The sequence below is a fragment of the Melitaea cinxia genome, chromosome 6 (assembly GCF_905220565.1).
Source record: "Melitaea cinxia chromosome 6, ilMelCinx1.1, whole genome shotgun sequence".
NCBI classification, from domain to species: domain Eukaryota; kingdom Metazoa; phylum Arthropoda; class Insecta; order Lepidoptera; family Nymphalidae; genus Melitaea; species Melitaea cinxia.
In genome coordinates this window covers 16,863,644-16,926,851 of record NC_059399.1, presented here as the reverse complement: position 1 = coordinate 16,926,851, position 63,208 = coordinate 16,863,644, and the positions used below count along the sequence as shown (strand labels likewise).

Sequence of the window (63,208 nt, the reverse complement as noted above, 5' to 3'; positions counted from 1 at the left end):
GTTCTGCAACTGTAGCATACGAAGTAAAGGCGGGAAATTTAAAAACTTAATTTTAAATGTTTTCAGAACTAATTTGAATAACTAAAATTATGTCAAAGATATAAGTTAGCTACTGCTGTATAAATTCATACATTTTAATAAATTTATTATAGTACCAAATGTTTATTGAAATTGGAATTTTAAATTTCGCGCCATTACTACACATGCTACAATTGCTCGCAGCGCCTTTCGAAATGCAACTGAAATAATCGTTGTTCTGAATGTAGTCCAAATACTCGACAACAGATGGTACCACTACACTTAATTCCCAAGTTGAAGGGTTGGAAAAGCCCTTTAAAAACACGCCCTTTAGGTTAAAACGGGAACTTTCTTGTTCGAGGAGGCATAAGGGCTATCACACTATATATGTCTCTTTATCGTACCGGAACTCCTTTTTAAGTTTTATCGGCACGCACATTTTATCAACTTAGTTTTATTATATATGATGATAATGATAATGATATGAAAAATAAAATCGATTATTAAAAATACTTTGAAGAAAATTATCAAATAGAACATTTCCACACAAATAAAAATAACGCTGCAGCAACGGATATATATTTAAATACTTATGTCAATGATTAAAACTAAACAAGTAATTAATATGACAGCACAGTACTTTAGTAGCATGCAATTTAAAACTTTGAATTCATTGCTATTACTAAGTATGTATTTCATTATATGTACATAATATTATAATCAATTTTAAAGGGTTTGCATTTTATTTTTAATTAGAATATGTATGACCATGCACACGTTCTTCGGTATCAATTATTCGAATGCAATGAATACCCGTATAATGACTCGATAAATATGTTTATAGTATATATTTTCAGTTAGTATGTTAATAATTGTAATTTCTTATCACAGGTCCATTTCTTTTCTCTTCTAAAAACAAAATTAGAAACAAATTAACGAATTAATGATTGTAAAATTTAAAATGTTAAGGCCATTTGTATCAGCATCAGAATCCTCTTGGATTCCTTTTTTTGTGGCTTTCAAATGGGAATTGCTTAATTTTGGTTATAATTGAGTTAAATGCTTTTGCGATACATTTAAAAGTTATATCATAAACAATTGAGAAAAAAAAATATTATAAAATAAGAGTAACATTCCCTTGAGTGTTTTAAGTATTCTAAATCCCCTGCAAAGTTTATTCAGACTACTTGATTCTAAGGTCGGTTGTCATCTTAATTTCTTACATGGCTCTAGCGATTGTCTTAGAATTATATAGCCTTCAAACTCATACTACTGTTGATCTCATATTGGTGTGAAAAAATAATATTCGAATAAAAGAAAAGAAAAATTGGTAAACGTAACCGTGACCCGTTCAGGTGGATCAGGGATCTTTAAAATACTACGCTTGGTCACAGGGGTGGGGTAGGTCTTAGGCTTTCACCGAGTAGTCAGTATTTGCTAGAAAAATCAAACTTTTTTTCGAGCTATATTTAATACGGTGCTTTTGAAACTCACAAGTCAACACTATCACACATATGCCTGGACGTCACCTGATTAAACCATACTTCTGAATTACTACGTGAAAACTCTGGGGGGGAGGACTTCTAAAATTGTAAAAACGACGCACGTAGAATGGATACGTTCCCTTACATGTATCGAATCCCTTGAATCGAATTCCGGATGATACACTGTAGATCTATTATAGACAGCGATAAAACAATACAATCGAACAAATTAAATAGGTAATACTGGGTCACTTACACGCGGTAAACACCATCTATAGTTCAATAATCCAACTAAACCCTAATAAATTTATTGATACCTTAAAGTTTTGATTGTGATGATTTGCAAATAATAAGTACTGCTATGCTGTAGTAATTTCTTTTGTATGTAAATTAATTACAAAATTGACGTATAACATTAATCAGCTTAGAATAATAATTATATATAATATTATTACTTCATCTTATGACTTTTTTAATTTAATAATCACTCACAATGAGATCAATATGCTGTAATAGGATGTAACAATTTTTACCTCTGGAACGCTAAATCAAAACATTTACAATTACACTGTATAATATACGTGTTCTTTTGATTTTGATTTAAAAATATTTATACTGTCCAAACTTTCAACATGATTTGGCAAATTATTATGAAGTCTTTCGACTCTATTGCAAGCTCCTTTCATATTTGCAGGGCGCGGACGTAGGTTATACTCGCACTCTTTACAATATTATGTAGGTAGTACTTAAAAAGATTATAACAAAATTGTAATGTCCACCGAACACGTGGATGCGTGCGCGCTCTTCGGCGATCCGATCCAGTCTATCGTGTGGCAGAGGGAGTAACTCAGAGCAGTGCCTAGGACTTGCGACCTAGGTGTAGGTTTAAGGAGATCCCCTTTGAGATACGTATCAACGCTCACCTTCACTGCTCGAGTTATACGCCTCGCCTAGCCAAATTAATCGTAATAGATAACAATTAATTCGTTTGCACAAATTAATTATTGAATGAGTCTAGGTTAAGCTACAAGCAGGATACAATAAATGTATCGTGCCAAGCCAGAGCCAAGACTGCCTTAGCGGCGGTTGCACTGTTCGTTTTATACACGTCAGAATAACTCGAGTTAACTCGAGTTATAGTTAATAAGTGAGGGTAGTTGACTATCGAACGATGTGCATCTGCTGTTTATAAATTCCTTACTAATTGCGTACGACAGTGCTATTGCTGACAATTATATAGCTGCACTCCCTCAAACAATATTGTTTTCTTACCACACTTTGTACGCACACTAACTTAAATATATCTTTGTGTCTTAAATCGTGTTTAGTTATTAACTTACCGGTACCGATTTACCGTTTTAGTTTTAATTTATAGTTTAATGTATTTGTTATTTATTTCACAGTTAGTTTTCATTTGAATATATGAATAAAATTTGACGTAAAGGCATTAATTATTGTGACTGACATTGACACTACTTGCTACAAAATATTTTAAATCAATATTAAGGAATGCTAGCTTAGTTTTAGCCGAATTTAAAAATGGTGACGGTTATCAATTTGATTTTTGCTGGGTGTACCGATTGTGATTACTATTATTTGCGATAATAATATTTAATTAATTATTTTACGGACTACCTACGTTGTATTACTTGTCGATGTAAATAAAAGTTGTTTGTTTTTCGCTTACGAGCAAATACAATTATTATTTCCTAGAATATGATTATATATAAAATTCTCATGTCGAAATGTTAGTTACAATACTCCTCCGAAACGACTGAACCGTTTTGTGTGCATATCAGGTAGGTCTAAGAATTAGCCAACATCTATTTTTCATGTAGTACCCCCCCCTAAGTTATAGGGGAGGGGGGGGGGGTAAAAATATATGACAGAAATGGTATAATTCATTGACTTTCCTGTAAATTGCGTAATAATCTTTAATTCGCTTTAATTAGAAACTAAAATGATCAATTGGATCGTGTTAATGGTTTTCTTCGCGAGAATTTAAAGTAAAAAGTTTAAATTATAGTGAAAGTATAAGAATATAGAAAAAATAGTTCTAACTTCGTTTCATACTACGTTAAAAATATTTTGTGGACAGAAACCAACGAAATTCAAACAATTTTTCGCCCACAATTATTTTCAGTTGTGCTATTTCAAACTTTAAAAACTAAATACATTTTAAAATTCGATTCGATTCTTAATTATTTTACAATAATCATTTCAAATATTTAAAATTATCCTTATAAGTAAACCTCTTTTAAAAGAACAACCCTACAACGGATTTTTTCCGTTGTCTTTTTTACCTTTTATTGCTTTAGTCCAGTCAGCGTAAGTTCTGTAAGTACAGAACTTCTGACAAATATCTCGAGTGAACCATGATAACCCATCACGGTCTTCCCGTGAAGTGGTTGCTGTAAAGCATCCGACGTTTCGGGTACTTTAAAGCAACCATAAAAAAACTTTATAAACCTCGATAAAAACCGTAAAAAATGTTTCATGATAATTAACTGTAATAAGTTAACTCGTTTCATTTATAATATGGGCCTTTGCTGAACGATGGATTTTTAATTTTTAGATATGTTAACTTTGTCGTTTATGAACCGATTTTGATAATTCTTTTTTTGTTGGAAAGAAGATATCCCGGTATGGTACCATGATAAGGAAATCAGGATTTGATGAAGGGATCCCAGAGAAATCGAGAGAAACTCTCGAAAATCTGCATAACTTTTTACTGGGTGTACTGATTTAATGATTTTTAGTTTAATCAAAAGCTGGTGTTTATTATATGGTCACATTTAAATTTCATCGAGATCTGATTACAACTTTTGGAATAATCTTTGATAATGCGTCTCTACTTGATTATTTTTTCATCTTCCTACGTTGTATTACTTGTCGATAGAATTGAAGTTGTTTTTTTTCGTTTGCCTGCAAACACAATTATTAAAAATAATAATCGCTTTAAAATTTCTATTTGTAAAATTCCGGTTCGTAAGTGCTTTTGAAGCCTATTTGAATAAAATAATTATTGATTTGATTCGAATAAAGTAACACTATTTATTAAGTACTATTTATATGCTACTTTTGTTACTAAAATATTACTCACAGGCCAAATCTTCTGTTATGTAAGTATACACATCATACACGGTATGTGTCAAGCTCGTCATTTCGAACACGAGTGACTATGTGGACTTACGCGCTACAATTGTAATTTTTACTCGATAGGCTGAAACAAATTATAACTTAACCTTATATTGACCTTTTTTTTAATAGGTAACGTTTTAGAGTTCCGTTGATTTTATTTTATTTCCTTACTAGATGTAAAATGTGCTATGTTTATTTTCATACAACCAGCTAAAGTAAATATAATTATTTAAGGAATATACGTTGTAATTTATTAACATTAAAAATAGAATACTTAATGGAAATTTAAAACCACACACAAATCACGGTTGAGCTAAACTATAACATTAAATTAAAACCACACAATGTTAAAGAAAGTGAAATGATATCACAATGTTATTATTAATAAAAAAGTGTGTGTGTGTCAGCTCCGATGAATGACTGGAGCTTACTTCTTCATGTCGACTGTCTAAATAGGGACCAAACAGGCTTACTAGTCTAAGAAAAAGATTAAACCACGTCATATAAACAACGCTACGGCGTTATTAATATAATACGTCCGTTGCAATTAGCAACACTTGAGAGGCTCCCACGAACACAAAGGTCACTTCCCTTCTCGGGACCGTGCAATGCAGACGATCATCCCCCGATCTATCGCTCGCTGGTCTACGGCGGCAGATTGGTCAGGTAGGCCCTGTGTCGTCGACCGCGCCTTCCTCGACAAATAGGGAGCGAGTTTGGGTCTTGTTCTCACTACTGTTCCGCCGTTTTTTTCTGCGCTATTAGACGTTCGCACAAGTTGGAAACTGCTTTCCTTTTTAAATCACTGTCGACCAAAGCGACTAAAGCAGCCGTACCCGGTCAAAATCTGAAGCTTAGGGACTAGCCGCTATAAAACAAACTATAAGCTAGTGCCAACGACTATTGACGTCCCGGATTGTGGAGCTCACCTGGGTCCGTGGATGGCTAGGACCTCCGATATCTCCAGCCCTACGTCCAATCCGTGCGCCCAAATTCTAGCCACTACTTGGGCCATATCGGCCGTGGCAAGGCGGCAAGACATCGATCGCCTTGCCCACCCGCCGCCATAGGCATGTTTATGGTAATGCCATATAATTATATATCATATATTTCGTATTGTTATCGGGTGTTTAAGACGATGTTACGCCGTGATAAAGACGATTTTAACCGCGAGGTAATCGCGATCAATTGTCTCGAGTTTGAAAACATAAAATACTTAAAAAAATACTTAAAATAACATATTAATGTTATATTTAAGTAAATAAAATGGATAAATAAAAAATACGAAAAAGTAATCGCAAATAAAAAAATATTATATCGCTTCTTTTACAAAATAATTTAATTTTATATTAAATAGACGTTTGTTACATTGTACGTTTTGAACTTTCGGGGGCGACAACGTATTAAAGATGATAATATTATACAACTGTCTAGGCTTAAATTGTATTTTTAATACTACTACACGATTGAACGTAGTTGGATCATACCCGCGACTTCAATTTAAAAAAAAAAAGATTAAATACACAATAATAATTTTTTCTTTAGTGACAGTTTGAAAATTATTTTTTATATAAACCAGTAAATAAATATTTACCAAGCAACGTTATGTCACTATCATAAAATTATGTAAAAAATAAACAAATTATATTCTTTATATCACTTTAAAAAAAATTACAGTTGATTGATTTTCCACGGGCTATTCTCCGCAACTCGACGTCTTAGTGCGCCTATTTTGCGAGTTATTTGTATATAAATTTAGTTAGCAACGGTGGACTTATCTCTAGAAGAGATCTCTTCAAACCAACCTGTGATAGTGAGAACTAATGTTAAAATAGCAGGCTAAGAGAGTGCAGTAATGTAGACAACATACAGATTCTTGAAAATGAAACCTAATTAAATAATATTCATAACATCATACAATATACAGGATGTCCCAAAAAGTAGTGATAAGCGGAATTCCAGAGATAGGGCACCCCTTGGGGTATCCGAATCACCCTTATGTATGTTCAGCGATTTTGCATAGTTTTCGAGTTATGAATTTTTTTATATGTTTTTGAGAATTTCTAAAAAAAAATTGAAGACTTTAGAATTTTTGTTTTTGTATCTAAATAGTCATGAGCTGTAGCTTCCCGCTTAAAAGATTCAGCTTTTTAACTTTGATGGAAATTGTGAAAATCTAAGTGTAAAGTGAAAATTTTACGTTTTGTATATATATATATATATATATATATATATATATATATATATATATATATATATATAATATACCTGTTATTATTATATTATTATTATATTACACATAATATACCATTATACACACCACTACCTATATAAGAATATATACATAAATATTACATATATACTAGCTGACCCCGCAAACTAACCTTCTCAATTCACCCCCCCCCCCCCCCTTATAACTTAGGGGAATGAAAAATAAATGTTGGCCGATTCTCAGACCTACCCGTTATGCACACAAAATTTCATAATATTTTATTAACCCTCTTAACCTCCCCTCCCCCCCCTATAACTTAGGGGTATGAAAAATAGATGTTGTTCGATTCTCAGACCTACCCGATATGCACACAATGAGAATCGGTCAAGCCGTTTCGGAGGAGTTTAACTACAAAAACCGCGACACGAGAATTTTATATATTAGATTTATATAAAATACATACATATTATGCAATACACAATAGAAGTAAACATTAATGATAAGATATTTACGAATTAATTTGAGCGAGGAGGTGTCAGCTTTTTTTAAAGGTAAGACAAAAGGACTAAGTTGGATATATTAAGAAGTTTGTTCCAGAGCGATGCACCATATACCGAAAAAGAGTGCAAGCGGAATTTGGTATTGCTCTTTGGTACGTCGAGCATCTTAGTTATGCGAGACCGCCTAGAACGCGAGGGAAAAGGAAGAATTTGTAAACGAGAACGTAAGTATGCAGGGGAATTGGGATCATGGAGTACTCTGTAAAGGAATGATAGGATGTGCATATCACGGCGAAGGCGGATTGGAAGCCATTTAAGTTGAGCACGAAAGTTTGATATGTGGTCATACTTACGTAAACCAAAAATAAAGCGAATAAAGAAACTTTGAAGACACTCTAGTTTGTTCAGTTGCTCCGAAGTCGCATCCAAGTAGCACACATCAGCGTAGTCAAGTTTAGGGAAAAGAAGCGATTGCGCAAGCATAATTTTGGTTGAAAAAGGAAGAAAGAATTAAAGACGCTTGAGATAGTGGAAAGTGTGATAAATACGTTTACTGACCTCGTTGATATGCCACCGCCACCCAGGCTATGTTACAATCTATTATTAGACCCAAATTTTTCACTTTATATAATACATAAGGGATTGCAACGCTAGATAGCTGAACCTGTGGTATTGAATTAAAGTTATTTTGCATCTCAATCTACTGCTGCCAAAAATTATACACTGAGATTTGAGAGGATTAAGGATAAGGCCGAAAGTATCTGCCCAAGACTGAACTTCAACCAGGTCCAAATTTAAAGCACCAATAGCTTCATACAACTCAGTCAGCTCAAAGTGTCGATATAACTGTAAATCATCATAATTTTAAAAATCATTCATAATTTCTATAAATCATTCATAATTTCTTCTCTCTTCCATTTGCATACACTTGGAAGGGAGAAGAAATTACTTAAGATATATTATTAATGAAGATTGAGAAAAGTAAAGAGTAAAGTACGCCGCCTTGAGGTACGCCAGTATTGAGATCTACCCGATTCGATGATGTATCGTTGATTTTCACGCACTGCTGGCATCCGAAAAGGTAAGAATGAAACCAGTCTAAAACAGTAGAAGAAATGTTAACCGCTCCTCCGAGCGAGTTCCGATTAGTATATCTAAGTCAACAGAGTTGAAAGAACTGCTAAAGTCAAGAAGGACCATAGCAGTGAGCTTGGTGTTATCCACTGCACTGCGAATCCTCCGTGACATTCAGCAGCTCTCCAACTGTGCTGTGTGAGGAGCGAAAGCCAGACTGATATAGGAGACTATAGGAGATTATTGCTAGTTAAATAGGAGTACAGTTGTTGGTGTACCAATGATTCTATGATAAATTACATATAAAAGTAAAATTTAAAAATTCCAAAAATCCCCCGCGCCTCAAAAAATAAAATTTAAAAAGTAACAAATAATATTCTAGGCTTATTTTTTATAATTATTATCGTCACATATATTATGTAAGTTCAAATATTTTTATTTTCAAGCGTCGTCACGTCGGGGGACAACAATTCATTATTACGAAATTACATTTAGGTAAGAACCATCTTAAGTTTCATACATCGACTACGCTTTACGTAGTACGCGGCGCGAGGATCGTTGCAATTTGCGACTACACCAGCCTGTTTTTAACTCTCGATGCAAAAAGAGGAGTGTTATAAGTTTGACGTGTCTGCCTGTCTGTCTGACTGTCTATGGCTCCGTAGCTCGCGAATGGATGAAGCGATCTCATTTAGTTTTTTTTTATGAATGTATGAAAGGTGAGTTACGGGCGAGTGTTTTTAGATATGTTTGATAAAAATCGGTTGAGTCCGTGGAGGGGTGAGAGTGGGAAAGAATAGCCGAATGTCTGCAAATATAATCTAGTGGGGTCTCAAATGAAAGCGCATCACGCGCACATTACAAAATAATGTGTTCAATGAAAATCGGTTGAGCCCTGAAAAAACTCTGGGAGTAAAAGTGGGAAAAATACCTAATATATGCAAATATATGTGGTGGGGAGAAACAAAATCTACATTATAATAAGTGTACCTATAAAAAGTATAAAATAAAAATTAAATTAAATATTAAAAAAAAAACCGACACAATAACCTGAGTTGCCTTTAAAAAATAAAAAATAATTTTTAAAAGTTAATTTTTTTTCTCACTTAGCAGTCCCCCGATGAGACGATACTTTTAAACGAAATTATTTAAATTTTACTTTTATTTTGTCTTTTTAAAGTAGTTATATTAGGAAGGTGTTTATAGTAATTAATTAGTTGAGTTAGTAACTTAGTAGTTATGTACTAGGTATCATATTAGTTTTAATTTGCTAGATTAACCTTTAACTATCTTTTTTTACGTGGGGAAAATCCATCATGGATACCCTCCAGCGCGGGGGCGTCAGAGGGTTATGTCAGACTCCTACTGACTAAAAACCACCACGTGTGAGCAGACATCCACCTGGGTGGGGCGAGATGGGGTCGCGCTAGCATTCGTCACCTCGCCTCAAACTTTTAACTACCTACTCTAAGGTTAGATTAAATATGAGGTAGGTATTTGCGATTAGTTTATACAATTTAGGTAGGTATTAGTTTCAGGTTAGGTAGCTTTTATTTTTAATTTACTAGATTACGTTTCAACTACCTACTATTAGGTTATTTTTTATAATATTACAGCTGCATAAATAAATAATCCATAGGAATAAAATGGATCTTGGGCTTTCCAGCCGAAAATGCTCGAAACAAAGCCAAAAGGCGCAGATTTACTTAACGGTAATTGAGTTGAATATACTAAAGCCAAAGCCTACCTTTGAAATCTAAACCTAAAATACAGTACGTAACAAGCTTACCTCGCACTCAGGGCACAATACCTTTTTAGTGACCTTCCCCCCATTCAAAAACTATATGATGTGTCCAGCAATATTTGTTTTTTGGACCATTTGGCACCCGTTAGTGCCCGGGACATGATGACCCCTTGCTAATTGCCTACGGCAGCGCATGTGCTGACATATATGTGATATATTTTATTTGTAATTTATATTCTTTGTTTTATGTATTTGAATAAATTAATTTAATTAAGGAAATAAAACGAACTATTATTCGTTTATTTGTTTTTAGAAAACCAACAGCTTTACAAAAAATGTACCTTATGCATATATGATGTAGCCAATAGCTAATAACAGGTTTCCCTTAGATGACTAAATAACACTGTAACAATCAAACTTACAACGCTAAAATGAAATAACAAAATAATAAACTAAGAAATTCAGGATGCTATCAACTTAAACCTATCTATACAAATAAATAAATTATAAAAAATAAATAAATTGGAGTGTTCGCTTGTAATATCAAAACAACCGCTTATCTTCAAATGGTAGACGAAAATTGTAAAAAATTTTATTTTGGTACATATACCAAAATAACATTTTTTACAATTTTTGTCTGTCTTTCTGTTGTTCCGGCCAATCTCTGAAAGGGCTGGACCGATCCTGACGAGACTTTCACTGGCAAAATATCCGATGCCATAAGAAGTAACTTATGCTACTTATATTTTTGATTTTTCTCCCTTTTTTATGAATTTTATTAATTCAAATATTTATACGGTTGACGTTGTTAAAGTATAATTATAAGTAAGCTGCATAAATTTATCAGTAAATAATGCTGTGGATCATCTATTTGTATGAAAGAACACGAGTAACATAATTATGGAAGACGTAAGAAATAATTCATTAATTACTCGTATGTCGTAAAATATTCATTTTGTCCAATTTTTTTTTTTATTATTATTATTTCCGCACGGACAAGAATTATACCATAATTATTTATGACTATTTAGTAATTAAGTTGTGAATTGTAAATATATTTTATATATATTTTAATTAGATCTTTTTTAAAAAAAATTTTTAACGCAAAAAAATAATATTTTTTACGCATATCATAACGCACAAGGACAGTGATCAAATAATGTTTTCTTTTGTCTTCATTACATTAACAATTGATATATGTAAGCGTCTCTTCTTCTTCTTCTTCTTCTTCTTTAAGCGTTTACAAATATAAAATGTGAATTAGTTGCATAAAGTATTTAATAAAATATTGATATAAGGCTATTTCAGTTTTAGCCCAAGAGTCAGAGACGGCGAGTCCTTCGTTATTTTACAGATGCTGAAATTTTTTCAGCACATACTCCCAACACAGGTACAAGCAATGGTTAAATATGAAGCAAAGTCGTATAAAATACCACCTTTTTACGTGGAGAAAATCCTCATGGACACCTGGCGCAAGACACTAGAGGGGTGTCAGAATTTTAATAACTAAAAACCGCCACGTGTTTCCGCCGGCAACTTAGTGGGGACGCCATGAGGATTGATTTTGCGCTCTACCATGACGCCCGGTGATGGCCTTTCGGTCACGTCGGAAGGGACGCTCAAGCTTTCCAAGTCAAGACCTCCAGCGTCTGCAGCAGGGACGAGGTCCAGGAGCATCTTATCATCGGAAGTCAGGCGACCGTGAGGTCAAGCCCGTTCTCGACCGCCGTTCTGCACCGTTACAACTGTACCAGAGAAGTGCCCGGAGCGCACCCTCACCTGCGGGTTTAGGTCCACGGGGGTCCAAAACTAGGACCTCTACCACTCGAAAGCAGGGCAAGCAGTGGCACGCCCCTATCCGCCATCCAGGGGACGCGCCCAGTAGGAGGCCCGCAAATCCCCTGAGTATAAAATGCCACCTAACTTTCGTCATTTCATAATGCGTCATTTCTTTATATTTTGTTAGAAGTACTTAGACTTCCCTAAACTTTTATACTTTAACTTACTGAGACCAGAAATTATCCAAAAAAAATTATATAAAAAAGAAAAATTAAAATTCCTAAAAGTAAAAAGTTGGCGCGAGAAGTCGTTGATAAAAGCTAGCTTTAGAATAAAATTACCACATTATCACACGAAATTTTACTTATGACAATAGAATCGTAAAAACTGCTTTGAATACATTTATAATTTTATCTCGATTATTATCTCAATAATGTTATAAACTAAAAAAATTAAATGGAAAAACGACGCAACTGTTATTTTATTCTTACAAAAAAAACCCGTACTTTTAACGGTATGAAATAATAAAAATACAAAATAATATAATTATTTATTTATTTAATCATATTAAGAGATATTCGACACAATCTGTGAACGGTCAAACTTAGCTTTAGTTTAACCGTTTACATTCTTCTTCGTATTTTCTTTCGGTGGTTTATTACTTTTGGTATTTGTAGCCTTAATATAACTATTATAATAAAATTGACCAAACATGTTTATAAATATAACAGCGTATATGCTCGTAAGAATTTTAAAAAAGATAGGATACGAACAAGGGTAAAATAAACTGCGAACAGAGTGCGCACCGACTATTACGAACTGGATCTGAAACAGGAAACAATTATAAGATAAAAAAGTTTGTGTGTCAGCTCCGAGGCATGACTGGAGGTTACTCTTCCAGATCAACTGTATACTAGGCACAAAAAAGGTCTAAGAAATAGGTTGATCGAATCAAATAACACCATCCATCTGAATTCCGATAGATGGCGTTAACAAAAACGTAACGAGGTCATTCGTTTAGTAGATTTTACTAATATTATACCGAGGGCCTTATATGAAAATCGATTCTTAAGGAGTAAACTCCAGTAAAAAAATGAAATATGTTTACTAATTACCACATTTACTCTAATATATTTTACTTTCAAATTTCACAAATCATAGTTTTACCCTTTTCATTTCTAATTTTAGATTTATGATCGCCTTCTAGTCAGAACACGTTTTACTTACTTTTAAGTTAAATAAAAAATTTTATGAATAAAGTATTAGAATTTTAATAACAAGTGTAAAAATAATTTTTGTCTATATTAATTAATTAATTTATTAAATGCGTTCGGTACTTTGTCTGTTGGTAAAATCAGAAATAAAAAATCCAAAAAAATTTTCCAAATTCTACATTCCCGTCAGAGTAAAAAATACAGAGATATATGTATATAGTGTCATCATCATCACTTCAGCCTATGGCAGTCCATTGCTGGACATAGGCCTCCCCAAGTTCGCGCCAGTCATCCCTGTTTTCCGCAATCCTCATCCAGCCTACACCCGCAATCTTACGTAGATTATCGGTCTAATGGGCCGGAAAACGTCCCACACTGCGTTTGCCAAGACGCGGTCTCCACTCCAGGACCCGTCTACTGCAACGGCCATCGGTCCTGCGACACAGATGACCAGCCCACTGCCACTTGAACTTGCTAATTCAGTGGGCTATGTCGGTTACTTTCGTTCTCTCGCGGATAGTCTCATTTCTATTCCTATCTTTGAGAGAAACTCCAAGCATAGCCCGTTCCATTGCACGTTGAGCAACTTTAAATTTGTGGACCAGTCCCTTCGTCAATGTCCACGTCTCGGCTCCGTATGTTAACACAGGCAGTACGCATTGCTCGAAGACTTTTGTCTTCAAGCAACCAAGTGGTGTACTGTTATAAAATAAGCTACAATATATATTATGAGCATAACGCAGCATTCTTGTTGACAAGGTTAAATAGAGTAAGACTCAAGGCCTTCCAGACGTTACTTATTTTCTGATTATATTTCTTTATAATTTTTTTCCTCGCAAACAAAAAAAAAATGACTTCAATCAAATCAATAAGTAATACAACGTAGGTAGATGGCAAAATTGTCAAATAAATGTGCGTTATCAAAGAATACTCAAAAAGTAGTCGTCAGATCTCAATCTCTTATCTCATGATCTTTATCTCATGATCTTAAATAGAATCGAAAAAAAAACATCAGCTTTCGTTTAAAACAAGAATTATCAAAATCGGTATACCCAGTATAAAGTTGTGAGTTATAATACAACATAGATCGACGAAAAAATATTCATGTAAATACGCGTAACTAGATATAACTATATGTCAGTATATGTCAGATCTCGATTAAATTTACACAGGGTCACATGCACACCTTTCGAAAAAAAAAATCAACGAAATTGATTCACAAAAAGTCCACATAGTCAAAAGTTCTGAGGTAATATAAATTAAAAAAAAAAAAATACAGTCGAATTGAGAACTTACTACTTTTTTGAAAATCAGATAAAAAAAAATAAGTAAGGTGTGTCCAAACCCAGACCCCAGTCTGGGTTTTGGACTATAATTATGTATTATACATACCAATTGTAACATAGTTAAATATTTCTTCCACCACAGATACTTCTTGTACCTATCTCCTAGACCGGCTAAAAGATAGTATGTGTACATAACTGCATGAACAAAGGAGTTGAAGTGTCCAACTATTGCAGCATGACCACCTGTTGAAATTAAAAGAAATTGAAGACCAAAAAACCTTTACTGACTTGACTTTTAAGACAAAGAAAACGAAAATATTAAGATTAAAGTAACTATCATTTTTTGTAATATGAATAAAACTATAAATATAATACTAATCAGCGTATGCTTGAAACAGTTAAAAGCACTAGAATTCATATGAAATTTGACTCGAAGTGGCTTTGGCAGATACCAGGTATGTAAGGCGTACCAAATGAAAACTAACTTTCTGCAGAGAAGCTTTCAGCCTTTATAAAATAACGAAGCTCTGGCCGTCTCTGACTCTTGGGCTAATACTGAAATATCTTACCCTATCTAAACTGTCACAAAATAATTTAAGTATTAAAAACAGTTCGTAAGCGTCCCGCTGCTGGGAGAATGCTTTATATCCAAACATAAGAGAAGGATTGCAGCTTAATCCACCATGATATTAGTCTATAAGTTTGTAGATATCAGTAATAGTGATTATGTTATCAGCTAATAATGATAACAAATGAATAGATTGCTGTATAAGTTCTTCGATGCTTGGTAAGGAGAACCACTATACAAATACCCACCAAAAACTAATAATTGTATAATAGAAAATATCTGTTGTGCGTGGGATGTGAACCCATAATCATCGATTTTGTTACACATTTTGCAAAAGTATAAGGCCAAAAACTTAATAATTAACAATTGCCAAATATTTAGTTTTACTAAATCAAAAACATCTTAAACTTTTCGAAAATTTATAATTTAAATTATCCCTAAACGATCCTCTGAAAAGTCTGTGTCATGATGTTTCATTTGGTACATTTAAACTAAAGTTTCGGGATGCTCGATCAAATAATTTACAGACTGTACAGTGGCACACACAGTAGGAAATATTTTTCTTAAAATATGGAACACGCCGACTAGGGAAGTACCAACTTTACAGAAAATCATAGCTAAATATTACTGCTTTCAGGTAGTTTTGTGTTCCTGTGGTGATTAATGTGGCTAGAGTTTTTGGGACCCAGTGTAATGCTGTTTCATTAAGTAGATTTAAATTAAAATTATGGAAGGCTTGATCAAATAATTTATGGACTGTACAGTACACACAGCAAGAATTATCTTTCAACATCAGCCTGAATGGGGAAGTACCACACTTCACAGAAGATAACAACTAAATATGATTTCTTTCAGGTATTGTTATGCTACTGTGATATATCTGATGTGAAATGTGGTCCGTACGCTTGTTTGCCTACTTAGTTGTATATAAAAAGTAAAATTGGTCAAAACTACCTGGTGCGTAGGTTGCTACGAGCCACGTAACGAGCGGCATCAATGTGTGGTGGTGAAGATGTAGCTGAGTGATCTGTCTATTCGACTTTCGAAGCACGAAGAATACTGTGTCCAGGAGATCTACAACTTTCACCATTAAATACAGCCAAACCAGGGAAGCCGTCTGTAACATGAAATGAACGTATGTTCCTCAACCTAATTTGGAGTACCAATTTTGGTGTTACAGTTATCTTAGTTGTTGATCTACCAGAGATCAATAATTATTCTCCTAATTATCAGCTTTGGTAGTTTAAGAATTTGCCATCATGTTATGTTTTAATTTTATAGTTATATATTGTTTTTTTTTTCTTTAATTATAATTTCATTAGGAATTATCTGACACAAACTTTTTTCTTTTTTTGTAATGGTATTGGATATAACCTCACTTCCGAATTGATAAATATAGAGAGGATAATCATCTTTGCTGGCAAACAAAAAAAAACGACTTCAATTATATCGACAAGTAATACAACGTAGGTAGACGAAACAATAGTCAAGTTATCAAATAGCATTATCAAAGATTATTTCAAAATTTGTCATCTGATCTCGATGAAATTTAAATGTGACCAAATGATAAACATCGGCTTTCGATTTAATTAAAAATCATCAAAATCGATAGACTCAGTAAAAAGTTATGCTGATTTTCGAGGGTTTTCCTCGATTTCTCTGGGATCCCATCATCAAATCCTAGTTTCCATATCATGGTACCACATTTAGGATATCGCCTTTCCAAGAAAAAAAGAATTATCAAAATCGGTTCATAAACGACGAAGTTATCCCCGAACATACATACAAACACACACATATATATATTGAATTGAGTAATCTCCTCCTTTTTTGAATTCAGTAAAAAAATAGTTACCTCTTTTGCACGCGGTGAGTTTGGATCATCCACGCCTTGACAGTAAAAATTAAAGTCCGTGAAAAAAATATATAAAGTTCCCTGGAAAGTACGAAACGTTTACATTTTAACTTTATTAATACATTAACATAATTATGTATTCAAGCTAATTATTGGTAAGTATAGCTTAAATTCTTATTATTATCTAATGTATATGATATAACACGCATTATTTTCCACTACGATAGATAAATATTGGGACTTAATAAGCAATTAATTACAAATCGGAACTTCGATGCATTCCTTACAACACTAGATGTTGTTATATGATTAATTACTTTATACTCCACGTCGATATTAAAGTACATGAAGTTAATATAAAATGATTGTCTGAACCTTTCACCATTTTCAATTGAAGCATGGGTTACTAATATGGACATAAATATATACGATGGACTTTATAAAGATGGTATTTGATACCTACCTCGTAGAATAAGTATAAATTAATAAGAATTTGGAAAATGTTGAATATGTTGATGATAAATTTTAAATTGTAAGGTTTTCTATCCTTCATATAACGAGGACCCAACGTAGTGCAAAAGTATAAATAGCCCGCTAAAATTAGAAGTAGGTTTTGCAGTTTTCCTACCAGGAACCAATTTTTTGTTACAGGTGCTGAAATTGAAAAAAAAACAACAATGAATTTGATAATTCTAATACATTTTGACTTAAACCTAAATCAAAATCCTGTCCAATCAATAGATACTTATGTATAGTAGTCCACAAGCAAAAAAAAACAAGTAATTAGCATGGCAGCACATTTACTTAATAGCCTGCATTTTAAAACTTTGAATTAATTTCTATTACAAAGTTTGCATTTAATTATGTGTGCATAATATTATAATTAATTTTAAAGGGTTTTTTGAGGATTCTTTGAGGATTCTTTGAGGCTAGTTCTGAGATAATCGGTTTTGCGATACGATTAAAACATTATTTTGATACATGTACCGTGTATACATGCATATATATGCATTTAGTAAAAAGCGGTTATTTTAATATTACAAACAGACACTCCAATTTTATTTATTTGTATAGATTGTTACACTAGAGTTTACATTGTTATAATTAACAGTAAGTAATAAGTACTGCTATGCTTAAGTAATGTCTTTTGTATGTTAATTCATTACGAAATTCGCTCAATTCTGTTTCTATTGACGTATCAAATTAATTAGCTCAGAATATTGATGATTAGTTTGTTTTATGACTTCTTAAATTTAATAATATACCTACGAAACTTTTTTACCTGTTGGCTTTATGACCTTGCCCAAAAAATATCTACCTATCACATATGTGATAGTTAATTGAACGTATCAATAATAAGGGGTTGTCCACTAATAAGCTGATGGTCACTTAAATCCCCACTTAAAGAGCCTTAACACGGGGATTTGATAATTAATTTGAGTTTTCACGACTTTTTTGTCTTATTTTATAGTTTAATGTGTTTTCTATTTCATCATTACAGCCTATACAGTCCACTGCTGGACATAGGCCTCCACAAGTTTACGCCAAAAATAACGTGAACTCATGTGTTTTGCCCATAGTCACCACGCTGGGCAGGCGGGTTGGTGTGTTTTCTATTTATTTCTCAGTTAATTTTCATTTGAATATGTAAAAAAAAAAATAGACGAAAAGGCATTAATTATGGTGACCGACACTGACACTACTTGTTACAAAATATTTTAAATCAATATTAAGTAACGCTAGCTTAGTTTTAACCGACTTTAAAAAATGGAGACGGTTATCAATGTATTCTTAATTATTCTACAATAATCATTTCAAATATTAAAAACGATTCCGGTGTAAATCTCTTGTAAAAGATAAATTCTACAACGGTTTTTTTTGTTATTTGTTTTAAACTATTAATTTTTCTGTTTTAGTCCAGTTGATTCAGCGTAATTTCTGTAACTACAGAAATTTCTGACAAATATCTAAACTTAATGTAATAAGTTATCTCATCTCCTTTACAATATACGCGTTTTCCCAATGGTGGATTCGACCCATATTATGTTATACATACTATAATGACTACGGTATAGTATTGTACAACAAGACACGACACAGAACAAAAAAAAACTGAAAATGGTATCAAAATCTGTTTCATTGTTTTGAACAATAAAACGGAAAACGTGACAATTGACGATACCTAAATACAATACTAGTGATATAAATAAAGTAACAGTATATATTAGGTACTCACAGGCCAAATCTTCTGTCAGGTAAGTATACACATCATTTACGGTATGCGTCAAGCTCGCCATTTTGAACACGAGTGACCATGTGAATTTACGCAATACATTTATAATTTTCACTCGATCGGTTGAAAAAGATTGTAACCTTTGATTGACATTACTTTTTTAAATATATAGTGTTTTAGAGTTCCGTCGATTTTATTTATGTTCCTTATTAGTTGTAAACTTGGTCAAAATTTTATTTTGTTTAAAGTAAATATAAATGTTTGAGGAAAACATTAGTTGTATTTTATGTAATTAATAGCATTGAAAATGAAATACCTTATATAAATGTAGCACGACACATAAATTACGGGTAATTTACGGGATATTATTATAGTAATTTGTCTTATTTTTAAAGTATTTTGTGAATATTCATTCATCATTCATTCATTACAGCCTATACAGTCCACTGCTGGACATAGGCCTCCACAAGTTTACGCCAAAAATAACGTGAACTCATGTGTTTTGCCCATAGTGTGAATATTGGTGTTTATTTATTTATTTATTTATTTATTTATTTAATAGATGTATACTACATTCGAATAAAAATCTAATGCGTATATAATAAATTCAAATTACAATTTCGAAGGTCTTAGAATTTATATTACACAGACTTTTAAAGGCAGTATTGAAAAAAAAAATGAAAGTAATTTTGGAAATGAAATATAAACATTATTATCAGCATAATCATCGCTTCAGCCTATCGCAGTCCACTGCTGGACATGGGCCTCCACAAGTACGCGCCAAAAATGGCGCGAAATCATGTGTTTTGCCCATAGTCGCCACGCTGGGCAGGCGGGTTGGTGACCGCAGGGTTGACTTTGTCGCACCGAAGACGCTGCTGCCCGTCTTCCGCCTATGTGTGCTTCAAAGCCAGCTTACTTCCAAAGTGGTAGTGGAACTGTGTTATCCCTCAGTCACCTCTTACGACACCCACGGGAAGAGAGGAGGTGACTATATTTTTTAGTACCGTAGCCACACACCAGAAAATTATTATAGAGAAGTAAAATAAAATTTACAAACATTGGATGTTCATACAATTAATTAGAGCTTTCATAGGGCTTAAACAATTAATAGAAGAATTGAAACAGTATTAACATTTCAAAGAATCAAATAAGCTAATAACAAAGAGAAAATAAAAATAGAGATAATATATCGCCTTGAGGAATACCAGCATCGTAGTGCACCGAATTATTCCTGAATAGCAATCTCTATCAGACAACTGAGAGTGTTTTTTTTTTGTAAGTGGTTGGTGTAGTACATCAATCTTATAGAATATCACACAAATAACCCGTTTTTAAGCAGTGTTGTGTTCGTGTGGTGAGTGACCAGAGCTCCTGGGGGAGTATTGGGGATAGGGTCGGCAACGCGCTTGCGATACTTCTGGTCTATAGGTTACGGTAATCGCTTACCATTAGGTGAGCCCTACGCTTGTTTGTCGAAATATTTGTACGAAAAAAATTATACATAGGATACTTTTGAGAGGATATATAAGTAAATGTTACGTATTACGCTCTGCATACAGTGTTGGTGTCGTAAGAGGCGACTAACACCTTAGAACTGTTGAAGTCGACCGATGGCGAGATAGACATCCAACTTCTGGCTTTAAATAAAAAAAGTGCGTGCGTACAAAGTCCACATGTCAGAAGTGAAACTTCTTTGGCAAATTAATTTTTAAGTCTCATTTACAAATCTAAAGCTTTAGATTTCCGTTCTAGCGCCATCGACAAAAACGTTGCCGTTTCGTCGAAACGTTACCTTTAGATCCGTAAAAAATTTACCCTCATGCGCCTAAAACAGTTTCACTTCAAAAACACGGTAAATATCCCGTTTTTGAATAACTTTACTAATAAAACGTCGCTTCAGGCTGATATGATCTGATGGGCGGAACTTCTTAGAATTTTAATCGGGTCGTTTTGTAATTTTAGAATATTCTAGACATATATTATATTATTTAGTAATGAGCAATTTTTTTTTTTAAATTTCGAAACCCACTCAATTTATATGTTTGTTTCTTTGTCGTAACACTTTTTCGTTTCATCGCGTTTTATTTTTATTTTATTTTATTTTGCTTAAATGCTTCTGCAATAAATAGGTACCTCAACAATACAATACATATACAATATATATATATAAAAAAAAAATATTTTTTAACAACTTAAAAAAACTATTATTTTCGGCCGGGCATAGTTGAAGGGACGCGGTGCGAGAGGCGCAGGACAGGAGCGGATGGAGACGTCTCACAAGAGCTGTCTGTACCATTGAGGTACCAAAACCAACATTTTTTTTACAATAACAATAAATAATTATACATAATACCAAGGATACTATTAATGTTTTATGTGTATTGAACACAATTTTACACTGTGATAAACACGGTTTGAATCGAGAGTCAATCGCGATCAATTATCTTACTTAAAGTTTAAGTCGTACTTAAATTTTTTAAGTTATAACAACATATTAATGTGTAAGTAAATGAAAAATACAAACAGATAACTGCAAATTAAAAAAATATAATAATTTTCAGTACAAAATAATATAATTTATTTTAAATAGACGTTCGTAAAATCGTACGTTTTGAACTTTAGCTTTCGGGGGCGCTGGCGTATTAAAGATGGTAATATTATACAATTTTCCAGGTTTAAATTGTATTTATAAATACTATTACATTATACAAAGTAATTTTATTACACCCGCGACTTCAGTAAAAAAAAAATGATTACACAATAAAATTATTTTTTATAGAAACCACCATCAGTATTATAATAAAATTAAATAATAAATAAATAAACGAGATAAATTATTGAAAGTAAATATTAATAAAATATTGTACAAAATTTACAACCTTTTATTGTTTGACAAATTGAATTAAAATTCATGACAACAAAAATATTCTTGTAACAATTATGTAACTATTTATATATTAACTTATTTATCTGATGTTTTGCTTTTATTTATAATTTGTAATCTACGTTTTATGTATTTTAATTAAAAAAACAATTATTATTGGTCTATACTATTAATAGTAAGCAGTAGGTAATAAAACAGATAACTCTTAACAACAATTTAGTGATAACAAACCTACAGACGACACTAACTGTATTAAAAGTTGATGACCCTGAGTGACTTGTGCCTTGTGTTGTTGTTTTTGTTTTATTAATTTGTATATTTTTGTTATAAGAAATTATGGAAAAGTTGTTCTGTATTATTTTTCTATTGTTTAGTAATTGTCGTTGTATGATTTACAAATTAAACGGTGAGTAAATAAAATATATTTTGAAATATTTTATTTATTATTTAGAGGAAAATTTAAATCCAAAATCTTTATTTTTATAATAAACAGGTAATATAAAGACGCGACTTCCTACTATGGTCATTTCTATAAAAATGAATTTTTAATATTTACAAAACATTAATTAATATGAAGTGTCTGGAAGGTACAATAAAAAATACTGTATTTCAAATTGAATGAATGTATGAATAAAAAAAATGCGAGTAAAGGAGAACATAATGTGAAGTAATTTTTTTTATACAACCAAGTCGGCAAAGAAGCTTACGGCTCAGTTTATAGTGAGCGATTACCGTAGATCATTATAGACGCCTGCAACACCAGAAGCATGGCAAGCGCGTTACCGACCCTACCCCCAATCTCCTCTAATAGTAAGAATTAAAAAAATAAATAAAAAAAAAAAACTACTATTTAGACTTGTCAATTTAATTTGCAAAGCATTTTAACTTAGTATTTAGTGTCTCTAACCATTTAATTTTTATGTGTCAAAGCTTTTTATTCCACTTAGGAGTATTCGTAAAACAATAGTTTAATTTGTTATTCTACTAAAGTATGCTGTCTGTACATTTCATATCATATGAAATTATGTATTAGCGAGTGTCATATAACAAGTTAATATGATTTCATTTCCGCTGTACATAGAATCTCTACGAATTAGATTTGTTTTTGTAACGTTATTATAGTGCATGATATATCTTTATGATTTAAGTTAAAGTGATAGCCCAACAGTGGAACGTAAAAAAAACGAGTGTGTCTTAGACCACACGACTGAAGTAAAACTTTCTTAGTTGCTCCTAGAGTAATATACGAAACGTAACTCTCTTTCTCTTTCTATCTTCACTATCTTATATCTCCCTCTCAACTTCCGTTCGCATTGCCCGATCACACTTTTCGTAATGCTCTCATCACGCATTCTCCTTAATGACGATACACATATATGCAATGGATATGTCTGGAATTTCTGAATCGATTTTAGTAATTCATCGTTGGGAAGGTAAATAACCTACAAACAATGTACGCTATACTTAAACGTCACATTACGACTTATAAGGAAACGGAGTAGTAACAGTAAAAATTCGATCAGAATTATAAATCATATGAGACGTCTTGTCACTAGCAATACTCATTCAAAATAAAAAATTACTATATTCAAGTAAGCTTCAAAAGCACTTTTAAATTATCATTTTTAACCGACTTCAAAAAAAGGAGGAAGTTCTCAAATCGACTGTATTTTTTTTCTTTATGTTACCTCATAACTTTTTGCTCTGTGGACCGATTTCATTGCCATTTGAATTTGTTTGATATCTGATAAATACTTTTTGAGTAATCTTTGATAGCGCATATTTACTTGACTATTTTTTCGTATGTACGTTGTATTACTTGCCGATGTAATTAAAATCAATTTTTTTCGTTTACAAAAAAAAACAATTTTAGAAAATTAAATTGCATATGTTTAAGTAATGTAATATAAACAGTACTTGTATAGTAGTAATGTATTAGAATTTAAATATAAAAATATTGTTATTTTAAATTTTCTGTACTAACACTAGGTTATAAGAAACATTGTTACTAACACTACACGGGCTAGCCCTGAAATAAATGTTAATATTATTGTTATTATTATAAAACTAGCGACCGCCCCCAACTTCACACGGGTGCAGTGCTTGTAATAAATATAAAATATGAAATATTTGTTTGCAATGTAAGCTCAAAAAATGTGTCTACTAACGACATCACATTAGAAACCTCTAAAACTATCAGTGTTCTTCTACTATATTATGCATGTAATCACTCTATTTACTAAAGAAAACCGCATCAAAATCTGTTGCGTAGTTTTAAAGATCTAAGCATACAGGCAGCGAGAAGCGAAATTGTTTTTATACTACGTAGTGATTAGTCATACCTTGCATGAAATACAACGCCACCAAATCCACACATCCTTATCGTTAATGTTACCAATTCCAGATTCCATGTATTCAAAAATGCCACCAGTCTTTCATCTAGATGATTATGATAATTGTCTGATAAATCCCAAGGGTGTTTACTGTACAGCTAATGTCGATATAGTATCAGACACTTCAAGTGAACTCTTGGCCATGATTCGAGTAAGTACGTCACGTTAATATATACTAATAAACTAGCTGACCTGGCAAACTTCGTATCGCCTTATTTTTTTTTCTTAAATATAATAATTACATATATCAAAACAAAATATACCCTATCTTTCAAGTTGGATCAAACTGCACACGGTGTGCAAATTTGATTAAAATCGGTTAAGTAGTTTAAGAGTTCATCGCGGACAAACATTGTGACACGAGATTTATATATATTAAGATGAAGAGCCGGTTTTATTACAATAAGATGCAACGTGTTTTGGAGAAGGTTTTAGTATATGTATATTGTGTATTGTGGTGTTTTTTTTTTTTTTTTTGGTAAATCGTGTTTTTTGGAAATCTTATTTCAATACATTCATATTATACATACATACACGCTGATGAAATATGTATATATTTTTTTCTATCTTGCCGACATAATAATAAAAAAATATGAACTGGTTATTTAAACCAAATCTCCGAAGGCAATTACAAGAATCGTTGGAGCCATTTCCGAGAATAAGATTATACAGGAATTGCTCGTGTAAATTTATCAGATAGATATTCATAGTATTTAACGTTGAGAGGTCAATAGCTGTTCGACTAGCTGTTGGCGCAGTTCGTAGTGACCCCGCTTTCTGCTCCGCGGGTCAATACATTCTGAAAATTAATTTACTAATACTACTGGCGACTACGTAATTCCTTTTTTTTCTATCTTTCTGTATAAGCGTACTAATTTCAAAGAATATTTAGACTTTAATGTAAAATTGGCAGGTTTCTCTCGTGATGAAAAGCAAAGTCCCTTAGGCTATAAAACAGATTGTTGTAAGTTGTATTGGAGTAGTAAAAATATAGTATACAGGAGCATTTGGCCTAATCTGGGTCTATATTTAAAGGTTTGTTTCGACAACATTTCAGACGATACGTAGTAAAAATCAATAAATATACAAACGTACCACAAAAATTGTCATAAAATGTAAAAGTAATTATTTTTTGCTTTTTTATTTCGAGAGTATGTACATTAAGTACTTAAGCCGCATGTTTGTGTGCTAAAAATACGCAATTTTAATTTGTTTGAGCGTAACACAGTGATCGTCATGTGGGTTACGCGTGCTTGTCTTTTAATTTAATATTCCTATTTGAAAGGCTGGCAACGCGCTCGCTAATCCTATGTAGCGGGTGTCTGTGGATGTTGTTTTAACTTACCACGAGGTGAGCCAACTGTCCGTTTGTCGTCTGTTCTATAAAAAATAAAAAATAAATCAAAATTAAATTGTACATTCGATAGAAAATATAGCATGATGCTCTATAAAAAAAGTTCTATTTGTATACGGCTACGGCACTAAAGAATTTAGCCACCCCCTCTCTTCCCGTGGGTGTCGTAAGAGGCGACTAAGGGATAACAAGGTTCCACAACCATCTTGGAACTTAAGAAGCCGACCGATGGCTTTGAAATACACAGGCCGAAGACGGGCAGCAGCGTCTTTGGTGCGACAAAGCCAGTACTGCAGTCACCAACCCGCCTGCCCAGCGTGGTGACTATGGGCAAAACACATGAGTTCACGTTATTTTTGACGTAAACTTGTGGAGGCCTATGTCCAGCAGTGGACTGTATAGGCTGTAATGATGAAGTCAGTAAACAAGCGTACGGCCTACATGATGGTATGCGGTTACGTAGCCTATAGATGTCTGCAATATCTTGAATCATCACAAGTGCTCCTACCCCCAATCCTCCCCAGGAGCTATGGCCACCTTACTCACCACAGCAACACAACACTATATGAGAGCAGCTGTAAGTTTGAGTCATGTCCCCTGATCGGCTGTTCCAGATTTTGAGCAAGATATAACCTGCTACCCCTACCTAAATAAAAAGTAGTAGCGATAACGTAAAATAAAAATAAAATAAAGAGGATAGATCGATGTGATAATTAGGAAACATATTTCAATCTACCCGAAAATAAGGTTGCTCAATAGCTCTCGCGCTGTGAATGTATACATACATACATATATGTGATATCCATACATGCACTAAAAGAAATTTTCAAAGCGGACCAATAGTTCTTGAGAGTAGCGCGTTCAAGTAAACTAAGAAATAAACAAACTCTAAAGTTTTATCTATTAGTATGGATTACATCTAACACTAATTTTAGAGATTCTAAGGCTAGCTATTAAGTTATCTAAAGTTGAAGTGAAGTACCGATGCATGTTTAAATAAAAAATAAAAAAAAATATGGGATGACAAAGGCACGGGCATTATAAAGCCCGTGGATATATCACTTACATAAAAAAGTATGGATTACACCAATACGTCCAATCTTACACAAATCCCTAAATTCATATGCTGTTCCTTGATCCGTAGGTAAGGAAACAATTTGTTCAATATAAAATTAAATAACTTGTTATAAATATTTACGCCTTTCTACATAAAAGTTAACAAGTATAATTAATTATCACCTTCATTGAACTTGTTACATTTTCTGACTTCTAACAAAAAAGGTCACGCTAAAGTGCTCCATTCCTTACACAATGATGGTGCACAAAATTTTTAGTATCGATTATTTTATAATGTAAATTAATTGGAATGAAACGGTAAAACTTTGTAAGCACTTTTGCATATTACATACATTTTTCTGAATATATACTTTTTTTGTATTAAAAATTAATGATTTTTTTTCTTATTACATTAAATTGAGTAAGCAAAGTGGACGTTAGTTACATTTTAATTCCATCGATAGAAAAAGTGAAAATATTGTATCTTTTGAACGATTAATGCCATGTGGTATCCGGCCGAGTAGAGTAGCACTATCCCCTTTCTTCCCGTGGGGGTCTTTCTTCCCGTGGGGGACTCCTGCAGCCCAACTGGCTCCACACGTATTGACTCGTAGTTCCTGTGGGCCTAGCCAGTGAGGTCGACAGGGTGGCGCAGAGCTTAGGCAACTCTGCGTTTTCCTGAAGAGTGTCCTAGGCGACACAGTGTCTGTGTGACACTGTCTAAATCCTCTGCAATAGACGGACTAAGTCCAGTGATGAACGATTACTATGCACTAAATAATATATCTAATTTTATCATTATATAATTTTGTTCTCATTTCTTTCATTACAGAATTATTCCGAATACGGGAGAAAACATTTCAATCATTCACAATTGCATTATGGTATTTGTGTGACGCACACATGCAGATATTTGTATGCTGACAATAGAACACATGACTTAAAACTGATACTTGAGAAATGCCTAAATGATACCCTATTAGAGAATTATCAGTTAAAATGCAGAATAAGTGAACCAGTTTATTGTAATAGTAACGAAAGCACCGTATATGAAGATACAGGAGATGTGGTGATGGCAGCATTTTTAATAATATTACTTGTTATAGATTGCATTTCTACTCTTTATGATTTTCTATACTTCAAAAGACACAAAGTTCAAGGTATGTTATTTTATTGTATTTCAAAACTTTACTGAGAAATGCTAAACTGTACGATGAGAAAAAAGAAGGCTTCAATACTTAGTGGTAATCAGTCGACCTTTAGATGAAACAGAAAGATTCAATACCCTCAATCAATTATATATTTAAATTGTTATTCATTCTTTATAATTTATCATTGGCATTTATTTGTTAATATGTTTAAAGTGTCCATATTTTTATTAATAAATTTTTGTTAGTATAATAGCTTTAAAGCTATCTATCATATTCGCTTTATCCTGTAATATCCCACTACTGGGCATAGGCCTCTTTCCCCAAGTAGGAGAAGGATCAGAGCTTAATCCACCACGCTGCTCCAATGCGGGTTGGTGGATATATCCCTACTATGAGTAACGATCGTTATCAGGTGTACATGATAACAACCGGACCGATGGCTTAACGTGCTCTCCTAGGCACGGTGGGGAGATCCACAAGGACTGCACAAACACCCAGACCACGGCAAACACCTGTATGGCCAATACAAATGTTTGTCATGTGCGGGGATCGAACCCGCAAGGTACAATGCATGGCTGTAACCGTTGCGCCAACGCGGCGTTTACTATCATAACTATATATAACTATCATATTAATGGCAAAGAATTCAAATATGGACATTGTATGGCATCATGAGTGCATTGTTAAAAACGGTAGTAACAACTTTATTAGGAGTATACAAAAAAACGAGTGTGCTTTAGACCACACGACTGAAGTAAAACTTACGAAACGTAACTCTCTCTCTTTTTATCTTCACTAATTTATATTTCCCTCTCAACTTCCATTCGCCTTGCGCGATCACACTTTTCTTAACACTCTCGTCACACATTCACCAGCTTACTCTCCAAGTCAAGCGTTTGTAAATAAGTTTTAATTCAAAACTTTTACCTCGTAATAAATGTTAGGATTTGTAAATACTTGATTCATCTACTCTTGTTCCATTTTTAGGTAACAAATACGTACTTTGCTTTTCAATACTACGCAATTACTCAAAATTAACAACATCTTATAAAGGACTAAATGTAAGGGAAGAAAGATTAAAATCATTGCATGGATTAAGGTCAGTATTACATGATTATATTTTTTGAATTAAAGGTCAAGTGTATTTTATTCTTTATCTATACTGTCGCCTGCCTGGAATATTTCTTTTCCGTTATATTTACAACAGACACAAACGCTCTGGTGTAGTGTTGCGAGTAGTCGCCTAAAACACCACCGGTTTGCGGGTTCGATTCCCGCTTGAGATGGGTAGATATTTGTATTTGCACAAATCTTTTTTTCCGGTTTGGATGTCCGTCTTTGTAGGTCTCCCTCCCCCCGTGACTCGGAGAACACTTTAAGCCGTCGGTCTCGGTTGTTATCATAAATATCTGATAGCAATCGTTACTAACACATAATTGGGAACACATCCGCTAACCCGCAATGTAGCAGCGTGGTGGGCTAAGCTCCAATCCTTCTCATACATATAAAATGAGATCTATGCCAAACATTCAAAGCCTGTGCCCAAAATTCAGATGTTACAGGGTGAAAGAGTTTATATTTATGTTCTCCTGAGAATGAGTTTATTGACATGAAGTTTATGAGTTTATTAAAGGCAACACGCTCGCGATGCTAATGATGTTACAAGCGATTATAAACTATAGTAAACACTTACTATCAGTCAGATTGTAAGCTTGTTTACCCTATTGGGATAATAAATAATAATCATAAGTGTCAGGGAGATATTTGTATTATTACGAATGTTTTTTCTGTTTTTTTTTTTAAGTGCACGTTCTTATGAGCCTCCTCACTGTAACTCGAAGATCACCGATCATTTTCAAATTCAACTTTTCCGACTTTCTTCGATACAGAGAAGAGGCCCAAGCCTACGCATTTACAAGCTAATTCATATCTCTTTTTCTATTTTACAGAACACTGACAATGATGGGCGTTATTTTCTGTCATTCGCTTCTACCATTTGCACTTGCACCGGAAAATCCTCATTATGTTGAAATGGTACATTACTCACTTTTTTTTTAGATTTTAATACCGAAGCTTCAAGATGCTTAAATTAATCGATATATGTATATATTTACTGTCCCTCTTCACTCATCACTTCAGCCTATCAACAGTTCACTGCTGGACATAGGCTTCCACAAGTTCGCGCCAAAAATGGCGTTTACTCATGTGTTTTGTCCATAGTCACCACGCTGGGCAGGCGGGTTAGTGACTGACTCTCTTACCGTTACATAAATTATAATCGAGTATAAATAGCAATTTTTGGAATAAATGTATCTGACAAATTTCACAGTTTATTAACTATTCACTACTAACATTTATTCACAGATGGAATGTAACAATAAAATCATTATTATTATTACTATTTTCAAGCAGTATTGTGTTCCTGTTGGTGAGTAAGGTGACCAGAGCTCCTGGGGGGATTGAGGATTGGGTCGGCAACGCGCTTGCGATGCTTCTGGTGTTGCAGGTGTCTATAAGCTACGGTAATCGCTTACCATCAGGTTAGCCGTACGCTTGTTTGCCAACCTAGTGACATAAAAAAAATCATGATTATAGTTACGGTTCATGACTAGTTTTATGCACTTGGTCTTTCAAGTTCAAAGGATAATGCTGATGCTTATGTTTTACCTTATCGGTAATTTTAGAAAATTCTCTTCATAATTAAATTGTCTTTAGGTATACGACAATATCTCACACTTGTTATTCCTAAACGGAATGATCGTTGTTCAAACTTTCTTTATCATCTCCGGCTGCCTGTTGGCGTACAAACTCGAGTTGTATGCTGAGAGCCACGTCATGAAATGGACATTGATACCAAGAGGCATCATTTCAACATGGGTAAAGTAAGTAAAGATATGTTTTTTTTTTATTGAAGACTGATGATGATGATGATGAAACAGTATTACTATTGCTGCATTTTTTATTACTTAAAATCAATTTATGTATGATGATATTATTAAAATTATATGTAACTTTAGGTAATTAAAATAAACATGACGAAATGTGTCGTAACTTACGTTGTGTATGAGTCTATGATGTTTGATGTCTTGACATATGAGCTGGTAGTTCAAACTGGTCATACTATGTAAACAAAAGGGTCACGTGTGTCTGGTGTATCTTTTTTCTTCTCTTGTGTGTATTCCCAACAATCTTCATTCCAGCCTTGGATTTCCAATGTTCGTAGTTTTCCCGAACCATAATATACGCTGACCTCTGTGTCGTTTGTTTTCGATATGCTAAATTATATCAGTTGAAGCCTAATTCTTCAACGGATTTCTTCACTTTTGATGCAAACGTTTAGAAGTACGAACTGACAAGTATGGCTTTTTGGATTCGCCACTGAGTGACCTTGAGCTATATTATGTGGTACATAGCCAGTATATTTAAAAGCTTAACATGTAATCATTTCTAGGCTGACACCTTCATATGCTATAGTTCTGGCACTAACTTGCACTTGGTTGAGACATGCAGGTTCCGGACCTTTTTGGGAGGTAAGTGGATTACTTCAAAAAAATTATGATGCTGTTCACTTGAATATTGCGATTTGACAACTGAGTTGACTGAGAGAAGTAACTAAATATTATGTTTCAGTTGACAGTTACAAAAGAAGTTAAAGATTGTCGCACGAATGGATGGAGGAATTTGTTATATATAAATAACTATTTTGACAACACACAATGTATGGTGCAATCATGGTAATTAATAAGTTTTTAAGTTTTACAGTCATATAGTTGCAATTTCATAATATAAACGGGACTTTTGGAACGGTTCGTCGTGCTCATCCCATCGTCCGAGGAGTCGTCCCATGACCGATGTCAGAAATATCTTCAAAATATCGGAGGTATCAAAATAGTAATCACGCTAAGTCATGTTTAAATGAATGTGTTAAGTTTGTGCGATGAGATAAATAAACAGTAAACTCAAATAAAGTGGAATTTAGGGAAATTGGTGATTATATTATCTATACTAATATTATAAAGCTGAAGAATCTGTCCGTCCGTCCATCCGTCCGTCCGTCCGTCCGTCCGTCCGTCTGTCTGTCTGTCTGTCTGTCTGTCTGTCGCGCGCTAATCTCAAGAACTACTGGTCCAATTTAAAAAAATATTTCAGTGTTAGATAGCCCATTTATTGAAGAAGTCTATGGGTTATATATCATCACGCTATGATCAATAGGAGCGCAGGACTAATGAAGAATGTTTCTAAATCGGGGTTTTTTATTTTTCAAGTAACTATTCAACGCGGACGCGCGAAGTATCTAGTTTTATACAATATAACTACTTTTAGGTATATTGTAAATTCTCATATACACACGTGAGATATACCATCAGTTAAAAAACTGATAGTGAAGTAATACTTACTGAGGTAGGGAACAGCAGGAATTTCCTGCTCAAAATCTGAAGCAGCCCGACTGGGGTAGTACCTCGACCTTACAGAAGATCACAGCTAAATAATACTGTTTTCAAGCAGTATTGTGTTCCTGTTGGTGAGTAAGGTGACCAGAGCTCCTGGGGGGATTGGGGATTGGGTCGGCAACGCGCTTGCGATGCCTCTGTTGTTGCTGGCGTCTATAAGCTACGGTAATCTCTTACCATCAGGTGAACCGTACGCTTGTTTGCCAACCTAGTGATATATATTAAAAAAAATATGCTACCTTTTTACTAAACAAACAATCAACATGTCAATAACTTATATTAATTTTAATTTTAGTTTGTATATTAATGTCTAAGGTACCTTGGAGCTATTATGCAAATGTATATCCTTGGTTATATGGCATGTGTCCTGACTAAAAGTAAGAGAAGAAGAAAAATGCTACTGATATCACTGTTCCTAATCGGTGTTGTAACACCAGCTGCTCATACTTATTTTCAAGATCTAGATGCCATGCTTATAGTTACACCAGAGTAAGTGAATTGTTTATTAGAAAAAATATTTTGATTAGGTTAGTACTTACAACAAATAAATAAATTAGCTAAAAGAATAAAACAAACCATTAGACAATATATTACTCCGCCATATTGGACTTGGATTATTCGAGTTACTATTATTAAACTAATTCATTTTATACCTATATTGAAGGGGTGTATTAATTGGGTACTCCATCATGTTGAATTTAACACGATTTTGCCTAGATAATCACGCATATTCATCCGAACTTAACCTGTGTACAAAATTTCAACTTAATCGGCTGTTTCCCCTTCAAAATTGATTTACAAGATTCCACCCTACAAACGTAGGGTGAAATCTTGTTAATCAATTTTAAATCTACATTATTAAATATTAACAATATAAAATAATAATATTAATATAAATATATGTCAGCAATAGTACTGTCGTATGCAATTATTAAGGAATTTATAAACAACAGATGCACATCGTTCGATAGTCAACTACCCTCACTTATTATATTACTCGAGTTATTCTGACGTGTATAAAACGAACAGTGCAACCGCCGCTAAGGCAGTCTTGGCTCAGGCTTGGCACGATACACTTGTTGTATCCTGCTAGTAGCTTAACCTAGACTCGTTCCATAATTAATTTGTGCAAACGAATTAATTGTTATCTATTACGATTAATTTGGCTAGGCGAGGCGTATAACTCGAGCAGTGAAGGTGAGCGTTGATGCGCATCTCAAAGGGGATCTCCTTAAACCTACACCTGGGTCGCAAGTCCTAGGCACTGCTCTGAGTTACTCCCTCCGCCACATGATAGACTCGATCGGAACTCCGAAGAACGTGCACGCATACACGTGTTCGGTGTACGTTACAATTTTGTTATAATCTTTTTAAATACTACCTACATAGTATTGTAAAGAGTGCGAGTATAACCTACGTCCGCGCCCTGCGAATATGGAAAAAGAGCTTCCAATTAGTCGAAAGACTACATATACAATAATATAAGAATATAATATTTACATAAATACATACTTATATTGAATAAAAGCATTTAAAAATACTGTCTCAATACCCAAATAGAATACAGCGTGATACACAAAAGTGAAAATTAAAATCAATAAAAGTAAGCTTATTTTTAGCTCATAATAAGTACATTTAAGTTGAGATTGTGTTTTTAGTGTATGTTTGTGCCCCTGAGAATACTCATTCACAAATCACACTCGATTTTAACGAACATTTTCTGCCAAATCTAAATTGTAGATTAAACGGAATTTGCATGATTTACAATTGTAAATCATGCAAATTATACACAATACTTGATTTTGTACGCTTGCAAAAATTCACTTTTAATTCTTTTGAATCGAACAGTGTAATTAGGTAACAGTTTGTAGTTGCTGCACGAGTTCTTGTTTAAAGGAACATTTGGTTGATTTGAAAATATCACAGGAAACAATTTTCACCCTTTTTTAAGTGAAACTTTAAGCTTTTATTCTAACGCCCCTAAAAATTTTAGTAGCAAATGTTCCGCAGTATTTGTGACTGTGTGGCTACGATACTAAAGAATATAGCTACCCCCTCTCTTCCCGTGGGTGTCGTAAGAGGCGACTAAGGGATAACACAGTTCCACTACCACCTTGGAACTTGAAAAAGCCGACCGATGGCGGGATAACCATCCAACTGCTAGTTTTGAAATACACAGACAGAAGACGGGCAGCAGCGTCTTCGGTGCGACAAAGCCAGTACTGCGATCACCAACCCGCCTGCCCAGCGTGGTGACTATGGGCAAAACACATGAGTTCACGTTATTTTTGGCGTAAACTTGTGGAGGCCTATGTGCAGCAGTGGACTGTATAGGCTGTAATGATGATTAATGTAAATATTTTCATTCACTAAAGCTTCACTTGCATCGTGATTTCATAAAACCAAACAATTCTATTTTTATTTCAGAACTGCAAGGACATTTGAACACAATCCGACATTCAACAATGTTTATAAAAGAGGACATACTAATTTAGTCAACTTTGTTGTGGGTTTAGCACTAGGTTCATTCGTATATCGATTGCAAGTTGATAAAATTGATATGGAAAGATTTAAGGTAAGTAAAATTTTGATAATGATAACGCGATTACGATTGCACAATACAGCTTATAACATCGCACTGCTGGGCAATCTCCCTTTTCTCCACAAAGACGAAGGGTATCAATAATGTTTTCCTTAAGAAGTACTGTGTTCCTGTGATGAGTAAGGTGACCAGAGCTCCTGGGGAGAGTCGGGGTAGAGTCGGCATCGAGGTTGCGATACTTCTGATGTACGTACTACAGTCATCTAAAGATACGATAACCGCTTACCATCAGGTAGGCTGTACACTTGTTTGCCGTTCTGGTCATATAAGAAAACTTAAGTGTGAATTCTCCACTTTCAGAAGTTTAGATTCCTACTTCTGCTAACATTCCCAGGAATTCTAATGTCCATATTTATTGGCACTGTGTTTTATATGGATGGATCTGAAGCATCTCCTTTAGCTAAAGCGATATATGCGGGAACTATCAAACCGTTGTATGGTCTCATTATTGCAACACTTATTTTTGGTTGTGTTTTCAAAATCGACAGTAAGTATGATTTTTTACTATATTTAATTTTGGAAGTCTATTTGCTAAAGCCTAAAAATTAATCAGCGTATTTGAATGCACCAACTTTTAAAGTCCTGGGCCGCATTTGGTTTATTTTCATTCGAATCTAGTGATTATACTTATGTCTACAAAATTGAAATTGTATTAAAATATATATCTTAATATATATGAATTACGCTTCACGTTGTTTTTCCGCGATGGACTCCTAAGCTACTTAAACAATTTTAATCAAATTTGCACACCATGTGCAGTTTGATCCAACTTGTAAGAAAAAAAGGCGGTAGGAAGTTTGCAGTTCAGCTAGTATAGATACTATATAAGTATTATATATAAATTATCATTACTATCTTACAGTCATTTCATAACTTTTAGTAATCAATCTTTCAATTATGCACTTGAAATATTATTAATCATTGTCTATTGTGTTATAGTTTTTATAAATAATTTAGTGAACCAGCAATTGTTGCACTTTTTTAAATATATACTAGCTGCCCGGACAGACTTCGTTCTGTCAAAAGTTGATGGTAATTTTTTTTGTATTAAAATCGTCCGTGGGCCTTAAGGAACATACAAAAAAAATTATCCGAATTGGTCGAGCTATTTTCGAGTTATGCGTCATTTTGATTTACATAGAAGATTAGAATTTTTGGAGCCTTATAAAATTTTTAAGCATTAACACTATTTTGCGTTATTGCGCGTTTTGTTACAGTAGTAAACATTCAAGAATAGATTTCTTGTAATACTAGCTGTGCCCCGCGGTCTAATACGCGTTAATTTGGAGTACAAATTAGTCTAAAGGCTTCTTCAGTCAATGAACAATCAAACATAAAAATATCTTTTCAATTCGAACTAGTATTTATTTTTTTACTTTTTGGAAATTTTAGATTAAATTTTTTTTGTGTATTGTTTTTCATGAAATTAACTTTTTTTCTTCTTTCTTTTTTTTGTAGTCTATATTACTGCTGTTATTCTTTTTGTGTAAAAATTGATTTGTGTGATGTTCCAAATAAACCAGTTTCTTTCTTTCTTCATAGTTCCTGAGATTAGCGAATTCAAAGAAACAAACATAGAAACGAATAAAAGAACTTTTCTGTTTTATAATATTAGTACAGATAATAAAATTTCGATATATCTAAATAATCGTGCCGAGATGTTTCTGGAACTTAATGACAATTTTAGATAATAATAGCGTCAATAAACATCTGCAATACTCAATGTTCTATAAATGACTTAATGGAAAGAAGCATATCTCACTTGAATTTTAAATTGATAGTAATGTTGAACTTTACTAGTCTTCAGTTATACTGCAGGTCGTTTTCGTGTTTTTTTTATACAACTAGGTCGGCAAATAATCATATGTCTCACCTAATGCTAAGTGATTACCGTACCTTTTAGACGCCTGCACTACCAGAAACATCACAAGCACGTTGCAGACTCTACCCCAAATCCCCTTTAAGAGCTCTGGTGAATTTACTGATTGAAAGTAGTATTATTTAGTTGTGATATTCTGTAACATCGAGGAACTTCCACAGTCGGGCTGCGCAAGATTATAAGCAGGATATATTTCCTGCTGTCCCATACCTCAGTTGACGGCTTCCGGATGTTTTGTTATTTGTCATAACGTTCTAGAATTTTCGAGATTTTTGTAATTGATACGACTAGGGTATAACCAACTTATTCTGACACTTAGTTAATGTAAGAAAAAACGAAAAAAGTTTTTTTTTTCACTTCTATTACCATCTTCATATTAATAAATAATTTTATGTTTTTAGATGTGTATCGAGTAATTCTGGAATGGGACGGATGGAAAATTCCATCAAAACTCTCATATTGTGCGTTCCTTTTACATTTCATGTTAATCAGAGCAGCGACTGGAATGCGCAAAACGCTACTTCCATTGAATTACTATCATATGGTAAGAACATTTTATAGTATAGTAGAGTAACAAGCTTACAAGATGCCCTTGCACTTTTATGGTGCATTGGGATATAATGTGCGACTGAACATCACGTTACTTTTGGATAAAATCTTCGATTTTTGATTATAAGTAAATAAATATATTATTAGATACACATACGTTATCTGTTCTTATGATAAGAAACTTGTGTTATAGGTAACAGCTCAGTGTTACAGCTAAACAGTTTAATTTGGTTTTTTGATAAATATACACAGAAATAATACATATATAAATACAAATATTACACCCCGACTCAGGCAGGAATCGAAACTGCAACCTGCGGAGCAGAAAGTAGGGCCACTACAAACTGCACCAAGGAGCTAGTCATGTTTCAATTTATTTTAAAAGGGAGTTTCATTATGAGAATCATGGTAAGTCTTGTAGAATCAAGTGTAGTACCTATTTAGTATCGATTTATATGACAAAAGAAATATATAGTAATATGTAGGTAAATCAGTAAGATTTTTAAATGTATTATAACTTTCTTCTTCGTTCCATAACGTAGATTTTGTCAGATTACCAGAAGATTAAAGTGATATTTTTTGACTTTAAGAAAATTATTTACAGATTATTGACTTGTATAAATAATATTCTACGATATAACTTGAGAAAAGTTCGACAACGCAAAAATCAGTTCCATAGCATTTTTTGAATTTTTAGTGCGTTTAACCAATATTGACTTTAACCTATTGTTTGTAGCATGACATTTATAGCCTACAATGTTAAAGCCTGATCTATATGTAAAACGATATAAAGGTAGTATACTCGTAGAAGCACTGAATAATGTTGCATGATGGTGCAAAGTTTTCCTTAAAACATTTACATCGAAGTTTGAGGAAGGTGAAATTAAGGCTAATTACATTTCACGGAATGGGTGAAAAGAATGTTTGGTATATCCGATATTTATTTGTTTGTTGATGACACGCAGTTTATTATTTTTCTTTCGTCTCATTCTTTAATATTAATCATTTATTTGCAAGACATGGTATTGTAGTATGTGATTTGTAAATTTAAAAATCTTTTTTTTTACAGGTTGAAGTAACTGTCACTTTTGTAACGTTGTCTTTTGTAGCGGCAATACCATTTTGGATATTAATAGATGCACCACTAACAGAACTTATGAAACTTTGTTTGAAACTTACAAACACAGAAAAAGAGACTGTCGGTATAGACGATGGCGAAGAAAATGTTATTTGTTTAAATAAAAGGAATGATATCTCAGTCGATGACAATGACGATGTTAATGCTTAATTGATTGAAGATTAGAATTTAAATGATCGTGAACAAAAGTATAAGGACTAGGAAGAAATAACAGAAGTGAATAAAACAATATATCAGTGATTCAGTTCAGACCGATATGGAGAATCAGTAACAAATCTTTTGACTTAAAAATAAAAAGGAGACTGTCATAGCAACTGTATTTTTTTTTTACCAAATTACCAAATTTTTTTCGAGTTACTCCTAAAAACTTTTTGAATTTTCCCTAATAATGCACATTTTAATTGACTATCCTTTCGATTACCCACGTTGTATTACTTGAGGATGTAAATTAAAGTTATTTTTGTCCTTTTGTGAGATAATTGTGTTTGCAAGCAAACGAAGAAAAACCGACTTCAATTATATCGACAAGTAATAAATACAACGTAGGTAGACAAAACCCTGCCCAGAGTGGTGACTATGGGCAAAACACATGAGTTCACGTTATTTTTGACGTAAACTTGTGGAGGCCTATGTCCAGCAGTGGACTGTATAGGCTGTAATGATGAGGTAGACAAAAAAAAAGTCAAGTAAATACGCATTATCAAAGATTATTCCAAAAGTAAAAAGTTACGCGGATTTTCGAGAGTTTCCCTCGATTTCTCTGGGATCCCATCATCAGATCCTAGTTTCCTTATCATGGTACCAAACTAGGGATATCTCCTTTCCAACAAAAAAAGAATTATCGAAATCGGTCCTTAAACGACGGCGTTATCCCTGAACATACATTAAAAAAAAAACATATATACGGTCGAATTGAGTAACCTCCTCCTTTTTTTGAAGTCGGTTGAAAATAGAATTATGGAATATAAAAGTGCCCCAAATTTTGTTCAACTGCTTAGTTACATATATAAAGTAAATGGGTATAATAATAACAAAACACCATTTCTGTAATCGTTTAATTGATTTTCCTTAAAAAATATAACAAGTCTTCACGATGATATTACAATGAACATTCAGACGGCTTAAATCGATTATCCTTAACGAGAAATTGTACTTTTATTGCATCATTGTATTTAATATTTACATGCATAGTTTTACATCACAATAAAATACACATGACTCATAATATTAAATACGTTAAGAATTTTATTTTTATACATCATCAAAAAGTCGTAAGGCTCTAATAGTCTAGCTATGATGGTAAGCGTACACCTGCAACACCTGAATCATCGCAAGCACGTTGCCGACCCTACCCCTGACCCATCCCAGTAGCTGTGGTCATCTTCTTACCACAGGACCACAACACTGCTTGAAAGTTGTATTATTTAGCTGTGATTTTCTGTAAGGTCGAGGTACTTCCCCAGTCGGGCTTCACCAGATTTTGAGCAGGATATTACCTCTTGTGCGCTACTTCAGTTGCTGTTCCCTCCGTCAGTGATATAACATTTCTTAAATACACGTGTCAGATAATATACTTTATTCTCGATTACACGCGCAGTTGTGTCGTGCACACATTTATTTGTGTAAAACAATTTGCGCGCTTAAACGCTTGAATGAATAATCACTTCACGGACTTTAGTTTCAATTGTTTTCAATAAGAGTGTCAATACACAAACAATGTCGTTTATTGTACTATATATATAATTACTAGCTGACCCCGCAAACGTTGTTTCCTATATATTATTAACCCCTTATAACTTAGGGGTATGAAAAGTAGATGTTGGCCGATTTTCGTATCTACCCGATATGCACACAAAATTTTATAAAAATTGCTCCAGCCGTTTCGAAGGAGAATGTATACTTATTTTTCGGTGCAGGATTACATGCGGAGTTTCTTGCCGATTCTTCTCTGCAGAATCTACATTCCGAATCGGTGGTAGCTTTACTTCTACAAATATAATAATTTATATTTAAACTTTTAATTTGTACAATGACGATTCGAAAGTGCTCTTGGGGCCTATTTGAATGAAGCTGTCTTTGATTTTGAATTTGATTTTATGGTAACTAAAATTGTGACACGAGAATTTTATATATAAGAATATACGTACATGACTAATATGCTATAGACATTTTTTTAAATACTCACTTCTGCTTTTTCCTCCGCAAAATGAATTGCGCGAATATTCGCTTGTGTTTTTAAATTAGTTAAGTATTTAAGTTACCACTTGATTATGATTTCTTTCGCTTGAGGAAATTAAAATAAGTGATACATACTATTTGATTGTAATTCTAATCGTATCGAGTTTCATTTATGAAGTACTTATCACGTAGTAGAAACTTAAAACTATTAACATCTTGAGATAACTATTGTGAATCCATTGAAATTTAAACATCCATTGATCGCAACTTTAGCACTTCGAATACAAAAAAAAAAATCTATCCAAAATTTTTTAAAGTTAAATTAAAACACCTTTAAAATAAATACGAACTAAGACGAAAGACTGTCTTAGTGTATGATCATGTTGTAAAATTTCTCTTGTAAATGCATGATGTTAAAAAAAATGCTTGCTTACAAAGTTACCACAATTTTAAAATCGATTTTATGACAGTAAATAGCGTAAATGTTTAATTGTAAATCAAATTTAACAATTACAAGTTAACGTGTCGAAAATTTTATGATAAAATCGTAAATAAACATTATCTACACAGTTCACAACAGTCACCTTAATTATAGTTACTTAAAATGTACTTTAAAATCACAATAAAAATTCAATTATTTGAGCACGCCAAGCACATCACGCTAGCATTCCTTTGTCTTGCCATTTGCAACTATGCCATTCGTATTCAATTTTTCTATATAATTTTCTTGTGTGTCCGTCTTAACGTAGCTTCTGTAGTAAAAGTTTCCAAACATATAGAGAAACAGGCCGGCGTTGAGAGCCAACAAGAAGTTAATCCCTTTCGGGTAATTGCATTCACAGAACATGACTTTGAAGTTATGGTAGAATACAATCACGAATTGAATCTGAAAAAAAGACCACAAAATTATATACTCATAAGATTGTTAATTTAAATAATCTAGATTCATAAAGTAAAATTAAAAAAATAAATAAGAATAAATAAATATTTAATTATAACTGTACACTATCGGTTTTCTGACTGAATTTTCATCTATTAACCTAACCTGAAGACCTTCTTCGCCGGTTACCGATAATCTTTAATAAATTGTTTTAGTATTTTGTAATAAATTATAATGGTATTAATCTACCAGAAATATTAATTCTAGATGTCGCGATAAACAGATCAGACTAACGAAAGCTAATTTTTGTAGATTAGTTTAGCTAAACTTGCAAAATTGCAAAGTTAGTCGAAGCCAAAAATGCTTCAATATAACAAACTAATACTCATATACAGGTTTAAACAAAGTACTGTAGTCATTTAGTGGAACGTGATTGCACTTCTCTGATAGCCCAAGGCTAAGCATGACTTGCGTCACAAAGCTTAAGACGTCTTCTCAAATATTTGTTAAACAGAATCATCAATACTTCAGCTGCTTCCGATGTTAATGATATTATATAATAAAAATTAGTCAAAATCTAAAGTGTCAATATTTTCTTTTTATTATTATAATAGCTGTGCTCGCGACTTCGCCCGCGTGGAATTTAACAAAAAAGTTATTTTTCGGTCCGCAGAGTTATAAAATAAATAAAATTCTAAAATAAAAGTAACCTAAGTTATTCATTATAACATCAATTATCTGCCAGTGAAAGTCCCGTCAAAATCGGTCCAGCTGTTTCAGAGATTAGTTGGAACGAACAGACAGACAGACAAAAATTGTAAAAAATTTTGGTTTGACGCTGATAGCTTGTTGGGTCAATGTTTTTAAAACAAAGTTCTACTCGGAAATAAAAGCAAAGGTTAATCCGATTAGCATCAATCGAATAAAAAAACAAATAAAAACGCTTCATAATTTAAATAAGCCGTAAACGGTTATTAAATTAAATAAATAACATAAGCAAGTTAATAATATTGTAAACAAGGAACGAGAGAATAATTATTTATTGATACGATAATTCTACAACGTTTAACGCGATTGACGCTTACACTAATAATATAACTACATAGTTGTAATAAATTGATTAATCTATACAAATAAATAAAATTAGAGTGTCTGTTTGTAATATTAAAATAACCGCTTTTTACTAAATGCATATGGGTGTATACACGGTACATATACCAAAATAATATTTTTTACAATTTATGTCAGCCTATCTGTCTGTTTGTTCCGGCTTATCTCTGACACGGCTGGACCGATTTTGACGGGACTTTAACTGGCAGATAGCTGATGTAATAAGAAGTAACTTAGGCTACTTTTATTTTAGAAATTTATTTATTTTATAACTGCGAACTGAACAGTCACTTTTTTGTTAAATTCCAAGCGGACGAAGTCGCGGGCACGGCTAGTATTATTATGTAAGCTTAGTAGTCATATTAAAATTAATGGTAATTGTTTGTAGAATCATTAATAAAATACCGTTCTCGCCTCTTCCACAACATTTTGATCGAAAGATATAAAAATTATATGATTATAAAGTTTGAGATATATTTTAAATATTTATAGTGTGAAACTTTATTGAAATTGATGGATGTTCGTCACAATTTTACGCAAGAAAATAGTGAATTCATTTTAATATAACTCGGTACGTAGATAACTGGAGAAATAGAATAACATGTGGATATTCTTTTAGCCCGATATTTACGGAAGCAGAAATTACGCGGTTGATACCGCTAAGTAGAGCTAGTGAATTATAAATACATATCACCAATGATTTAATAATAAAATTAATATTATAATAACCTACCAACTGCATAGTTGTGAGGTGTTTCTTCCACCAGATATATTTCTGGTACTGAGGACCGAGGCCGGAGATCAAGTAGTACGTGTACATGATGATGTGGATGAAAGAATTGATAACTCCGAGGAGAGTTCCGTGACCACCTGAAAAATAATTGTTAGTAAATTATTTATTTGTTTACACTTTATGTTAATTTAAGGTGTTTAAATCAAATGTGTTGTGCAAGTGATTTCTACAGATATCATATTACAGAGTTGGAAAAAAAAATCAAATCAGGAAACATAATAATCAAAAAATCTCTAAATATACGGAACAGAGTGTTCAATTCTTAACTGCGTCCCTTTAAATGGAATATTCTGGGGATTATGCCCGTGCTTTTGTTATTCCATATTTTTTTGTTTTGTTTAATCATGCATCGGTATTTCACCGCAACTTTAGAATCCTAGAAGCCTTAATAGCTAGTCTTAAAATTACTAAAAGTCGACGCGAGTCCATTGATCAAGACTATTCTACATATTGTTTTTTATATTTTTATATAGTAATTATTTTTATTATATTATTATGTAGGTGCTATAGATCACGTACCGCCTGAAAAAATATACTTACGTAAGAAAATTTTAATTTTACTTTGACTTAAGTAAAATTAATATTAATACTACATAAATATGCTCGACTTAATAATTATAACATTTATTATACGAGCTACTCTGCGTACTTCTCCATAACCGTCAAAGTAGCTTCATAACTTTTTTTTTTTAATATATAGACTAGCGCTTGACTGCGATCTCACCTGATGGCAAGTGAAGATGCAGCCTAAGGTAGTGCGCGCTTGCCTAGAAGATGCCTATTCACTCTTGATTTAAAGATACCCAAGTTATAGTCTGTTGGAAAAACGGAAGCCGGAAGGGCATTCCAAATTTTTGCGGTGCGTATTAGGAACGAGGAAGCAAATCGTTTAGTGCGAGATCGTGGGAGTTCAACCACGTAGCGGTGCAGATTCATGCGATGCCTTGCCTAACTTAAACAAAGTCAAATTTAAAAATGAACTGGATTTTTTTTCCACGCGGAATGTAAAATAAAATATGCTAAGATAAATAATAACAAATATAACAATATTTAAACATATAATTATGTTTTTCACTTTTCGTTTTCAAACTTCAAAAAAAAAACTACTTTTTTATTTATACATTCAAGTTAAAAATTTTAAAAGCTCATAGGTACCATACAATACTCGTTTTAATTCAATTACTAAATTTAAGCAATTATTTTGTCTTTTTTTTCGAATTCCGTGATAAAAAACTAAGGACGAAACAAGAGTCTAAAAAATTAATATAATTTGACATTAATTAAAGGCACATATAAATATAAGATCTCAAATTTAATTGTTTAAGATACCTTTTTTAATTTTTTTCTCACCTGGTAAGAATTTAACGCCGATCCACGCGCAAACAGGCATCATCGTGTGATGATAGAGATGTAAGAATGAAATCTGCCTGTTCTTCTTCCTTAGGACAAAGAAGATCGTATCCATCAGTTCGACAATCTTCGCAAAGAAGTACCACCAGACCGCTGCTGCCATCTGTAAGAAAATATAAGTCCTTAATTATAAAAAAGAACTCAACAATAAAACCCCTTCTTTTGCCGCCATTCTTACTGCTAAAGTTAATTTATTTATGTTTACTAAGAAGGCATTTGGTTTTTTATATACATTTTTTTTTATTATGTCACTTGGTCGGCAAACAAGCGTACGGCTCACCTGATGGTAAGCGATTACCGTAGCTTATAGACGCCTGCAACACCAGAAGCATCGCAACCGCGTTGCCGACCCAATCCCCAATCCCCCCAGGAGCTCTGGTCACCTTACTCACCAACAGGAACACAATACTGCTTGAAAACAGTATTATTTTGCTGTGATCTTCAAATTATTAGTGAATTCACATTAAAAGTGAACTGAAGTAACGTACATGTTCTAATTAGTTCTTAAGAATAGTGAACACTATAACTACTCTACTAGTTGAAGTTTCTTAAGAAATCTGCAAATAGATATTTGGGGAGGAACATGGTGTTGAATTCCTCATCAACCATTGCAAAGGGAGGATCCTCCGACCAGACGGATGTTGTGTCTGGTGGGCTAACGCCCCAACGGTTGTTGTCGGGATCTTGTATACATACTCAATCACTTTGATAACTTTGATAGCGCGATGTAGGATACGTCAGTTTTCTCTAGTTTGTATACCGCGCGATAGATGTCGCTACAGATAGGACTCGAAAAACGACTGGTCAAACCCATACTGGAGCATATATCGTATTGGATCAAGCAACAAATCTCCTCCTATATTGAGGCCTTTGTTTAATAATAAAACGTTTACAGACTAAATCAGTTCACTTCACAATCCTACTAATATTAGAAATGCAAAAGTTTGTCATGATGGAATGTACGATACTAATTCATACAAAAAAATTGATTGCAATGAATCTTGGTACGGAGACAGCTGGAGATCTGGAATAAAATGAAACCTCAAGCCACAGCTAGTTAACGATACAGCCTGTAATTTTCCACTGCTCAGCCTCTTTGCCATATAGGAGAATGATCGGAGCTTGATTCACCACTCTGGTCAAAGGGGGGTGGCGGATATATACCTTACTATGAGTAACGATCGCTGTCAGGTGTATATGGTAATAAGCGGGATTTACAGCTTAATCACAAGGAAAAACAATCAGCACAGTATACTTACTCGTCGAGCTTTAGGGTCATCTGAGTAATCGACCGGTTGACAGGAGTAGTTGTAATCATTCCACCAGCCGGAAACTAAGCCCTGGAAACAGAATTCATTATACAATTAACTGGGGTAGGGCACAGCACGAAATTTCCTGCTCAAAATATGGAGCAGCCCGACTGGGGTAGTACCTTGACCTCACAGAAGATCAAAGCTAAATAATAATATTTTCTAGCAGTGTTGTGTTCCTGTTGGTGAGTAAGGTGACGAGAACTCCTGGGAAAATTGGGAATAGGCTTAGCAACGCGCTTGCGATGCTTCTGGTATTGTAGACCTCTATAAGCTAGGGTAATCGCTTACTATCAGGTGAGTCGTACGCTTGTTTGCTGACCTAGTAATATGTTAAAAAGAAGAATATCTGTCATGAGTTTGATTACTAGTTACAGTACATTATCTAGTAATAGAATGCGAAAATCAACGTACGTACTCAAAAAAATAGACAATGACAATACTTACCTCATGTACCAGAAATATGCTGAACAGGATTTGTATAATGTTGTATAAAATAATGGTGTTCTTCAAGGAGTATGGCTTTCTGTCCCTCATGTAACGAGGGCCGACAGAAGTACAGAAGTACAGGTAAGAGATGAGGATAGTGATCAGGGGACCAGGTCCTGACATTAGCCACCAGTTCTCTGTTCTGGGATCTGTAATAGAAGACCAATGATTAATGTAGGCTGTTATACTTCTATATGTTCTTATTTATTTCTACTGTAAAGATTAATGTTTATTTTTGTATCTAAAACTACGGATTCTTGAGTAACTAATGTAATATAATACAGGTCTTATTTAAGGTTGTATAATCCGTAACCAAGATAGGCTATAAAGTTTATCGATAGAAAGGTAAATGATCTTTAACCAAGATATAGTACAAAATGAAATATCAAATGTTAGCGAATACATAGTCATAAATTCAAACTGAAATAAAATTGTAAGGTGCATTTATTCTATAGATAATTTCGTTCTGTTGAAAAAAACTAAGGAAAAGGTTACGTAGACTGAGGTTGAGAGATACTGAAAAAAATCGTGTGGCCTAATTTTTAGTTTCGTAGCGATCGAACCGCTAAAAATTAATTATATTAGTTAATTTTACTTATAATAAATGTAAGACTATCACTGATTCATAATGTATTATATAAAATCACACATGAAGTCGAGTAATGCCATAGACATTTAAAAAAAAAAAAAAAATTATCAATCAAACGTAACAAGGTACGTTTAACGATTAATCAAGTCTGTGACCGATATTATAAAACTATCAAGTTGACCATAATTGATGCATGTTTATAATATTCATATTCACATTGCACGTAATGTCTATTAATTTTGTATGTCAATGTCATTTCTGTTTACGTTGCAGGTCATATGATTGTTTTGTTTGTTGTTAATTGTTTTAATTTAAAAAAAAGTTTGTTATATATTTGTATATAACAAACATTTTTTTCTTTGATAACGGTTGTTATCATGTACACCTGATAGCGATCGTTACTCATAGTAGGGAATATATCCGCCAACCCGCATTGGAGCAGCTTGGTGGATTAAGCTCTGATCTCTTATACGGGGAAAGAGGCCTATGCCCAGTAGTGGGATATTACAGGCTGAAGCGTAGATATTTGTATAATGAATACAAATAATTGTGTTTACTTGCTAACGGAAACTGATAAAAAGAATTTAATTGAGTGTAAATGTTTTGAAAAAAAATTATTTATTAAAAAAAAACATTTAGGCTTTAATTTGATGAATGTTTTGAGTCTAAATCTTGATTGTAAATAAATTTTAGTTACAGTGTAGAACTGATATTTAATTCAGAGGTACGTAAGGAGGTATGGCAATTACGCTTTGTTGCAACAACACTTCTACGACGAAACTTTACACTTATTTAAAATATTTCATCACAGTCAATCTATTTCGTGTTGACATTTATTGAAAACTTCTGATAATAGTTTATTAAAAGTTTAACAGTAGAATGTTGAAATGTGATTTGGCCGATTATGACACACTTGCGCAGAACCCTTTTTATAACACTCGACTACGCCAAGGGCATTATATTAAAAGATAATTTCTTTTTAATTTAAGGTCACGTTTTATATTGTACTAACGTAATATATGTATATGGCGCTCCTATAAAGAATATCGGAAACGTCTTCTCAATGATAAATAGATGACACTCGACAGAGAATTATTTATCAGTAGAGCTAACGAGAACGATAAGATCCTACATCAGAGGATTCAAAACTTAAGCTCAAGTCACTACTAATATCTGTGAAGGTTGTTGTCTAATACTGTAAAGGCTAACAATGTTTGACCGGTAGTGGTTCATTGACCTATTGCTTAAACAGTCTCAACCCGTAAACTTTTATATTTTCCTTAATGAAATCTGGTTTCAGACGAGTGCTAAAATCGTGGCAATTCACTTCCAATTACTATGAAAAGTTCTTTAATCTGTAACATCTGTAATATATTATAATACGGTGAAGCAAAAATTTTATACCCCTTTTTACGAAAATTGCGCGTACGGAGGGGTATGAATTTTACATTTTATATAGACAATGAGTGCAGAATTCTAATAATTTTTTTTTAACTATGCATAAAAAATACATTAAACATCACACACACTGCCATGTATTTGACACACACACGCATAGTTTATTATTTTAGAAGTATAGTCTTTGACAACCGAACCTTAGTAATGTTCTAACATATAATTTAAATTAATTATGGTCGAATTTCGAACATTGAGCGACCGCTAGTTGGAATAAATCCTCAAAGCAATCTGTCTTTTAAGAACAGTCGGTGCATCATCTCAATGCATAATAGTAGACCTACAACGAAGGTTGCAAACAGTTCGTACAATTATCACGTTTCTACATACCAGTACATAACGATATCGTCGTGAATACAAACTACGTGATTACATATTACCCATAAAACACATGCATCAATGGTACTGACCTGAGTAATCATTTTATTACAGAATATATTTTCATGATACGATAAAATTCTTTGTAGGTTAACTTTAGAAACAGTATCTATATATCACATTTTTGGGAAAAGATTAGATGTTCTCTCAATATAGATATTTATTAAACTGTGATTCGGTAACCCTTTAGGACTTTACTAAGAGTAATAATAAAAATATAGTGATTACTCATAATATTATAGTTACGGAAGTAACTCTGTCTATCTGTTACGCTTTCACGCCTAAACCACTGATCCAATATGAAATTTGAGATATGCACGATAGGCTGATAGACTTAATGTTGAAACGACAACTTTATCAATCCAAATAAATCGTTAATAAGTCGAAATAATGCGACAGTTTATAGGATTATTCGTCATTATCGAAGGTGAATCAATGAATTTACATATATAGCTTGTAGGTATACATATTTAAGTACTTGAAAAGAAAACTGTAGGTATGCAAAATGAGTATTACGAATAATTAAATACTGCTCAAAGTAACAGTTTCACGGTGATGAAGTCGCGGGCAATAATTAGTAATGTAATAAAGTAAAACTAACTATAAGTATAATATTAAGGGTTCATTATAATGATTGAGACTGAGGGATATACAAATGTATTCATCGTTGTACAGTGAGAAGATTCAGACAAAAAATTCAAACTAAAAGTTAATATATGTAGGATAGTGATTATATACAAGAAGATGCTCGAATAACGATAAAAGAAAGGATTAAACTAATGGATAATTAGAAAAAATACTAGCAAGAGATTACCTATTAAAGCCGTTCACAATATTATGGCATCAAAAGAAACAATATAGCGGTAAACGAAACAGCTGACTCACTAATCAAAACTTCGTGTTATTGATTAACAACGCGTGGCAGTTAGTTAAGTCTATTTATAATTACAAAGTAGAGTTACAATGCACATACAAACAAATTTAAAAGATAATTTGATGCCATTGTAAGACTGGCTAATTCATAATTAGTTTATAGCACAGAGTTATTACTATTTAATTCCATGGGTAAATTTGAAAAATATATACCAAACTTATTAAATAAAACAAAAATAAAAAACGAAATGGACGTTGGCAGCCTAATTTTTTAGCCCAACCACGTAGGCATTATTTTAATGACGATTAATAAGTATATACTTATGATAAATGTTTAACAAAAAACGTAATTAATTTTTGTTTTATTTTATACGAGTCGTTTTTTTTCTTTTGTTCGAGTTGTAAGACCTAATTAAATATTCATGTAGAGCACGGCTGGAAATATCTTGCTTGAAATCTGCAGCAGTTCGGAAGTACCTCAATCTTACAGAAGATTACAGCCTGCTACTGCTTTCAAGTAGTGTTGTGTTTCAGTTGTGAGTAAGGTGACCGAGCTCTAGGAAGGGTCGGGGTCTCGCGCTTACAATGCTCTTTTGTTACAGGCGTCTATGGGTTACGCTAACTGCTTAACATCAAGTGAGCAATACGCTAGTTTGCCGACCTTATTGTCATAAAAGAAACCTCCAAATATTTTCAAATATTGTTCATATAAGGCCCCCGGTATGAAGAAAATCTAATGAGTAAAATCTACTGAACGAATGACCTCGTTACGTTTTTTGTAACACCATTTATAAGACCTCAATAGGATTCCGATAGACGACGATTTTTTTCTAATAACGCCATCTATCGCCGATAGATGGTGTTATTTGATTTGTTGATTTACTATTTGATATCGTGTTAATCTTTTTCTTAGACTAGTAAGCCTCTTTTGTGCCTATTTAGACAGTCGATCTGAAGGAGTAAACTCCAGTCGTGCGTCGGAGCTGACACACACACTTTTTTTAATATCTTCAATGTAACGTACCGCACTTGTAAAAATGTATAATTGTAAAATTACAAGTACATAATTTTTGTTGTAAAATTTATTAAAAATTAAAAATTGAAAAAATGAAAATTACATCACAATTTTTTTAAAAAGGAAGAGTAAATTGTTAAAAAGATAAACATCTCTATGTTACTAAAAACTTAATTTTAAAAAGGTTAACGTACTTTATTATAAAAAAAATAATAAAATAAAATATATATGCAAGATTTTCTTATACTAAAACTATATTAAGTCTAAGGCTAGCAATCTTCATATTGCTAACTTCTTCGTTGACTAGCAAACTTCAGGGTTTTTTGTGACAGTGTGCGCGCGCATCGTAAAAATTTATTCTCATCATTTTTACCTAACGCGCAAAAAAAATAATTTCAAAAATAAAGACTAGATTGCATATATTTAACTTTTCAAATCTCGATTCATCGAAAAATGTACGACATCATTAACTTAACCAAATCGATAAATACATCGAAATGTTTAAATTATTAAATGTACACATTTACTTATATTTACAGCTGTGCTATTCAAGTATAATTGTTAGTAGTTTTTATTATAAGTAATTTTTTTATAAGTTTTTAAATATGATATGAAGGTTAATTTAATTAGCGTAATAAAAATAATACGATTTAAACTTGTAATTTTATTTTATTTATTTTATTTATTTATTTTGTTTCAGACATAAGTAGTCCATATCTTAATGTTAGTATTACAAAAACAACTTATATCTAATGTTAGTAAATCAATATAAATATGAATAGAAGAAAATAAAGATATCAAACAACAAACAAAATCAATAAAAATCAATAACAAGTAAAAGTAATAGCTATCTGGACACGACCCTCGTCAGTCAGAATGTAGCCGTATCCAGTGGCGCAGTATTGCTGAGTCCCAGCGGTCCGCCACTTTTGTATCATTATTTTAATCAAATGTTTTTCACACATAATTTTCAAATAGCGTGGTTGCATATTGTCAACTTAACAAATAAAAAAATAAGCCTTAAAATGTAACTTAAAAAAACCACGGTTTCACTCTCATGAAACTAGGAGAAAAATTGTTTGAATTTCGTCTCGCTATCATGACCAACCTTACAACAGCTTTTCAACATTTTTAACCGCATTTAACCAAAACCGCACATAAAAATTTTAGCTTCAAAATATTCTTGTAGATTATTTTAATGATTGAACATAAACAAAATCGGGGCGAGCCGTTTTAAATTTCTACTGAACTGTCGAAAAAGCCTACGAGCTTCAAAAATAATTCATTATACACATATTTGGCAGTCAAAATCGAAATAATATAAAATCAGCATAGAAAATTTAACCATATTAAGCCTTAAACGCTACACACTCAACAGTCCCCATTAGAATTTTCTCCTGTATCGGGTGTCTGGATACGCAATACACACAATACAGAAGCAAAAATGCCCAAAACACGACAAATATCTATATAACCAATACAGGTGTTTGTCATGAGCGGGCATCGAACCTAGTGCTGTGACTGCTGCGAAAGTAGGCGAGTACAATGGCACACGCACCACACACCAGAGCGGTTGTCAATGATAATAAAACATGAAACATTTACTTTATATAAATATCATAAACAAAATTTAAATTAATTCTGAACCAGTAAACTAATTATAAAACTTGTTATTGAGGTTAATGACATTAAAGAGAATAATTGAAAACGTAAATCACGAGAAAAAGAAATTAACAATTACGAAACCGACATTAAATGTTGCAAACTAATTTGTTGTGGGAAAAATACAACAATTTAACAGCTATTGTTACTAAGAAAATTAATATTTATGATTTGGTGTAGCGAAAATATGTATCGTCATACTTTGATATTATTTTTAAAATATATTTGAAAAGGTTATAAAATTGATACAGACAAACCATGCAGATATCAACAAACCTTACACAAATGAAAAAAAATATTTTAGACATTCCTGTAGACATAAATGTGAGCTGTACTTTTTATTCGTGAGCAACGAAAAACAATAAGAGTGACGCGATCTAATCCGACGAAATACGCGACAAAATACGACAAATACTAGACATGCTGTTCGACAAAATACGACAATCGTTTTCACGACAACGTGGGCCGTAATCTTCATTCTAACAGTAACGGTTGTATAATGTTTGATTAAAGTTTTGAAGGTCTGTATAAAACATTGTATCATAGAGTGGGTGTAAGCTCGATTACGTTCTGGGAAACAATGATCAGTATCAAATTCGCTTCGCTTAAGCCTGTAATATCCCACACTGGGCATGGACTCTTTCCCAATGTAGGAGAAGAATCAGAGCTTAATCTACCACGCTGCTCCAATGCGGGTTGGCGGATATATTCCCTACTATGAGTAACGATCGCTATCAGGTGTTCATGATAACAACCGGGACCGACGGCTTAACGTGCTCTCCGAGCACGGTGGGAAGATCCACAAGGACTGCACAAACACCCAGACCACGGCAAACACCTGTATGGCCAATACAAATGTTTGTCATGTGCGGGGATCGAACCCGCAACCACCAGCGCAACAGATACAATCAATGGCTGTGACCGTTGCGCCAACGCGGCGGCATAGAGACATTAATTTTGATTTATTGGAGTTGTCGGACACTAAATTTTAGATCTATTACCAGTTTTTTTTTAAAATATCGTTTAAATATATTTTTTGAATCAACTCTAATAATAGAACATTTTTTGTACATAGATGATCGGTTTTGTCGTTGTGATATACGCAAACTTATTACGAATCAGTGATTACGGTGAATGCCAATATTAATACAAATAAAATTATATAAAGACCAATCACGGTTCTCATAATTGTGTTTGCAGGCAAACGAAGAAAAACCGCCTTCAATTATATCGAGAAGTAATACAACGCAGGTAGACAAAAAAATTGTCGAGTTAATACGCATTATCAAAGATTACTCCAAAAGTTGTAATCAGATCTCGATGAAAGTTAAATGTGACCACATGATAAACATCGGCTTTCGATTAAATTAAAAATCATCAAAATCGGTACACCCAGTAAAAAGTTATGCGGCTTTTCGAGGGTTTCCCTCGATTTCTCTGGAATCGCATCATCAGATCCTGGATTCCTTATCATGGTACCAAACTAGGGATATTTCCTTTCCAACGAAACAAGAATTATCAAAATCGGTTCATAAAAAACAGAGTTATCCCCGAACATACATAAAAAAATATATACGCGGTCGAATTGAGTAACCTCCACCTTTTTTTGAAGTCGGTTAAAAAATTAATGTTTGTAAGTATCTTGCAAAACATACATTAACAGCTATGGAATAGAAAGAAGCCGCATGGCATAGCCTAGGCTATACTTAAGATAACCATTTATTAAACTGTACGGTAAACTGTTTTTAATGTGACGCTGTTATACGTCTGAACAAACAAGCATCTTATCGCTAGTTTTAGATTATCGCAGGGCTAGTTCTTACAAACAGTAAAAAAAGTAGGTTTCTATAAAGATACATAGTAAAAAATTAATAAAGTAATAGAGAATGAAGGGTCACATATAAATGTTTTTTCACTTTTTATTACTCAATTTTTAAAAAGTCGTACTGCGTGTAAAATACCCACTATGTCTTTTTTAGGGATGATTTTTGATCATAATTTATTTTCAAATTAGTATTAATAAAAGTCATGACTTTCATTTATAGTCATCATTTGTTTCATTGCATCGTTTTTATTGGTGACTAGCATTGAGCCGGACATTGAAACGATATTTATACTACGAAATATAAAAAAACAACTACTAGGGTTGAAATTCGTTGGTAACTTAGGATCAAATTTCATATCTAAAATTAATATACATAACGTTAATATAAACAAAACAGACATACGATAAAAAATAAAATAAACGTAGAAATAGTTCAAAATCTATTCTATTTTGTTTCTTTAAATCCAAAGAAAATAGAAATACACTGAAAATTTAGATACTAATTAAGATAACAACATAATTGATGTGCATAATTTAATACAGTTAAATCATTATTTGATATAAAAAATAATAGTTTTACAATAAAACTTCTAAAAACTATAACCAGCATATTACGATAAAAGCAAGTTTAAAAGCTTCATAAGAAATCTTTTCAATCAGAAAATATTTTAATATCAATAAATCTGTCTTGTGGTTTATCGAAAATCTCTAACAAAAAAAAAAAGAAACAAAAAATCAATTTTCTATTCACCGCACTATTCATCTTACAATCGAAGAATAGCCTTGACGTGAGCCAGTTGGTTTTTCCATAGATGGTATAAAAGATGACAGGTCTTATTATTCTCTTAAGATCTCGAACGTTTAAATAAACTAGTTGGTTGGGTCTATCAATGACGCCATTTACCAATTTGATCAAGAATGTAAGATCAATGAACCGTCTTCAGTTGTGGGACTGATAATACCTAAAACATGACGTCTTACATCATATAACAGTTTGAACAATATCATAATCATATGACATGTGTCAATTTCATTTGTAATTTAAAAATAAATTTTAAAACAATAATAATGCACCATACCGTATGAATCTAAAATTCTCCACACAGTGTAATTGCTAGTCAAACATTTTTAAATGAATAAAAAAATGTATTGAATTTGACAACAAGGTTACCTAAATAGGATAAGGAGGATGGAAAAACCGCCAGGTCCAGACAAAATCACAAACAAACATAGGACATAGACATAGAAAACTATAGACCCATAAGTCTGATGTCTAACATTTATACGGTATTTGTTAAGATCATACTAGATAGGATGACTCCAATGCTGGACGAACCGCGGATTCAGAAAGGGTTTTTCCACAATTGACCATATCCACTCACTGAAGCAAATCTTTGAAAAGTGTAACGAATACAACAAAAAAGTTTATATTGCTTTTATTGACTACATGAAAGCTTTTGACATAGGAATATATGGAGCATCTTAAATCAACAAGGAATATATACACAAATATAATTAAAACGATCTACGCAAATAGTTAGGCCAGAGTCCAATTAGAAACACTGGGCAGCAAATTCTACATAAAAAGAGGTGTCAGACAACCCGATTCCACTATCTCCTAAATTTTTCTCAGCAGTTTTTCAGAGCATTTTTCGTAAACTAAACTGGGAACGTTTTGATCTCAAGTTTTGACTACTACTACTACTGATAATCTAGTTAGTACTTTCGAAGAAAATTCGGAAAACCTGGAAAAGATAATCAAAGAACTACACACAGAAAGCCAAAAAGCAGGACTGAAAATGAATCCTAGTAAGACTAAATTAACCAACCACCAACCACAACCAGCAACGACCAACTCCACCAAAAAAAAAAAAATCGTGAACCAACAAATCCTTGAATTTGTTGCAGAATATATATATCTGGGCAAGCTAATGTCCCCCTAATGACCAAACTAGTAAAGAAATAAATTTAATAATTGCCAACGGATGGAAGAAGTACTGGTCCCTCAAGGACATTATGAAATCTCCAGACTTGAATATGGCTCTGAAAAGAAAAACCTTTAACATGTGTATCCTTCCATGCCTAACCTACGGATGTGAAACATGGGCGCTAACCAAAACTTTAAGGGAGAAACTGGCAAAGTGCCAAAGAGCGATGGAGCGAAGCATTACAGGTTGTAAGCGAGAAGATAAAGTGAGAAACTTTGGTCACAGAAGTAAAATCATACTTACCGATATCCTGAGCAAAATAGATAAGCAAAAATGGAGATGGACAGGTCATATGATGCGCGACATAAAAGTAAAATGGAGTAAGGTAGTGACAGAATGGTATCCAACAGACGGAAAGAGGAAGCGCAGACGACAGAAAACAAGATGGGTGGACGATATCAGAATGACAGCTGGATATCTGTGGACCAGAGTTGCGCAGGACAGAGCTCAATGGAAATCACTGGAGGAGGCCTATGCCAAGAGACACACCGAGATAAGGGATATTTTATAAACACACGTATTGTTACTATGTTTGGTTCTCGGAAATAAAAGGCTTTAGTATTATTATTATACCTAAACATTATTGCTTTATGTGTTAAGCAATATAGGCCCTAGATGTGGGCCTCGGTACACACCATTTTAAGTAGAAAGTTTATGCATACAATGTATAAATTTGATTGCACTGGATAGGCAAATTCTACCTTTATTAAAATTATTTTTAATTATTGAATTAATTACAGGTAGTGAAGCTACAACTGATTCAAAATTATCGACCATTCAGAAGATCACAGCTAAATAATATAGCAGTGTTGTGTTCCTGTGTGAAAGGTGTCCAGAGCTCCTGCGGGGGGGATAGGGTCGAAACGCACGATGTGATGGTTCTAGTGTTGCAGGCTTCTATAAGCTACGCTAATCGCTTACCATCAGGGGAGCCGTACGCTTGTTTGCCGATTTAGTTGAATATAAAAAAATGCATGTTCTGATGAAAAAAATAGCAAGAAAATCCGTATTTAGTCCTATAAATAGCTGTCCATTATTATAAATTTAGTCATGTCTTGCGTTAAATATATTGTCGCTAAATCTCTTTATTTCTGGCAATTGTAAGACATGTTCATCTAAATCTCAATAATACGGTGCACGATACGCTCTATATTTATACCTAAATAATATATATATTTATATAATAATATATAATATATTATTATTATATATATTATATTTTACTCACCACTATTCCTCTCCATGAACCTCCTGTATGAATCCACGATAGACATATTGTATGATTGCACAGCACCTGCAAAAAAAAGATATTTACAAAAATTACTCATTTTAAAATAAATTTTATGCTAGCAGAATTAAGTAGCCTAAAAAGAATTATGTATCGCTGAACACATAATAACTGTCGTAATTCAGATACATATAATAATCTGATGGGAATCGGCCCTTTTCTCCATGTAGGAGAAGGATCAGAGCTTAATTTTGAAGAGCGTAAATTTTGTGTTATCTTCTTTATAAATAATAAGGTTCCGATAACTTGTGTGTGCTGTGTGGCTACGGCACTAAAGAATTTAGCCACCCCCTCTCTTCCCGTGGGTGTCATAAGAGGCGACTAAGGGATAACAAGGTTCCACAACCACCTTGGAACTTAAGAAGCCGACCGATGGCGGGATAACCATCCAACTGCTGGCTTTGAAATACACAGGCCGAAGACGGGCAGCAGCGTCTTCGGTGCGACAAAGCCAGTACTGCGGTCACCAACCCGCCTGCCCAGCGTGGTGACTATGGGCAAAACACATGAGTTCACGTTATTTTTGGCGTAAACTTGTGGAGGCCTATGTCCAGCAGTGGACTGTATAGGCTGTAATGTAATGATGAACTTGTGTGTACAACATTGATTATACGATTAATTACTAGGGTCAAGGTGGATCGTGACTTGGGCGTTTTGTTTGATTTCCCATTATCACTTAGGCCACACTACATTACTAGTAATTGACGACGCGTTGGCACAATGGATTCTCATATAAGGCCCCCGGTATAAAAAAAAAAACCCATGAGGAGTAAAAACTACGGAACGAATGACCTCATTACGTTTTTTTAACGCCATAGATCATCATCATCATCCCTTCAGTCTATCGCAGTTCACTGCTGGACATAGGCCTACAAGTTCGCGCCAAAAATGGCGTGAGCGCCATATATGGCGTTATTTGATTCGTTTATTAACCATTTCTATTGTCCGTTTTCTTTATTTTTTCAATCTGTACGTGTTTTTTTTAAGTCTCAGTAAGAATTTAGCTGTGGAGATTACAATTGTATTATTACTTTAATGATGTGTTAATTTTTTGTAACAAATTCTGTATGTTGTATTGACTTATAGTCTATAATCTGTAACTGTAACTCATAAAATGAATAAAATTAGTAAATAGTGACATTGCTTTTTAAATATGACATTAAAACAATATTTTGATGAATAAAAAGTTAAAAAATAAATAAATAATCAAAATTTTATCATGAATGTTATATTTCTGCAAGATATGAAAATACTTGGTTAAAACACGAATCTTTTGTACAATATAGATTTTTTAACTACAAAATTAAGAGTTGACTGTTATTTAAACAGAAATTTTTCGCAACTACAAATACATATGGGTACGAGTATGAGATTTAAAAACAATCAACAATCGTGTTTTCGGTAAACATTTAAAAATAAAAAGGACACAAGGTCTTACGTTCCAAGTTGGAAGTCTTACAACGAGGACGTTATATCGGCCCACTTTCAAAATTTTTAACGGAAGCATCTAAAATGGCAATTATCAACATTTATTACCAAACATTTTATATAATTATGATCTCTTTATATCAAGGGTATATTTTACAGGTGTACCTTTTTAAGTAAACGTTAATGGATTAAATTAAGCAATAAAATTAATTATAATAAACATTATTTTTATTAAATTTTATTTTAATGTTTTTTTTTTCGAAAAGAATTTCAATGCTTGATAAAAAATGACAAAAATGAAATGCAATTTTAACTGAGAACCTTCTTTTTTCGAAGTCGATTAGAAAGAATCCACGTTACCCTAGTTATGCTACAAACATGGTATGCGATTAGATGTATGTACAGTACTTACTCCTGACAAGTCTTAAAATTACGACAATTACTAGCTGCACTACGGGTTAGAGGATATACATGTAATGCTATACTTAAAATCAAAAACAAAAATAACTTTATTCAAATAGACTTTAAAATCACCTTCGCATAATCATCTTACAAAGTAAAATCAAAATTATCATTAAAAGTGCAACTACCGTCTATTCGGAATGTAAATTCTGCAGACAAGTATTGGTAAGAACAACGAAGTTACTCTTTCGAAGAACTAAACTGTGTTTTCATATATTTGTAATATATTCCATGAAATACAGCGTCACTAAATCCACACATCTTTGTCATTTAAGCAATCCAGCACTTAATAACAAGCTTGAGCTATTAATTTCTTTTTAATATGATAATAATAATAATAATTTATTTCAGACATATGTCCATATTTTTGTCCATTCTTTTCCCAAGCTATGTTAGTTTCAACAATTGTGACAAAAGAAATTATACCAAATCAAAATCCAATCAAACAACACTAAAATCAAAATCAATAATCAATATCAAATTCAATCAAACCTAAAATTAAAATCATCACCAAATTCAATACTAAAATTCAATCAATATTACAATAATTGAAATTAATAATTAAAATAAATATTAAAATTCCATTTTTTTTTTAAATTAATACAAACTTGAAATTTAGTCTCAGTACAGTCAGTACAGTAGCTTAAATTTGTAATATACTTAAGTCCGAAATAATCGAACGATAGGACATCACGATTCCACAATCATTTGTTTTACTTTTAATCACTATATATATTGGGAATCAAAACTATCACTGAATTAATGAAATTATCACTGAACATTAATGAAACTATCACTGTTCTACACATTCTAACTGATCATTGACAACACACCGGTTTTATGACGTATCGTGTAAATTATTCAGGAAAAATCTAGAGGTGTGGCTATAGATGATAATGATCCATATATGTTCATCTTAACTCATCATCATCATCATTTCAGCCTATCGCAGTCCACTGTGTGATGCCCATAGTTATCACACTGGGCAGGCGGGTTCGTGACCGTCATCTTAAATGAATAATATTAGTTAGAATACTTAGTTCAAGCTACGACTACGATTACATTTTACCGGAGATCAATATAACGACTAATCATTTAATTTTATAAAAGAAGTAAATATGAAAACTATAGAATTTTTTTCTAATATGATGATGAGTTCTTATGAATAATTTATAGATTTTTTTGTATCAAAATAATTTGACAAAACTTTGTCAATATTAAAAAATAACCGTGTGGTATATGCGAGTGTATTTGCGATTGAGTGTGAAATGAAATCGCACGTGACATAACATGACATTTACATCGAAAAAAGGTGGCCAAAAGAATATGCTTTTTATGAAGAGTTAACTTCAATTTAAAGTTTTTGTTTAATTTTTTACCAATTCTTCAAACTAGAATTTATATTCAGAATTGGTGGAAACTTCACGCTAAATAAATATAATTATTTACTTAAGAATATTTTTTATTTTTTTGCTGTCTGGTTACGCCAGTAAGTATATCGCCACGCCCTCTCTTCCCGTGGGTATCGTAAGAGGCGACTAAGCGATGACACAGTTCCACTACCACCTTGGAACTTAAAAAGCCGACCGATGGCGGGATAACCATCCAACTGCTGGCTTTGAAATACACAGGCCAAAGACGGGCAGCAGCGTTTTCGGTGCGACAAAGCCAGCCCTGCGGTCACCAACCCGCCTGCCCAGCGTGGTGACTATGGGTAAAACATATAGAGTTCACGTCATTTTTGGTACGAACTTGTAAAGGCCTATGTCCAGCAGTGGAATGCAATAGACTGAAGTGATGATGATTTTTTCTTTATCTAACGACCAAACAAAACTTCTTAGCCTACTTAAATCAAGAGAATTTTTGATTATGGTTTAAAGTATTGTGGGTTATTTAAATAGTCTTAAAATGTTCCAAAAATATAAATCTGTTACAGACTGATACTCTGACAGCATAGTGCAGTAATAACTATGAGAATCATACATTGACTGGAAACCATCGAAATAATAAAAGTAACCAACGTTACCTTATTAATATTAAAAAATAAAATTAACAATTAAAAGAATATTGAAAGTCAAATACACTCATAAGACAAAAAAGCACAATGTATTTAGCGCTTAGTTTTCTTAGGTACGTACTTGATGTCTGTGAATTTTTGGAACCCACTTCAGTTTTTTGCTTTCTGTTGTTTATATGTATGCGTCTTCGTTGCTAATTGTTGTCACTAAGCGGATAAGTCGCTCGTACTCCATAAATAAATACAAAAACAAATTCGCATTCCATATCTTATTTCTTATCAATTGTATTTCATTATATGTACATAATATTATAATCAATTTTAAAGGGTTTGCATTTTATCTGGGGGCACGGTAGTGCCCCCGCCAAGACGAGAAAAAAAAAAAAAAAAAAAAAAAACGAAAAGCACTACCTATCTTTTCTCGAAGTGCTTCGTCGTTTTTTTGAACCCTCATAACTTGGGTTTGGATTATACCAGATAAATAGAATTCTGGGAATATGATTTCAATAGTGAACTTATTAAACGTATAAAGTTTCAATTGCATAGCTCTTATACTTTAGATTTTATTGATATCTAAAAAACCCCGATTTCGTCACTCACTGATGATCATCAAAATTCTTAGAGTACTTCCTAAAGTCCCAGAAAGCTGAAATTTGGTACATAAGCTAGTATTAGTACACAAACAACAAAAAAAATCTAAAACTTGGAACTTTTACCCCCCAACCCCTTAAACTAGGGGATGGAAGTTTGTATGAGACTTCCGCAAATTTTGATGCTAGAAGTCTGAAAATTGATATAGGGACTCCTTGTTACGCCTTGTTATAAATAATAATAATAATAAAATACATTAAAAAATTGAAATCGGTTATTAGTTTATGTCGAAAATTTACATTTTGTAATTTTGGTTTTTAAGTTTTGGCGGAGATCACCGTTTGCATATCAGTTAGACATAAAATCAAAAACAGCGTGCTTGAACCGAATATGGTGAAAATTGGATGATATTTATGGTATAAAATGTGTCGGAGGTAAAATGCATCTATAATATTGTCATAAGCAACTTACAAAAAGAAGTGAAATCCCACCAAAAACATTTTCATGTAAAATGTTGCCAAGACGAGATCATATGGCTCGCACTGTCAAAAAGTTATCAGGTCTCATGTAGAGCCAAGCTTCTAACTCTACACGCCCTAACTCTACAAGCCCTAACTTCACAAACCCTACACCTTAGTCAAAACATGTGGCTTGGCCGTTACCAACTGACCAGCCGTGCTGTCCCGCGACGGGGCCAAAATGAAGAGGCAGGGGGCAGTATCGCCAGCAGCAGTAGTCCACCTCACCAGCAGTTGTCATCTACAACATCGGCCGGTAGTAACGAAACGGCCAAGCCACATGTTTTGACTAAGGTGTAGGGTTTGTGAAGTTAGGGCTTGTAGAGTTAGGGCGTGTAGAGTTAGAAGCTTGGCTCTACATGAGATCTGATAACTTTTTGA

At 33.1% G+C, this 63,208-nt stretch overlaps 3 protein-coding genes across 3 annotated transcripts; 1 reads left to right on the top strand and 2 right to left on the bottom strand.

Moving 5' to 3' along the window:
- Positions 1–12,490: 12,490 nt before the first annotated feature.
- On the bottom strand, positions 12,491–19,172 carry LOC123654796 (elongation of very long chain fatty acids protein AAEL008004-like). Its single transcript, XM_045590680.1, has 6 exons — positions 19,112–19,172; positions 17,339–17,529; positions 16,876–16,956; positions 15,975–16,137; positions 14,559–14,695; positions 12,491–12,777 (listed from the first exon to the last, which is right to left on the bottom strand). The coding sequence occupies exons 1-6, from the start codon at positions 19,170–19,172 to the stop codon at positions 12,568–12,570; spliced, it is 843 nt and encodes a 280-aa protein (XP_045446636.1). The 3' UTR covers positions 12,491–12,567.
- A 3,210-nt stretch (positions 19,173–22,382) lies between these two features.
- On the top strand, positions 22,383–38,879 carry LOC123654795 (nose resistant to fluoxetine protein 6-like). Its single transcript, XM_045590679.1, has 13 exons — positions 22,383–22,401; positions 24,400–24,539; positions 27,631–27,958; positions 28,937–29,048; positions 29,899–29,983; positions 30,665–30,831; positions 31,401–31,479; positions 31,580–31,683; positions 32,716–32,889; positions 34,828–34,975; positions 35,303–35,489; positions 37,283–37,425; positions 38,500–38,879. The coding sequence occupies exons 1-13, from the start codon at positions 22,383–22,385 to the stop codon at positions 38,716–38,718; spliced, it is 1,905 nt and encodes a 634-aa protein (XP_045446635.1). The 3' UTR covers positions 38,719–38,879.
- A 1,995-nt stretch (positions 38,880–40,874) lies between these two features.
- LOC123654793 (elongation of very long chain fatty acids protein AAEL008004-like) lies at positions 40,875–47,583 on the bottom strand. The gene is made up of 6 exons (XM_045590678.1): positions 47,544–47,583; positions 46,697–46,887; positions 46,199–46,279; positions 44,880–45,042; positions 43,470–43,606; positions 40,875–41,632 (listed from the first exon to the last, which is right to left on the bottom strand). Exons 1-6 carry the CDS (start codon positions 47,581–47,583, stop codon positions 41,408–41,410), a joined length of 837 nt encoding a protein of 278 aa, XP_045446634.1. The 3' UTR covers positions 40,875–41,407.
- Positions 47,584–63,208: the final 15,625 nt, after the last annotated feature.

What these genes read in the sequence shown, in the direction of transcription:
- LOC123654793 (XM_045590678.1), bottom strand. Translation starts at nt 47,583, where the DNA reads ATGACATTGACATACAAAATTAATAGACATTACGTGCAAT. An exon ending in TAATAGACATTACGTGCAAT is followed by an intron (nt 46,888 to 47,543) that starts GTGAATATGAAT and finishes CTTCTATTACAG; the next exon opens with ATCCCAGAACAGAGAACTGG. An exon ending in ATGACCCTAAAGCTCGACGA is followed by an intron (nt 45,043 to 46,198) that starts GTAAGTATACTG and finishes ATTTTCTTACAG; the next exon opens with ATGGCAGCAGCGGTCTGGTG.
- LOC123654796 (XM_045590680.1), bottom strand. Translation starts at nt 19,172, where the DNA reads ATGGCGAGCTTGACGCATACCGTAAATGATGTGTATACTTACCTGACA. An exon ending in ATTTATACTTATTCTACGAG is followed by an intron (nt 16,957 to 17,338) that starts GTAGGTATCAAA and finishes CGTACTTTCCAG; the next exon opens with GGAACTTTATATATTTTTTT. An exon ending in ACTCACCGCGTGCAAAAGAG is followed by an intron (nt 16,138 to 16,875) that starts GTAACTATTTTT and finishes TTCATGTTACAG; the next exon opens with ACGGCTTCCCTGGTTTGGCT.
- LOC123654795 (XM_045590679.1), top strand. An exon ending in AACTCTTGGCCATGATTCGA is followed by an intron (nt 24,540 to 27,630) that starts GTAAGTACGTCA and finishes CTTTCATTACAG; the next exon opens with AATTATTCCGAATACGGGAG. An exon ending in ATGCTTATAGTTACACCAGA is followed by an intron (nt 32,890 to 34,827) that starts GTAAGTGAATTG and finishes TTTTTATTTCAG; the next exon opens with AACTGCAAGGACATTTGAAC.